The sequence below is a fragment of the Bombyx mori genome, chromosome 13 (genome assembly GCF_030269925.1).
Source record: "Bombyx mori chromosome 13, ASM3026992v2".
Taxonomy (NCBI): Eukaryota; Metazoa; Arthropoda; class Insecta; order Lepidoptera; family Bombycidae; genus Bombyx; species Bombyx mori.
Window position 1 is genome coordinate 10,902,965 of NC_085119.1, and position 60,948 is coordinate 10,963,912.

The following is a 60,948-nucleotide window of genomic DNA, read 5'->3' on the forward strand; positions in this document are numbered from 1 at the left end:
AAATAAAAATCCGCTGCTGAAGAGCCTCCGAAAGCCTCGTTTAAAGGAGGACATCTAATAACGCTCGAGAAGTACCATGGAGGGGAGTTCATTCTAGATCCAGATGATTTGTGGCATATTACTGGAAAAATACCGCTAATAAACGCCACTACGTTCATATACAGTGTGTAGTATCTAAAATCACAGTTCTAGTTATGTTAGTATGGAAGAACTCTGATCCAGAGGCGGGCGGTGCGATGGTAAGAACGAGATCATTTCAAGTAGTTCCTCAGGGTGCTATTAGGATAGAACATATGGTATAAAACACAGAGACAACCGAAGTCCCTCTTGTAGACCCAGAGGTTCCATCAGTGCTTGGATGTGGTTTGTCTTGTTATTGGAAGAAGCTTGGCTTTGGTACTAACGTCACTGAACGGAGATGACTACATAAAGCAGTCTGGGCTAGAGCCTTGCCATCCATAGATAATACACATAAACTAGTTATGGCCATCGATGATAACAAAAACGAATGCACTGAAGTCGTAGTACGGTCAAAATAGATGAGTTGATGTTATCAGATTGTGCGGCCATACTTTACCATCCGCTACCACATTAAATAATTGTAATTAAAAAAAAAAAACTTCCGAATATGAAACTGCAATTAAAACCACATTGAATCGAATTCATTGTTCGTTTATTAACTCTAATCAGTTGTTACAAATTGAAAAGAGGACCTGCGGTGATCTTTGATGTTTTTTTTTTTCCTACCTATGCTGATAGCCTTGAGAGGCTATTTCAGATTATCCGTGAAGGTGAGCTCACGGGGCTCAAACCGGAGTGTTACTATCACTAGCCCTAGCAAGAGCTTCGCAGATGATGTTTGTATTTGAGAATTATATGAACAGTTATCAAAGTCGCATTTAGAGATAAGATTATCTAAGCGGAATTTAATATAAAACTCTGTTTCTGCTACGTAACATATCCATATTGTTTGAATATCAATAACATACTGCTTTTGTTATAACCATTTTGGTACATAATGCTTGGTTTGGCGTATACTAATTTCATATAATTTCGAAGATTTGTTTGTTGCTAGTGACCGATCACTAGGCAGGTTTCGTGGTGGTTTACCTTACCCATAAAGCTCACACCTTGAGACATGAGGTCACAGTCTCAATAGTGACACGTATTGGCTAGCGCACGCACGTGTTTATAAATATTTACTTAGACATTCTCAGTCACTACTCGTAAGTTACAAAAGTACGTCCCAAAAATTTTATACTTGACAATTTTATTTTGTCATAAAAAAAAACAAGATTTCCTTTCAAACCACGAGCTCTTTTTATAACATGTCATGAGAACGTGAGAAACGGACGTTGAACTCTTAAATTTTCTTAAATACTTCCATATTTGATTCGTTGTTCGCAATTTGATTTACGTCGTGATTTTATTCTATTCTATTTTGGTCAGTAATATTTTATATCATATAAGCCATGTAACATCTTAGACGCATCAATAGAAGAAAGATTTTACGGCTCGTTTATCGCTCGACAGCATAACAGGTCAGCAAACAGATCTGATAATTCTTGAATAATAAACTTAAATTAAGCCTGCCTATGACTTTTGAAAAAATTAAAAAAGCTACCTTCATTTCAAACATAAAGTAACGAAAAAATTAATACTTTATATAATACTAGCTGACCCGGCAGACTTTGTAGTGCCTCAATCGACAAATAAAAGACCCAAGCTTTTGTATAAAATAAACTTAAAACAAACAAAAGGAAAGAATAGAAAATTGTTATTTCTATTTAATTCCGAGCATTTTCATATTTATTCACATTTTAAACCTTCTCTGGACTTCCACAAACAATCCAAGCCCAAATTTAGCCAAATCGGTCCAGCCGTTCTCGAGTTTTAGCGAGATTAACGAACAGCAATTCGTTTTTACATACTTATATAATATTTAGATATAATATTTGACGCACCTGCTCAATTATATTTGATACAAAACTTTTAACGAAAATTAGGTTTTATTACATAAAGCTTATTAATACTTATTACAAAAAAAACTAACATCTTTTTGTCGTTTGTTTTCATCAGCAGGCGATCAGTTATGGTTGAGAGTCGCGGCTTACCAACTGTTTTGTACTATTTCAGTTTCCGCTTCTCACGATCTTCGATATGGTATGCGGTACCTACAAAAATGCAAACCACTTAGGTCTTCACCATATAATCGATGTAAATTGTTCTATTCGTTTACTTTGGTGTTTGTTTTGGTCATGTCAGTTTTAAAACAGAACAGTTTTATAATACCTACTAGCGACCCGCCCTCGCTTCGCTTCGGAAACTGTAATTTATTATTGATTTCTCTAGTATTTAATGGATGTTATAATACATATAAACCTTCCTCTTTAATCACTCTATCTATTTAAAAAAAAACGCATCAAAATTCGTTGCGTAGTTTTAAAGATTTAAGCATACATAGGAATAGGGACAGAGAAAGCGACTTTGTTTCATATTATGTAGTGATAACTTGATCATACTAACTACTCATTAACTATTCAAAAAACCGAACCCTTTTAATTTAGACAGCTGCCATGCCATAATATTCGTTCATAATTTTCTGCAAGAAACAAATTTATACGACGACAAATTACATAATTAGACTGGTATTCAAAATCATTCCCAATGACATTCAGAAGAAATCCATTTGGTATGGATGTTAATGGCATTGTTTTTAGCATTCATTTCAAACATTATCTTAATTTGAAAGTAATAGACAGTTAATACGAGCCATTTACTCTCTAGAAACATGCCTTATTAAAGCACAGTTACGTATAGGCGCAAAATGATAATATCTCTGCTTCTTAATAAAAACGAAGGATTACATATATTATTTATATTTAGATTTAAAAAATATGTTACCTCATTATTGTATTTTTAAAGTATGAGACAATGTTACATCAAAAGACATATTACAAGCGTGAAATAATACAAGCTTACAGTTACAATATTATTAACGTGTTCTGACGTGCGTTGAATATACTTGTACTATCCGAGACAATGAATGCACACGACGTCGAGTGCACGGCTGCAATCACACACGCAGCCGAAGTATGCGATGCGTCCAACGGTTACATTGTTGGTTTCAAAATAAAAATTTTTTTTAAACTTAGATCATTTTAATGTTTCCGAATTTCCAAATTCACATCATGCTTCATATACAGGGTGTTTGCCGAAGTTTTCCGAAACCGTGACGGTAATAATAAACTTCTAGATAAAGTATTTTTTTATTGCACTTGTGTGGTTACCGCATGGAAGACAGCAATGCCAAGGGCACAGCAAAGCCGCCGTCTATCTATGAAAATAACATCAACACTAACACATCAACGGGAATCAAAGGGAATCAGCAATGTAAGTTTACAAAAGTTGGAGGTCCCTCAATTTACCTCATGGGAACCGGGCAAACAGACGCGCTCGTATGAAAACGTTGACCCCGTGTCTCAAACGGTCCATGTGTTACGTTGCTTTAATATTTTCTGCTCTAGAGAGCTTACTAGCTCACAGCATACTAGATAAAGAGCGGTTCCCTATAACATATAATATTTTAACATATTATTACTGTTGTAAAAAACCTAGTTTAAGTAAATAGGATTAAGTGTACATGTACTAGGTTTAAGGTAGAATAAGGAAATGTAAATAATTATAGAAATAAAGAGTCCCAACAGCCCTACTCCCCCTCCCCTCCCCGCTAATAAAATAGCTAGGAATGCAAAGTATGAACGGAATGAATGAAAGTACGAGAGGAATAAATGCGAGAACTGGTATGATAAAGAGGCTCGGAATGAATGCGTGACCTAGTTTTTAAGCCCCTTATGGGCAGGAGTATAAACTATAATGAAAATTAAAACAAAACAAAAAATGTAAATATGAATCTCTGGCTTTGTTGTTTGCAAGAGGTACGATAAAAAAAAAAAAAAAAAAAAAAGAGCGGTTCCCAAAGCCCTTTCATATAACAACCAAAATGCTACCACTGACCTTAGCTGCCCTGCTCAGCGTGGCTTAAGGGATAATACGCGTGGTGTACTCGTATTGATCAATACGACTGTGCCAATGTTGAAATCCTGCTAACAAATAACAATTTTTACAATGAAATACGTACTTAACTCATGTTCACAGATGGCTACCACGATAGAATAACATTGAGAAATAGAAATTATTCACAAATAAATACAATTGTGGTATAGACCAGAAGTCTCAAGGTGGGGGCAGTATCCACGTGTTGGTGCTAATGGTCCCTGGTAATCAATTAATATCAGGCTGGCCGTGAGCTCGCTCATCTATCTAAGCAATAAATGAAGCATTCGTAGTCTCAATTGCATGTAGAAATACATAGGGCAGTGGTACCTATTTTTTTGTTTTCATTTATTTATTGCTTATGCCAGTGGATGAGCTCACGGCCCACCATTAACAAATTATATCATAACAACATGAATCCCGTTATTCACTTTAAGACATGAGGTATGTGTGCCTAGTGCGAGTTTTTTAACGTTCTCGATGACGTAAAAGTTAACTCAAATTTGTATGGAGTTGGAACATTTTCTTATGTTTGCCACTAGGGGCGCTGTTCCAACGTGCATACGAATTTGAGTTGACTTTTACGTTATCTAGAACGTTAAAAAAACTCGCACTAAGCACACAGAAGCTCTTTTGTAGTATTTAACTAATTTTAAATTAAGCAATAACTAACTACACCCTGTATTTTTTTGAACTTTTGAAATTCGATCATTAAAGCATTAATGCTAAATACTTATTTAAGCTATGCACAAATTACAGTCGTGTTTAATTTAACAAATTTTAATTTTGCAGTGTTGAACAAACAATGTCACTACCGCCATTATTGGAATAATATATTTTGAGGTTTTAACAACCACTTCTGTTTGACATTTGTTTACCTACTCACGTTTAACGAAATTAATAAAAAAAGTTTTAAAGGATTAAGGCTATGTGTGAGAATTAATATATCATCTGTCATCTGTCACACTAAAAAGAAAATGATGTATCTCAAATTTGAACCAAACCACAGATTAACTTTAGATTGTTCCAGAGCTTCAGAGAAAATTGTCAGATCATGCTAACGATACTAAAAGAAAAAGTAAGTACGTAACTAGGCTGACGTTCCCAATTTCCGATTCGAGCATGCACGATGTCTTCACGAGGCCCTTCGTATCTCACAGTCAAGAAACAAGTTCCGCTGGTGGCAATTTCGTAATTCGCCTCCACGAGGTCTGTGTCTTGGTCAGGGCCGAACGCTAAGGGACCGTCTACACTCAACAACACTTATTCTGTTACTCTGTAGGTGCCGTGCTTATAATGCTTTCCTCAATAATGGTAATGAATTGTGTATTTTTGCGACGAAATAGCTGTGCTTTTAACGAAAAACGTGCATGGTATATGGCACAATCAAAACTTTGACTCAAGGTGGGCATTACGGTTTCTATGAGCGTCGATAGGCACTTAAAACTAGACGAGCCGTGACTTCGTCTACCTATACAGTGCAATAAAATAAATAATAGTTTAAAAAAACTAAAAAACACGCTTTATATAAAATTCAACTAAAAAATAGAATATATTTTATTGTAAAAAAAAGCGTGGGGTGCATGGTGTTATTAGTTATAAATATTTTTTTGACAGACATGAGTAGAAGAATTATTATTTCAATAATATCTTAAAAAGCACCCCACGCTTTTTTTTACAATAAAATATATTTTACACTACTTTCAATTTAAATTTATTAAAATTTATTTTCTATTTTTTAGTTGAATTTATATAAAGCGGGTTTTTTAGTTTTTTTAAACTATTATGTATTTATTTTTCATTTTTAGTTAAATTTTCTATAAAAGCGTATTTTTAAAACTATCAAGTAATTTAACATCAATTCCTGCCTTATCGACTATAGATAAAAATTATATAAATTGGCAAAAATCTTATTTTGCAAATTTAATAATGGAATCATCTTATCAAATTAGTGTATTGTCATCGGTCCTGGATAAATCTACAAAGTTTGAATGAAATCTGGCCGTTTAAAATGGGTCAAAATCGCGTCTAAAGGAGTCAGTTACAAATATACATACATACCAGTAAAGCTAATATAAAGCGTGTAAAAAGGTAAAAAAAGAGTTTCCGTTGGCATGGTTAAATATATTATTGTTTTAATATAAGTATGTTAAGACACAATATAGCTATTTCTATACTAATATTATAAAGAGGAAAGATTTGTTTGTTTGTTTGTTTCGAATAGGCTCCGAAACTACTGGACCGATTTGAAAAATTCTTTTTCCATTAGAAGCCGACACTGTCCCTGATGAACATAGGCTACTTTTTTTAATTTTTCTTTTTTTTTGTTTCATGTGTGTTTTAATGTTTCCGAAGCGAAGCGAGGGCGGGTCGCTAGTAAATAAATAAAAGTAACAACAGATTACATTAATGTACAAATAGATTTAGTTATTTTAACGACTAGTTTCCGCTGCTGATGAGTGTATTAAGTCCCTATGGCGACGGGGTAGGCTGGAGGGGTCGTGGTTTGAAGGGGGCGGGGTAGTATGGCACTAAGCGGAACGCCAGATCGTGCTGCACCGCCGAGCGCGACCGCTAAACCAGCTTGGCACTTGAATTGCAACATCGTTGCTTAGTTGAGTTAGGTGATGTACGTATAGTGTTGCTCGTCTCAGTATAACACACAGTACAAGTACAATAAACAAGCTTACAGCGTATAAAGTATTTATATTGTAAAGAGATTTTTTTAGATTCACAATATACGGTACTGTACGAAACTGATATGGCAATATATTATTTTTCTTCGGCTTACGCGAATCGTAGATACGTATAATTAAAACCACTTTGACAGTTTAATTTCGCGTTATTTATTGCCATTATATTATTTCGTACATGAATTCACATTTTAGTGGTGATAGAACCTCTTGTGAGTCCGCACGGGTAGGTACCACCACCCTGCCTATTTCTGCCGTGAAGCAGTAATGCATTTCGGTTTGAAGGGTGGGGCAGCCGTTGTAACTATACTTGAGACCTTAGACCTTATATTTCAAGGTGAGTGGCGCATTTACGTTGTAGATGTCTATGGGCTTCAGTAACCACTTCACACCAGGTGGGCTGTGAGCTCGTCCACCCATCTAAGGCAATAAAACAAAAAGAACACAAAAACTGTATAGTATTCGAAACGTTTTAATCAAGACAGGGCAATATTATAAACTGGTAATTAATTTAGCATTATTCTTAGAAAAATATACATACAAATATATACAGTTACTAATGATTCGAGAGCTACAAGCAAACCAGCACAAGTAGGCCTCGCAGCGAAGCTGTAACCGGTCGCGTAAGTATCGTAATGTTACAGCACTGATGTAAGCGAAGAAAGCAGTTGCTGGCAATTTTCTCGGGTTTTTTTTAAAAATAGCTTCATGTAATCTTAGATTCTATTAATTACACTAATAATGTTAATATAGGTAGCTTAATAATTTGCATATTTATATTTACTAGAGGTCCCGCAGTAGTCGAAATTCGACTATAATTAATTGGTATTGTAAGTTTGTAAACTATTATGATTGTATTTTATACTTCTAAAATCACAAATTTCGCCAAGACTACACTATAAAAAAGATTAACAAAGACAAACAATATTTAATCTAATCTCAATTTGACAAGACGTCATTGATTTAATGTATCTTTTATACATTATTTAAAAAAATTATTAGCATTGTGTACTTCTTCTCTATATTCTCCATAAGTGTGGAAAATTTCATACTCCTCCGTCTGCGCAATTTTCGTAAAAAGGGATACAAAGTTTTTACTTCACGTATAATAAACTGAAACAGTGCCTACCCTACTCTTTCAGCCAAAACTCAAGGTCATTTCGTTGTAGAAATAGGCAGATCATTGTAACAAAAACAAAAATATCTAAATGAAATATTAAGGTAAAGCCTTAATATACTATTCCTGATTTTCTTTCGTTTATCTTTGCGCCTAGATGGATTGTATTTAATAGCTGTATTTAATAATAAACTGTACGTACTATATAATTTATAATCGATGGCTTAATTCTAAATTCGTAATTTATGTTAGCTGCGCCCGGTCTGGTCTTCAAAGCTAATTACTTCGTCATCGTTTATTATTCCTAGGATTATAAGAACACTTATGTTATATGTTATATGCCAAGTTGATCAATCGTCTGATGAACTAAACTACGTAATTTTCTAGATTCTTGTTATAAAAATGCCCAGTTTCTTTCATAAAAGAGATGTACCCTTTAAAATCAACTGTCGAAGTTATTTCACAACAGTAATACCAAACGAATATTTTATAAAAATGAAACTTGAATGGCCTTTGATCTTTACAATATATGTTTATTTAATTAAGATTGAATATGTTAGCATCGAATTGCACGTATTAAAAATTCAAGCTTAAGGGGATATAAAAATATTCATCGATCAGAGAAACAGAAAAATTTATATGCAATTTTAAAAGCTTATTTCAAAAAAGCTATTATTAATCTGTTGAACTTTTTACCCGTTCAAGGTACAGTTAGAGATGTGGATAATAAAGTTTACATACTGCTGTAGATAAATAATTTAATCTACAGTAGTGTCAATGTAAATAAAATAATACAGAAAATAATTTAAAAATAGAGATTTTAGTTTTTTATAAATAAATTGTATATTTTTTTACTTTTTTATTGCTTAGATGGGAGGACGAGCTCACAGCCCCCCTGGTGTTAAGTGGTTACTGAAGCCCATAGAAATCTACAACGTAAATGCGCCACCCACCTTGAGATATAAGTTCTAATATCTCAGTATAGTTACAACGGCGGTCCCACCCTTTAAACCGAAACGCATTACTGCTTCACGGCAGAAATAGGCAGGGTGGTGGTACCTACCCGCGTGGACTCACAAGAGGTCCTACCATCAGCTTATAGCTTGAGATAAAAATAAAGGAAGTAATATTTAGTGCTGAAAAGTGCTGCTGGTCTTAACATTAAAAATGTTGATATTCTTTATTTAAGTATCTTATAAGACTAAGTTTTTCTTAATGTACACCTACTTTATAGGTGGAGAAACTGTACAAAATATTTTGATTCGTCTTTCATTTATTTGCTTAAAGTTAAGAGTTTAATTGAATACACGAAAATGTCAGTCCAGACTTTGACCAGTCTTAATTCACAAACGATTTTATTTCGTTTGAAAATTTATTTTCAAACTGTAACTCAATCTAGAAATCTATATATTAATACGTGAAGCAAAAACTTTGTATCCCTTTTTACGAAAATTGCGCGGACGGAGGAGTATGAAATTTTCCACACTTATAGAGAAAATAGAGAAGAAGTGCACAACGCTAATATTTTTTTAAAATCATGCGTAAAAGATACATTAAATCAATAAAAAAAACATTACACACACTACCATGTATTTGACACATACACATAGACTCTTTGTTTATTGTCAAACTTTTGTTATTGTTTAAAGTTTGTGGTCAAATTGAGAATAGGTTAATATTGTTTATCTTTATATTCGTCTATTGTGTAGTCTTGGCTAAATCTGTGACAATAGAGCCATAATAATGTTTAAACATAAAATTTCAATTGATTAAAGTCGAATTTCGACTTCTGCGGGACCACTAGTGTTTATAAATTCACACAAAACGAAGCCAAAAAAAAAAGCTGTCAAAGAAAATAAAAGGCGACGCTCCACAGCTACAAGCTCGCTCCAACAAGCGTATTCATTAAACTACTAATAACCTGATTACATTCTAATATTGATTACCAATACATAAGTCAGGTGGATAAGAAAAATAATTTCCATAAGTCAAACGGCGAGCTGAGGTCGACGATCTATACACTTGCGTTACCGGATCTTGGAGGTAGTTTTTTATGTGACCGTCGACTGAGCGGTTACATGTTTACTCAAAAGCACACGGACACCGTTTATGCACCGGCCATTATGCCGTATTTATTCATATATATATAAAGGTATGTACATATGTGTAAATTTCGACAAACTTCTTGACTTAACTCTGCAAATTATTGTTTTGATCGTCAAAGATTTACTTTTGGTCCAGATACGTTAATATATATATATTAATACGGGAGGCAAAAACTTTGTATCCCTTTTTACGAAAATTACGGGGACGGAGGAGTATGAAATTTTCCACACTTATAGAGAATATAGAGAAAAAGTGCACAATGCTAATATTTTTTTTAAATAATGCATAAAAGATACATTAACTCAATAAAGAAAACAGTACACACACTACAGACCATGTATTTGACGCACACACGCATGCATACTATTTATTGTCAAACTGTTGTTCTTGACGTCTGTTGTCAAATTGAGAATAGATTCAATATTGTTTGTCTTTTTTAATATTTTTTATAGTGTAGTCTTGACGAAATTTGTGATTATAGAAGTATAAAATACAATCATAATAGTGTACAAACTTACAATTCCAATTAATTATAGTCGAATTTCGACTACTGCGGGACCTCTAGTTTTATTAATTTGTCATGTTTGCAGTTATATCTAAATCTTTTTCAATCAGTTATAATATTGAAGCTTAAATGAATTCTCTGTGTTTGTCCGTTCTTGGATCCAATATGTTTTTTTAATTAGCACAGTATATATAATAAAATAAAAACAGTAAATTTTAGTAATCTTAATTTAACCATTCAATACCGAACAAAAATACAAATAGTACCATATTTTAAAATAATGTGTTCTCATATTTACACAACAAGATGACATTTAAACGTCTTTTACCACATGAGGCATTGTGAATTGATTCAACAGGATTCTCCTCAATTATCGTCTTCAAGTGAAGTATAAATTGTTTGTTCACTTGTCGCGTACCGATTCTATTTGTTTGATATTTTAAACGAAACGACAAAAAATATTTTTCCATCAACTGTCCCCTAGAACGTCTGAGGATCTATAAAAGTCATTTAAAGAACGTATGCAAAACTATCGCTAGCCGATTCTTGTTTTGAATTGCTGATCACAATTATATCACTACATTTAGAACTAACTTTTTTATTTCGTAATTTTATCAAACACATTTCAATTATATGCTATTTACTTACAGGAATAAAACATAATACTCTTTCCTTTCTACATAATATTCAAAATGAAACCCTTCGCTCAGTTATACATAAAATGCAATGGTTACATTAAAAATATTTACCTAATTTATTAGGAACATTGCTAATTGCCTTGTTCAAACCGAGAATACTCAGTGGATAATAATATTTACTGTGGACAAGTCAATTACCTGACAAAAAGGATACCTCTCTTCAAATGATTATTCTCTCGGAAATAATGTTTATATTTATAAAACTTTAAGTAATGTAATACAAATTTAATTACTTGCAGATTAATGAAAATAATATAATTGAAAATTAAATCAATTAAATTAATGTTTTTTTTTTCTTCCAGATGCAACAATTATCATTGAATGTTTGCAAAATGTTAATGTGAAATGTAAAAATCCATCAGACTCCCTTTCAATTTAATTTCACTGACTAAACTCTGTGAATCCCGCTACATGACCCGTACGCATTAGGGCAGTGTGTGTTGGTTATTCTTAGCATACATAAGTATCAATATTACTGTGTATAAACTGTCTGCATGAGCACAAATCGTACGGCATTCCTGAGCCACGACACGAGCGAGACGGATTTAAAAACTCGTCCCATCTCTTTCTAAGCTCGCAATCCTTTCCTTTCTACCTGTTGCGCTGTTACAAAAACCGGGTCCTTAGGGCCGCTACCTTACGTGAATTGAATGAGGATCGCGGGAGGCTACGGCTCGGCCCATATTAAGATAGGGCAAGGGCTATTATACGTAGATGGCGACGCAGCAAAGCTCGGGAGTCTTGGGACGCTGTATACCGTCGGGATGGCGAGCAAAAAACGACCGTTCATATAAGCCGGTTGCATAATAGCTGCTCGTGTGGGGAGCGGGAAGAGTGCGTGATTGGTACTTAAATGAATAGTATTTGAGTACAAACTGTACAAAGATCAACATAAGCTTACACAAGTTTATTATAATTTATTATAGTGATGTAACTGAAATAAGCAGCGTATTAAATATTTATGTTGCTTGAGTTTTTAAATGGGATTCCGTTTCGTCACGAGCTTTAGTCAACACTAGAAAATTCTCGAGCTGAAATTACGCTTAAGCATTCATAGAATATAATAATATACGAGATCTTCATTTAGACGCAACATCGACCTCGTGAATAACACGGCAACTGCTTATCAATAGATATGTTTTCAAGTTAAAACTGTCGAACTGTTTAAAAGTTATTCGGATCGTGATTGTATTCTCGGTCCGAACGATCGGATCGCGATAGCATGAAATCGTTTCGTGACGTGGCTGACATTCGGCGCGGTTGCGCGGGCCGTGATCTTGGCAGTGGTGGCTGCGCGACGGTGCGCCAGCGCTATAGCGGTCGCTGTACCCGCCCCGCGTCCCGCGCGCCCCGCACCCCCGCCGCACGCGCACAGCCTTTTAACAACCGGTATGCCGATGCTCAGACTCTAGCAACGCATTACCCAAAAAAAAAATGTTATCGCAATACCTAAGCCGGCGCAATATTATTATTATTTGATTTAATAGAAACAGTTAGAAATATTGTAAAACACTGCATTACAATTCATTAAAAAAAAATTATGCTGAAAAATGTCGCTCTTGGTACCTACATCGGGAAAATATTCCAGACAATGATCAAATTTAGGCTCATAGTAATATTAAAGCCACGAAAATAGGAAAAACATTCAACACCCACAAATAAAAAAATTCGGAAAATAAACGCGAGTCTATAAGATTTTTTATAATATTCAGTAACGAAAATTGTCCAAAATATTAAGATTCTATATCAATTACCTGAATTATTCTTAATGCCAAACGCTTAGGTATTTTACGGTTGTATTATAATCAATAATTGATGTACACTAAATTTATCCACGTAGCTTGAGAAAGTAATGTTTATTAATTCACGTAACGAAGCGTTGTTGCAACTTTACAATTGAAGCTTTAATGGAGCTTTTGATACGTGATGTAATTTCCACTTCGATAAGGTAAATTACCTTTTTTCACAGATCGCGAGCACGGAACCGTACATGTACGTACGTTTGATTATTTAAAAACAAGGCATTTGAATCGATTTAAAGTACTGTTAACATTCTCGATCTTCCAATAAATTCTAAAGCCGCCTATCTCGAAACAATTTACAAGTGTGATCACACGATCTACAAAACAATACACTCAGTTATTTAGACGGACTATTGATGAATATGATGAAATATTCCCAAATCTTCTGGAAATAGTAATATAAACTTTGACACTGGAGCAAAAACACATGTAAATTCTGTGGTATTCTGCAAGCACTATGAGAACATTACTCGGGAAACATTGAGAAAGTTCTAACGTACAAATCCTGTGATTATAAATTATAGGTTCATATAAGACCAATTACCAGTTTATGAGCTAACATAGCTCCTTACGACTGCAATGAGGGTTTTCATGTTTTAAATTAAAACTGTAATTATGCATATCATCATCATCATCATCAACAGCCCACAGTCGTCCACTGCTGGACATAAGCCTCTCCCAATCTACACCACTGAGCCCGGTCTGCGGCTCTCCTCATCCACTTCTTGCCGGCCACCGTGCGGAGGTCATCGCACCATCTAGCCAATTATGTATATGCCTCCACCAAAAATAAAATAGAAGTTCAAAAAAATATCAGATTGAATTTCTGTTACCATTACATTGGAGCCCTGAATTTTTATACTTCGTTCGTATTTATTTAAGCGATCTCTGTTAATTGAAATAGTCTCTCTAACGAACACAACATTTTTATAATTCACCCACTTATATACTTAAGAATTTATTCGCTTAATTGTGTTAACATCAGGGGCCTTAACCACTAAAATTATTTTGTTTATCATCTATATATTAATACGTGAAGCATAAACGTTGTATCCCTTTTTACGAAAATTGCGCGGACGGAGGAGTATGAAATTTTCCATACTTATAGAGAATATAGAGAAGAAGTGCACAATGCTAATATATTTTTTAAATAATGCATAAAAAATACATTATAAATCAATAAAGAAAACATTACACACACTATATACCATGTATTTGACGCACACACGCATGCCTACTATTTATTGTCAAACTTTTGTTCTTGACGTCTGTTGTCAAATTGAGATTAAATATTGATTATCTTTGTTAATATTTTTTATAGTGTACATAGTCTTAGTGAAATTTGTGATTATAGAAGTATAAAATACAATCATAATAGTGTACAAATTTACAATTCCAATTAATTATAGTCGAATTTCTGAATACTGCGGGATTTCTAGTAGTGAATTAATACGCTACAAACGTCAATACTCCAGGTGACTGTTACGCAATTCAAACATAAAAAAACGTGTTTCGAAACAATTCGTAACATTGAAGGAACCCACTGAATAACAAATAATCTAAGCAACGTAAATGTCCCGTTAGCTCGGCATATAGGTTACAATGACTAGGACATGCGATATATGAACTTCCTATTTCCTTTTCTGCAATAAATACAAGGGAAAGTATTATCTTTCTGTAACTTAGTCATCGTGATGTTTATTATTTATTAGCGACTAGCTGACCCGGCAGACTTCGTAGTGCCTCAATCGATAAACAAAAGACCTAAACTTTTGTAAAGGAATCCGTCAGACGGGAGATACATCAAAGGAAAAATAAAATTGTTATTTTTATTTAATTCCGAACATTTTCATATTTATCTACCTTCTAAACCTTCTGTGGACTTCCACAAATAATTCAAGACCAAAATTAGCCAAATCGGTCCAGCCGTTCTCGAGTTTTAGCGAGACTAACGAATAGCAATTCGTTTATTGATTTATGGAATGTTATAATTATTTTTCAAAAAACCTATCCATCAGTCATTCAAGCGCAGCATAAATAAAAGCAAAATAAAACATATTACCATGTTTTATTTCACAGAAGATTGTATTTTTTTCATGAATTGGTGTTTGAATAATAAATTTGATTTAATGTTTAATTTTAATGGGCAGGAACTTAAAATTGATTAGGTAAAATTAACCTCATTTTATGTGCGGGTGATAAGAACAAAGTAAAAAGGTGGGTGACATGTAATGTGTTCTAATAATTTACTTTGTAAGCAAAACGTATCGCTTGACTTTGTTTCAATATATGAATTACTATAGCTATATAAAGAAAATATTATATATTTCTTTGTAATATTTCGTTTTTGCGACATTTTCTAAATATTGGTTTAGAACTCCTAAAAAAACAGCGACTATCATTTTAATCCATACAGAAGAGAGATAACTTATAATTCTACGTTGACGACTCGTATGAATCCTCTATTTAGTAATCTGAATTTTTCGGAAAATATATCATTTAAAAATCCGATCATCAAAAATATTTTTTAAACGCTTTTTCCGGGATTGACTTCAGTTCTTGCCGCGAATTCTGCATTTTGTCTTCTAGTGGTAATTTGAGTTTAGGAAAAAGAAGTCTGTTAGAGCCATATCTGGTGAATATGGAGGTTACCCGATGGTATCTGTTGAGGTTTTGGTCGAAAATGAATACACAATGATAGTCCTGTACGAAGGCGCATTATCTTGGAGCAACGTCCAAGTATTTTCTTTACACTATTCTAGCCTTTTTCGTCGAATTCGCTATTTAACGCCACATCATGCCGAAATAATCTTCTTGATTTACCGCTTGACTTTCCGGTAAGACTTCCGAGTGTACAACACCGCGATTGTTAAAGAAAACAATCAAAATGACTTTGACATTTGATCGATTTTGGCGGGATTTTTTCGGTTTCGGTTCGGTTGGAAGGCGCCACTACGAAGTTTGTTAACTAGTTTGCATGTCAAACTCGTAAAGGCACGTCACCAGTAACAATGCATTTTATGAATGTTGAGTCGGATTAAGTCGTTCTAGCATTCCAAGCGACAACATAATTTCACACACAAGTTCGGCGGCTATATCTCTCAAGTTTGAATGAAGATTTTCAGTCACTATTTCCTTCACTTTTGTGATGTTTCCTTCAGTTGCAGACGTTGATAGCCTATCAGAGCAAGGCGAATCTTCCATCACATTTCGGCCGCTTTTGAAGGATTATTACAACTCATAAGTACGCGTGTAATAAAATCGATTCACCATGACCATATTCATATTCATCATAAGCTTTTGTACCATTTTCAGTGATTCCGGATACGAAATTTCATTTCAAATGAATTCTCAGTGTAGACATTTTCGTCGGTAGTATTTTCGATTCCCAAGAGCGAATGCAACCGCCTACAAATATTCTAAGTTCCCTAGATGAAGTAGCGATATTGAAAAAACAAAGCTATTTAATCGCTTGCACATGTTCTAATGTTGATAACGTACACAACGTCACAGTTACAAATTGATATTTGGTGTTGGAAGTATCCGTGTTCTAAAAGTGTGCTTACAGTATTTCATAGTTTGTTTTATATGGTGTGTACAATGAAATGTAAATACGTAATACTACAATATACTTATTAAAATTTTACGCTTTTAACAATGCGTAGTTTTTTTGAATGCTAATCATATTGAGCAACAGATCAACAATCTTGTTCCAAGAGCCAACATTTCATGAGCCATGATGAGCTACTTTTTGAAAATGTACACGTGCTTCATTGTCTTGGGATTAAAAATATTTGGGCACGCACGAACAACACACCGGCATAAATCTAATCTAAAAGAAAAACAGAAGACACAATTAAATAAGACAAAACATTTTATTCTAAAATCCACGTGGTCGTTTGAAGTAGAATTTTGCATTGCAAAAAAACAGCCGTTTCTTTCCAGTGCAATCGCTGAAATGTTTCCTGACTCTTTGTTGTTGATTCGACGCATTATCATTGATTTCTTTTTCCACAAAATGCATCTAAAAATACAGTCCTAGTTTATAAATTAATCCTATCAAAATTGATAAGTTGATTTCGAAAGTATCGCTTTATTCTCAATACGTTTAAAATACAGCCGTCATAATGATAATATCGTATAATCAATTGCGTACGAATGTCCAGTCGATAGGCAATCAGTGAACCGGCTCTTGGTATTAATACCATTGCAATTTATATACCCAGTGATTTTGAGCGCGTGTTCCACCTCAATCACCTAGAATACGTGGTGATCTTACCGTTACGTTTTCATAATTGAATTATAGGATCACTCGCGTTCATACTGATAGGGACTCGCAACAATATTGAACAGTTAGCGATATATAATATTTTATTTCACTGCCATTGCAAATGCACTCAATTAGAAGTGCTAAAAATGGTTGATATGTTTTTTTTTTTATTGCTTAGATTGTTGGAGGAGCTCACAGCCCACCTGGTGTTAAGTGGTTACTGGAGCCCATGGACATCTACAACGTAAATGCGCCACCCACCTTGAGATATAAGTTCTAAGATCTCAGTATAGTTACAACGGCTGCTCCACCTTTCAAACCGAAACGCATTACTGCTTCACGGCAGAAACAGGCAGGGCGGTGGTACCTACCCGCGCGGACTCACAAGAGGTCCTACCACCAGTAATTACGCAAATTATAATTTTGCGGGTTTCAATTTTATTACACGATGTTATTCCTTCACCGTGGAAGCCAATCTTGAACATTTGTTGAGTACATAATTCATTAAAAAAATTGGTACCCGCCAGGGATTCGAACACCGTTGCATCGCTCAACACGAATGCACCGGACGTCTTATCCCTTAGGCCACGACGACTTCAAAATGAGTATGTATTTTCGACTTCTCAATCGTCACTATCAATTCTATGACAATTTAAAGGCGTAAAGTAAAATCTATATGAAACGGGTACTCCGTAAATTATGTTTTAAAAAAAATCACTTCACGCCATTTAGATGTTTGAATATTAGCAATCTTTTAATTCATGATTATAGAGGTGTTCATCTAAATAATTTAATCAAACTTATTATTCAAATGTCACATGACTTTATACCAAAAGGATTTTAGGTATATTTATCCAAAATATAGAGATGTACATCATAATTTACGATGATTTCATCATTGCAATTTAATTTCACTTATATTAAAATAAATTAAACTGAAAAAGTTTCAAGTCAATTATCATCATCGTCTTTATTATTGGCCATCCTTATAATTAGAGCAATAAAAAGTCTTAACATTCTATATCGTATGGGTTACAGAAAATACGAATGCCCTTCTAAAATAAATCATTGCGTATGTAAAATAAAAATAATGTTTTTTTTTTAATTTGTAGTTAGGCCGATGCCCTGCTGGAGGTCATGCGAATCTATTAGATCCGAAGAATGCGAGACTGGCCACTTTTCACTAATGAGGCCTCAATTAGACGTACAATTAATTGATTTTAACATTTCTTAGCTTCTAGTGGTTTATTTAGTATATTCGAAGTACTTAGTCACAAAAAAAAACAATCTCTCTCTTCTTCTACTTATATAATAATAGGAGGAGGATTAGAGGAGGCCTTCTTCTACTTAATTTCTACCAACTCCTCAAAAAAGTTCTAAAGGTTCCGAACTCAAACATGAGTTATCTTATATATAAAATTCTCTTGTCACAATGTTAGTTACCTACCATACTCCTCTGAAACAGCTTGACCGATTTATGTAGTTTTATATGCATGTTCTGTAGGTCTGAGAATCGGCTACTATCTAGTTTTCATACCCCTAAGTGATAAGGGTTGTGTCCACCCCTAACATTTTTTTGGACAATTTTTTTTGTTGTTACAATGAGGCATTATGTATTTGAAAGAGGTTTTGTTATTTTTTTATTCCCTTGTAGTTCACAGCGCCACATATCTCTTTCACTCATTTACCACATCCTTACACACTTACAATAAGTTAGTTTTTTTTTTTCTACACTAGAAAAACCCTAGAAATCTTATGTATAAGATTTGCCATGTATGGCAAAACAACGTTTGCCGGGTCAGCTACAATGGTATTTGTATAAAATCTTTTGTCGACATTGACTACGCTTGATGATGTACTTGAAAGAGGTTAACGTTGCCGAGAACTTGAGGCGAATCAGCGGCTCGGAACCGGCGCGGCCACAACGCGTTGCGCAATCTAAGAACACGCACAGCCCGCTTCAATGCACAACGACATATAAAACCATTACTATTTTATAATAAAAAAAAAAAAAACGCAATCATAATTTACGATATTAATCAGTTAAGCACAGAAGTTTACAATCCGTGAGCCAGTGAAGCGGCCCTAATATTAAGTCTGTGTATTTATCATCTAACTGTATACATTAACAATCAATCAATCCTAGAGTACAACAATACCAAAAAAAAATTGTTATGTAATAACATAAACTGCCAGTTCCTCCTCCTCTAATAAGTCGCTCATTGCTGATGCAACTACCCGCCTGAGACCTTTTCTTATGATCTGTCACTTATATCGCTCAGTTGCAAAGTGAAGTGCGTCGCTTAGCCTCGTGTCCAGGGTTTCAGACACTTGGTCACTTCATCTTTTCGGACTCCGATCCCTTGACCATTTTCCAATAACTTTACTCGTCGCTGTGAGTCTCTCCAGGTTGTCAGACTGTTTTCTTGCTATATTACCAAAATATTGGAGCACTCTATGTAGGCATACAGTGGCTAGCCTCTGGTCAACTTTTCTGGAAGCGTTGGTACGGAAGGCTTGTCCAGTGAGGCAGGCAAAAATTATTGCCCGGGCAGAGGGGGGCACCCTAAAGCCAAAGTCATGAAATACAGGAAGCACGAGGACCTAGATGTAGGTTTACGAAAAGCAAGGAAATAAGTCTAAGGCTCAGCTTAAAAAAAAAACCTATCCGAATCAAGTATTCAAACGTTACACGTACGTGCCGAAATAATAAATTCACCGATTTTTTTTTACTGCTTAGATGGGTGGACGAGCTCACAGCCCACCTGGTGTTAAGTGGTTACTGGAGCCCATAGACATCTACAACGTAAATGCGCCACCCACCTTGAGATATAAGTTTTAAGGTCTCAGTATAGTTACAACGGCTGGTCTACCCTTCAGACCGAAACGCATTACTGCTTCACGGCAGAAATAGGCTGGGCGGTGGTACCTACCCGCGCGGACTCACAAGAATGAATATGAATAAATATGAAAATAAAGAAGAATATGTTTAAGATTACTCAAAGTAAGAAAACTATAAATTATTCAAACTTTATTTTCATAGCTGTTACGGGCATTTCCATATTTATCGCTATAAAGACATAAAGGTCTAAATTCTTGATCATTTTTCAAATTTTTGGTCATTTGTATTCAAATTTATTTAATAGATAAGGTAAGGAAACTACATTGGCAGATAGATGATAACGAAGTCGTTGGACTAGTTTGAGAAGGACGCATAGCCCTATTCTAGATACTCGCCGGGTAGACATGTAAGGAGTCTTCCTTAATTCAATCGATTAATATAATTCCAAAGCGGATAATCGATAAAAAAAATGAATAATAATTTAATATGTAATATTTAACTCCCCTTTTATAAGCACTCATTGTATTCTTTCAAACTGAAAATTGCAAAGAGATTGATGAAAGACTCACCATAATGTAAAAAAGTATTTTTTAAACCCCTTAGATCTTTCGGTAGACAAAATTCTAAGTTCAAGATACTGCTAGATTTCAAGGTTAGAAGAAATAAAACTTTAAAATCAAACAAAAAAGTTTTTCACCAAATTCTTAAAATTCGTCAAATTCGCTTGATCATAGACATACTGTGCTTATATCTGTGCCCAGTAATGACGAATACTCATCATTCTACTACATTTTAAAAACATGCGCTCACCATGCGTGGGAGAAAACATACATTACAGATTACGACGGAACTTATATTGCGCCGTACATGCAGGTGCTAATGAGCTTAAACAAAATATACATGCATTCAAACTTGTCTTTAATTTCACACGGCCATCCACAAAGAAGAGCCAACAAAATGATAACAAGCAAGTGTATCTGATTTTCAATTTAATGTCACTTAAAATAAAAACGTGTATTATATTATAGAAGCTCTTAACTTTTGAAACGACTTTTTTTACACTTTTCAGTGATTTTAACTTCATTTTAAATTCGCAAAGTTTTTGTGAATCAGTAACAGCTTCAAAACTGGTCATTTATTTAAGCAATTACTTTTTTGTAGCAACAACGCTTCAAAAAACTCAAACAGTTAAAGCAGAAATCAGAATCTTTCGTTTTTTATTAGTTCAAAAAATAACCAGGACCAATACAGTAGCGCGTTACGTTTTTTAATTTATTTGTGTTGGCAGAACAACATCTTGCCACACTTTATGGTCCCCATTAGGGTTATTTTTTAGTCCAAATAATGATTTACGTTTCCATTTTAATACGCAAGTTATTCGATCGCGGCGTTTTACATTTCTTACTCACACATTTTAAATAGTTTCACACACATTTTAAGCAGTACATAGTAGTTAAATAGTGCTAATTTAGTCTTGCTGAGAGTACAACAAATAAATGCGTTAACTAAAACTAAAATATAAAATACATTTGTTTCAGACTATGAATGCCACCAAACCAAAATTTTACGGGATTTTGCTCTTGATCCGTAAGCGAACATTGATACTCATCACACAGCTTCGAGAACAAAGACTCAAAAAACCCGCTTCTCGGTATACCGGTACGAAGGACCTGACAAGTTAATCTCTTTTTCGACAGAATTTTGAATGGTCTTAAATTTTTTTTTGTGGAAACAAATTTCGCAGCTCGATTAATTACATAGAAAAATATTCTTTGGAAGTTCGGTGCAACTTTTTTGAAATTCGGTTTCAGACACTTATCGCTAACAAACATAAAAGATTTATACAGATACCGGAAGAATATCAAGAAAAGATAATTCGTTCTCCGAAAATGCTACATCTAATAAAAGAAGGAAACCCTTTTAAATATACGGAAGTATTAAGGATACGAAGCGGCATGTTAAAAGACCATTTATCGTCCGAAGTAACAGATATGTAACAATAAAGAATTCGAATGATATTTAACAGAAAATGGCGTCAGACATGTGATTAGAATAAACAACAAAGATGCCGCTTCAACAGTATTTCACAAAACAAAAGTTTCGGAAGAGAATCGTTTCGAAAAACTTATGAAAAGACAAAGTTGTAAAGTTTATTGAGGTCTTATTTATTTCTCTTTGTAAGACCAATGAGACGGAAAAATGCCGCCGTAGCGTCTAACGCCCCCGCCCCCGCTACCCCCGCGCCCGCGTCAATCACGTCAGTTTCGTCCGTCGCGACCTCAATAGCGTCTAGTTCAGGCTCCGATACCGAATCGGAGATGGACTTCGAGTCCGCGACTAGCCCTCAACCCGGAACCTCGGATGGGTTCCAAACAGTAACGCGCGGTAAAAAGCGTACTCGCGTCGTGGAGTCCCGGAGCTCCATGACGAAGCAAACCAAGTCCGCGACCGCCTCCCGACCGCAGGTAGTCGTAACGCCGGAGTCGGACTCCGCCCGCCGCGTAATCCCACCGCCGCGCCCAAAAACCGCGCCCGCGCCTAAAACAGTTGTCCCGCCCCCGCTGATACTCCAGGAGAAGTCAGCGTGGAATCGCGTATCCCAGGCCCTTCAGGCCAACAAAATTAATTATACCCATGCGCGTAACGTCGCGCATGGGATTCAGATTAAGGTCGCAACGCCGGGCGACCATAGGGCCCTCTCTGCTTACCTCCGAAAGGAGAACATAGGTTATCACACCTATGCTCTTCAGGAGGACCGCGAACTCCGCGTAGTGATACGTGGAGTCCCCAAGGAACTCGACATAGACTACGTAAAGGAGGATCTGATCGGTCAGTCCCTCCCAATAATTAGTGTGCACCGGATGCACAGCGGACGCGGCAGACAGCCGTACAATATGATTCTCGTCGCGCTAGAATCAACCCCGGAGGCAAAGAAAAGAATCTCATGTCTCAAAACGATATGCGGCCTCTCCGGGGTCACCATCGAAGCCCCCCATAAACGTGGTACTCCCGGGCAGTGCCACAGGTGCCAGCTCTATGGCCACTCAGCGCGTAATTGCCACGCGCGCCCCCGCTGCGTGAAATGCCTCGGCGATCACGCAACCACAGAATGTTCGCGTGTTAGGGAAACCGCGACGGAACCCCCAAGCTGTGTCCTATGCCTTAAGCAAGGGCACCCGGCAAACTACCGCGGATGTCCTAGGGCTCCGCGTAAACGCCTGAACCACCCAGCCCCCCGAACCGTCGACCCAAAGACTTCGGCGCCTTCAGTGCCGAAACCAGCCTTCGTACCGGCTGCGGTTCCCACCGTCTCGGCGTGGAAAAAACCGCTGCCGTATACGAAGGAGGGAACACAAAACGTACCCCAGCTCCCGCCTGCGACACGTCACGCGCCTCAGCCCCTGCTCGCACCTCGCCCCGCGCCCGCGTACCGCCCCCCGCAACCCTCAGTCGTCAACGACTTCGCGCTCGTGCGCGACTTCGTCACCGCGGTAAACTTTGACCGTCTGCGATCGTTCGCAGATGCTATCCGTAGGTCGGTAACCCCCGAACAGCGGCTCGCGGCCGCTTTCGATCACATGGACGTCTACGAGTCCGTGTCTCGCACGTTATAAAAATTCTTTACCGGTAATCAATGGCGCAAAAAGGTAGAGAAAAACCGTATTCCCTTACGTTAGCATTCTACAATGCTAACGGACTCGCGCGGCAACGCGATCAAATTTTCGAATTCCTCCGCGATAATCTTGTAGATATTTTGTTAGTGCAGGAGACCTGTCTGAAGCCCTCGCGTCGTGACCCGAAAGTCGCGAATTACGTCATGGTTAGGAATGACAGACTCACCGCCTCCAAAGGCGGGACTGCCATTTATTATAGGCGGGCTCTGCACGTTGTTCCTCTCGGTACTCCCTCGCTCTTACATATCGAGGCGTCAGTGTGCCGTATCTCGCTGACGGGACACCAGCCGATCGTCATCGCATCCGTTTATCTCCCCCCGGACAAGCCCCTCCTGAGCAGTGACATCGAGTCACTGTTTGGCATGGGAGACTCCGTCATCCTGGCAGGCGATTTAAATTGCCACCACACTAGGTGGAACTGCCATCGTACGAACGTTAACGGTAGGCGTCTCGACGCGTTTATAGACGACCTCACTTTTGAAGTAGTCGGTCCCCCAACTCCAACATGTTATCCGTACAACATCGCGCTCCGTCCGAGCACTATAGACCTGGCATTGCTTAGGAACGTAACTCTGCGCTTACGTTCCATCGAAGCACTGTCAGAGCTCGACTCAGACCACCGACCTGTCCTTATGCAGCTCGGTCGCCCTCACAACCCAGCCACTGTTACGAGGACCATGGTGGATTGGAATAAGCTGGGCACGTGCCTAGCCGAAGCCGCTCCGCCAATCCTCCCTTACGGCCCGGATTCGAATCTATCCCCCGAGGACACCGTCGAATCCATAAACATCATTACCGATCACATCTCTTCCGCGATCATTAGATCTTCAAAAGAAGTCGATGTGGAGGACAGCTTCCACCGCATCAGACTGTCCTCCGAACTTAGGAATCTCTTAAGAGTTAGGAACGCGGCAATCCGGGCCTACGATCGTCTTCCCACGCATTCAAACCGGATTCGGATGCGTCGTCTACAACGCGAAGTCCACTCCCGCCTAAGTGACGCGCGTAACGATAATTGGCATAGTTATTTAGAACAACTCGCGCCCTCCCACCAAGCATACTGGCGACTAGCTAGGACTCTCAAATCCGAAACTACCGCTACTATGCCTCCCCTCGTACGCCCTTCAGGCCAACCACCGGCATTCGATGACGATGACAAGGCTGAGCTGCTGGCCGATGCACTGCAAGAGCAGTGCACCACCAGCACTCAACACGCGGACCCCGAACACACCGAGTTAGTCGACAGGGAGGTCGAGCGCAGAGCTTCCCTGCCGCCCTCGGACGCGTTACCCCCCATTACCACTGACGAAGTTAGAGACGCGATCCACAACCTCCAACCTAGGAAGGCACCCGGCTCCGACGGCATCCGCAACCGCGCGCTAAAACTCTTGCCAGTCCAACTGATAGCAATGTTGGCTACAATTTTAAATGCCGCTATGACGCACTGCATCTTTCCCGCGGTGTGGAAAGAAGCGGACGTTATCGGTATACATAAGCCGGGCAAACCGACAAACGAAACTTCTAGTTACCGTCCGATTAGTCTCCTCCCGACGATAGGAAAAATTTACGAACGGCTCCTTAGGAAACGCCTCTGGGATTTTGTTACCGCGAACAAAATTCTCATAGACGAACAGTTCGGATTCCGCTCTAAACACTCGTGCGTACAACAAGTGCACCGCCTCACGGAGCACATCCTGATAGGACTAAATAGGCGTAAACAAATCCCGACCGGCGCCCTCTTCTTCGACATCGCGAAGGCGTTCGACAAAGTCTGGCACAACGGTTTAATTTACAAACTGTACAACATGGGAGTGCCAGACAGACTCGTGCTCATCATACGAGACTTCTTGTCGAACCGTTCGTTTCGATATCGAGTAGAGGGAACTCGTTCTCGTCCCCGTCAACTGACTGCCGGAGTCCCGCAAGGCTCCGCGCTCTCCCCGTTATTATTTAGTTTGTATATCAATGATATACCCCGGTCTCCGGAGACCCATCTAGCGCTCTTCGCCGATGACACGGCTATCTACTACTCGTGTAGGAAGATGTCGCTGCTTCATCGGCGACTCCAGATCGCGGTAGCCACCATGGGACAGTGGTTCCGGAAGTGGCGCATCGACATCAACCCCACGAAAAGCACAGCGGTGCTCTTCAAAAGGGGTCGCCCTCCGAATACCACTTCGAGCATCCCACTCCCTAATAGGCGCGCAAACACCTCCGCCGTTAGTCCCGTCACTCTCTTTGGCCAGCCCATACCGTGGGCCTCGCAGGTCAAATACCTAGGCGTCACCCTCGACAGAGGGATGACATTCCGTCCCCATATTAAAACGGTACGCGACCGTGCCGCCTTCATATTAGGACGTCTCTACCCTATGCTTTGCAAGCGAAGCAAACTGTCCCTCCGTAATAAGGTAACTCTCTACAAAACTTGCATACGCCCCGTTATGACGTATGCAAGCGTAGTGTTCGCTCACGCAGCCCGCACCAACTTGAAGCCCCTTCAGGTTATTCAATCCCGATTCTGCAGGATAGCCGTCGGAGCACCATGGTTCCTGAGGAACGTGGATCTCCACGATGACCTGGAGCTTGACTCTGTCAGTAAGTATCTACAGTCGGCATCGCTGCGCCATTTTGAGAAGGCGGCACGACATGAGAACCCTCTCATCGTAGCCGCTGGAAATTACATACCCGACCCAGTAGACCGAATGGTAAACCGTCGACGTCGCCCAAAGCACGTCATTACGGATCCTCCTGATCCATTAACGGTGCTCTTAGGCACCACAAGCACCGGTCACCGTCCTCGTCGAACCCGTCGCTTGCGACGAAGGGCTCGACGAGCGAACTAACCCATAGACACAGCCCACTGAGTTTCTCGCCGGATCTTCTCAGTGGGTCGCGTTTCCGATCCGGTGGTAGATTCTGCGAAGCACTGCTCTTGCTAGGGTCAGTGTTAGCAACTCTCCAGTTGAGCCCCGCGAGCTCACCTACAAACGTTAGGGTGAAGCTGAAATAGCCTCTCAAGGCTATCAGCATAGGTAGGAAAAAGAAAAAAAAAAAAAAACGGAAAAATTTCTTTAGATTTCTTTTGCTTATTACATCCCAGTATTTCTCTGGACTCCTATTGTTTTGTAAATCTGTATTGAAAGCGCAAGGATGTTTCGGTGGGGTATATTCCTGAAATACTAAATAAATCCAACAGCGTGCTGTGTACGTGTAAGTTATAATTTTGTATTAAACAATTCCGTTTTTTTTTTCATGGCGTGTGAATATTTCCATCTTCACCGAGAATCGAGCTGCTTGGCGCGAAATATTTTGCAGCAATCATTCAAGTACGCGATGCAATGAAGAATGGGTTGAATATTCATCTTTCATCGAAGAAATGGCTACTTAAATTAAAAACTAGTTAAATGAAAGATTATTGAGTACATTGACATAATTGAAATTGCAAATCAAAATATACTTTTTTAGATGAATCAGTACTTGAAGATTTTACCAGTTCTAACACTATCACTTACTGGTGGTAGGACCTCTTGTGAGTCCGCACGGGTAGGTACCACGACCCTGCCTATATCTGCCGTGATGCAGTAATACGTTTCGGTTTCAAGGGTGGGGCAGCCGTTGCTATTGCTAATGCTAACTATACTGAGACCTTAGAACTCATATCTTAAGGTGGGTGGCGGCATTTACGTTGTACATATGTATGGGCTCCGGTAACCACTTAATACCAGGTGGGCTGTGAGCTCGTCCTCCAACCTATGCAATAAAAAAAAAACCATTTGAATCAATTTGGGTAACTTTGAACACTTTTCGCAGATTTTTAAGTACACTGAAAAATTAATGTATTGGTTGCACTACATACAATTTTGATTATAAAGTACAATCATATTTTGAACAACAGCGGATAAAGCAACACAAAATAGCACTTTTACTGGAATAGGCGGTGGTGTAGACCGAGAACTATAATATGGACGGTGTTGTGTCGAGGAGCCTAGCCGGTGCGCGGGCGCAAGAGACGGGCGGGCGGCTCGGGGCGGGGGCGGACCTGTTCTGGCAACGGTGTCGCGAGCACCGCACACTAGCTCTCAGTCCTAACGAAGCGGCCAACGGTACTGCATGTGCCGCTAGCCTACACGCACAAACAAACATCAACAACGCGAGGAAACATTACGTGCAGTGGTTATAAGATGCTTACATGTGAATTTTAAATAGACAAAGTGACAGACACGAACACTAGGATCGAGTGCAGTGTTTATTAGCGCCCGAAGATGCCGAAAATCTTCTGGATTAAGAAGCGACTCCATGAGCAGCAACTGGAGCTGCAGGAAGGCCAGGAGTTGCTCGCCAGCAAGACTGACCCGCTCTGTCCCGATTCTCCGCTTGACGATGGCCCCTTACCGCTCCTTTCGAAAAAGGATAAAGAAAAGGAATGCACTGGTAAGTTTCAATAATTCGCTACACTTCTGCACTTCTAAATCAGAGTTCCCGGCCAACCGGTATTTAACACAAATAATAGATGCTGACCATTGATAATAAGTTAACGTTGTTGTTTTGCCGATCTAACAGTGGGTAGCACAATTCAATGTCAAGTTCTAAAGTGATTGCATTAGTAACTGTCCATTAAATTATTCTCAAGATGGCATTTAACCTTCACTGGGATTAATATCGCCATATCAATTTGTGTCTTGGATCTATTCCCTGCTCAAATGATACTCGCAAAAAAACATGCACTTGAAAAGCCAGAATCCAGTTCTAAGGCCGCCTCAAACATTTAATCTACCTGCGACAAGCGTGTGACTTCTGTGACCCTAATATTTTGTCGTTCCTTTTTATTTCATTGATAACTTTGAGTATTTGTATTTTATTCGACCAACAACTTACTTGACATTCAATGAAAAATCACAGTTAAAATTTCTGAAAATACCGATGCTTATTTAATTTCAGTTCAATACTATCCGAAGTTTTAACAACAATTTTTGAGTTTTCATCCAACAATAATAATACAAATGTAATAAGACATCGTCATGCAGATTTTAACGGTCTCAGGTAGTTAATATGCGTGAATCACTCATATAACTGTCGTGTTTTTGCGATTTTCCACGAAATGTTTACTCATATAGGTAGATGTGCTAAACATTCGTCTTCACGTATCAATTTAAAATGGTCGCTTCGTCTTTTTTTTTTTCTTCTAAAATATGAATGTCAGTACTCCCTAAATCCTTTTGTAGCCGATTGATGGTATCGACAACGGTTGTGTTTTGAATAATAATATAATATGGCGAATTGCAAATTCATGGCATTCGATCTTAAGATATGTTAAAGTGACTGAGATTAAAATCGTTTGTATAAATAACATTAATCAAGTACATGTGAATTCAGTTCAGAATATTAAATAATGTAATCTTGTATACGATCGGTCAACTAAACAGGAGCTTAGTCAAATCAGAGATACTATTTGAAATGGACTACTCGGAGAAAATCCTTTTGGTCCTTATTTCTTTAAAGTGAGCCGAGAATGTCTTTATGGTGTCCCTCGGATAAAACCGCCCCGAGAGTCCTTCGTCCATAGTCACCACACTGACCGTGGAATATGAGTGATGACGTTCTACTCATGATACGGTACTGGATTAGACCGGATGATGCAGGCACCGAGGTGTCAATGGTTGCGGCACAATAGCACGACTTCCGGCCGCTACTCGCTTTGTATTTAGGTTAGTCACCGCAATCTCGACTGTCATTTCAATATAATTAACATCCATGACGCGTGCGTGTACCGTATTTGCATAAAATTTGCTCCCGGACAATTACACTTTTAGATATATATAATTTAGATATATATTCAAACAAAAAACTTGAAATAATGTATAATATTATATACTACGCAGAAATATCACGCATTCACGCATGTGATTTAAGAATTTCGAGCTACATAATCCAGACAGAAAAGAAAAATCGAAAACAATAGAATGCTAATTAAATACATACACATATTTGTTCTACATTGAATATTCAACTTTTCAATTGCAATGTTAAGTTTCTGTTCTGTGATAATAAGATAAAAATTATGTAGTGCACGACTGAAACTTTTTATGAATTATTTTATTTATACAATTGTCAGGAAAGTGAATTGAATTAGCTGACTAAAACATTACTATTTTTGTCACTTTCTTATTTAATTAGCTTTTGTTTTCCAAAATTTATCGGGAGTAATTAAATTATTTCGCCCCCACGTAACTTTTTAATTCAATTTATCAATCATCCAGAAAAGTCTATCCGGGAACAATTCAAATAGGTTCACAACTTACTTTATGCAACAATAATCTTAGCACATACATTCTAAAACTTATTTTGTATCGTAATTACTTTTTGTTGTAAGCAGAAGTAACGACATATTTCAATGATGCTTCAAGACAAGCTTTGGTTAAAACCTAAAAAAGGAAATCTTTGCCCTCGCTCCATTTTCAGACCTTATACGTTAAGACGATCCCAAATGAACCCTAACATGATGAAAGTGTACTGAATTATACTCTTAAATAGCAGAAAAGCACTATATTACAATAATAATGTTCACAAAAGTTTTATAAGTACATCAAACTTTATTTCAATAAGATGCTTGCGTGTAACGTTGGCCCGAAAAGAGATCCGAATCAAGCATTTAAAAAAAGCTAATAAATTGCATGTACTGAATTGCACTACATAAGCCAAACTATGTCACTTTCAACCTGCGAAAAGTAATGAAATAAAAACGAATAATATATAAACAAAGACGGAACCCGCATATTTCGCTTTTGATTTTTAAAGAGCACAAAAATAGATGTAAAAGTCTTATCAAGTAATTACAGGTGCGTTTTCACCTGTAGGGAATAGGGCTGGAGGTGTGTGAAGGTCATATATGCGTTGCGAAGTGTATAGGGGCATGAAGTGCAATGTGGGGAAAGATCCGTTTTGTTAGTAACCTACACGAGTTATTTTCTGTATTAGCATATATTATATTAACAGAGGGCGTGGAAGTGTACACAAGCTGATTCTGGTACACCACACATATTAAAAATATGTACATCAAAATTTATATCCAAGGCAGAGGGCTCATTGCACAATGACCCTCTTCCCAAACATTAATGAAAAGATGTCTGCATAAGGAATAGCGGAAAAAGCAATGAATAACTACCAGAGGCCACGATTGGATTGGTGTTAGGAGACAGACTGAAGAACAAACTAGAAATATAACTCAACAACTGTCACAAGTAACAGGCTATATTTAACAGATTATATTCCATTTCGCTGGTTCATAATTGAAGCTTTATATAGATCATTTACAAAACAAACAAACATACAGCTATTTATTACAAGGAACGTGGTGAACTTTATAAGTGTCATCTCAGGTTTATCGATTATTATTTTACGATTACGATTATTATCTATAATCGTTTACACGAATGTATTTTTCGAAATTTCGAATATTTATCACGATTTTTTTTAAATAATAATCATGATTAGAAAACACAGGATTGTGAAAAATATGTAAAAAACTATATATCTTGCGTTGATCAATAAGTTCTTCAACGTGTTGTATTCTAAAAATGCTTGTATTATTATTATTATTGAACCAATCTACAATTATGTAGAACGAACAGTTTATGTGTGCAATATTTATAATAATCAACTAATTGTAATTAATTTATAATAATCATAATTTACGTAATTAATATTCGCCAAAATCTAACCAATACTTAATTAATTAAATATTATTTTATGAATTCACAATAAAATTGTGTAAGATGTTTAAATTCCCGTCGCGTACAAAAGACTTCAACGGGTTGCGCTCTCGTCCCTTCGAATCATGTTCTTAAATTACCATGTAGAAGAAAAACTATTTGAATCTTTAATATTTTTGTTTAATAAAGTATCCTTCATTTCACTGTTTACTTCCGAGTCATCTGTCGTCTCGTGATTTCGTAAGAATTATACAGTTACACATAGTTGATGACCTTCGTTTGAATATTTTACGGTTATAAGAAGAAGAAAAAAAACGAGAAGTTATGAAATTACATTTTTAATAAAGATTTTTGTTGGTTTATGCAACAAACATACGTCGAACCAAAAATCCATAGAATAATAATTTCGTTTAAATAAACGGGAAGAGGTGATAGAATAGTGTTAAAGTCAAAGGTTGGTGGTAGGACCTCTTGGGAGTCCGCACGGGTAGGTACCACCACCCCGCCTATTTCCGCCGTGAAGCAGTAATGCGTTTCGGTTTGAAGGGTGGGGCAGCCGTTGTAACTATACCTGAGACCTTAGAACTTATATCTCAAGGTGGGTGGCGCATTTACGTTGTAGATGTCTATGGGCTCCAGTAACCACTTAACACCAGGTGGGCTGTGAGCTCGTCCAAACATCTAAGCAATAAAAAAAAAACATTAAAAATGTACCGTGAAACTCACCAAATTCTTTTCTCTTGATCCGATTTATCATACTAACACGCTTAGATTGTCTTGATTATGACATTTCTAACCCTACAAAACGCTAGTGAGAATTATTCTTATAACGAATATTAAATGTAATGATGACTTAACTTTCGATGATAATCAAAAACTCAAAGATGAACTAAAGTTTCCGACTAAGAAGAAATTTTGTATCATGTTTTTTTTTAGGATGCAAAACGAAAATTTGCTTACTTACTGTTTATAGACTGTAATATGAATTAGCACGAGATGCACCAAGAAATAAATTCTATCTTATGCGGTTATATAAACTTTAATTCTGAAATTGGCATTCATAATTCTTGGTTTAAGGTATTCGGTATCTACTTAAAGCCATCGACTTATCTGAGTTGATCCATCTCTGCAATAAAATAAATAACAAAATCCTATAATGAATTTTCACGGACCGTCTGTGTCAATTAAATTATATACTCGAACGTATTACGGTCAAGGGCTCGACTTTAATGATTCATCTCGGAACAGAGCAACGTATTCGTTATAGAATTATAATCGGCTCATTTAAAGAGCATCTATAATCGTAATCTTTAATCGTAAATAACTACTTCGGAATTTTTATTCATATTTCCATGTTACTTTCAAATCCACCCTAATCCTATGACAATAATAAAGTAACGTTATAATAGATATATGTCTCCTGTTAAATTTGTAACAACTAATGTCAGACATTTTAGTTTTTCACTATCGTGTTAATCTTTTGCTACGAGATGATCGAACAAACACAAAACTGAATTTCGCATAAAAATAAATATAATGAAATTCCCACTAACAAATTAAGTAAAAGTTAGTATTTTTTGGTATTTGAAGCTTTTTTTGCATATTAAATACGGACAGTTGAATTTGAATCAAAACTTTTCCAAGTGCATATAGTACATACTTTGTAAACGTTAGTATGTTGTTCACCAGCGTTTTGCATAATGAACAAAGAAAATTTTATTCTGAAACCCATGAATTATTATTAACAGGTTATGCTAACGAAACTAAAACCTAAACTAAACTAAAACTCAAGTAGCAAAACGAAAATGTCAAAGTGCTGCAATAACAAACTAACACCAACACCAAAAAGTAAGAGTTAAATAAGTTAAGAGTTAAATTAATTAATCTTTTTTTAATCTGTTTTATCTCATATCACGAGTATATTTACAACTATTCTACATTGCTTCTAATCTTCTACAACCAGGTTTCATAAAAAAGCGGTCGTAATTATATCGTACTAAATCTTACCGATACCTGACTACAACTCATTTAACTTCTGCATTGTTAAACGGTATTAGAAACAAAACAAAAAGCAAGAACGCAAGGAACATTATCGCATGTTGCCATTTTCGAACAGTTAAAGATTTGCATCTTTACACGTTCAGGAAAAAGAAATATTCATTCCGCCATGCGGCCGATGCATTGTGTATCCTTGCCTTGCCTCCATTGTATTACCATTTTTAAAGTTTTGCTTTTACAAAGATTGGCGATCATAAAAAAACGATTACGTTCAGAATAGGTACAGTAAATCTGTTCTCGGAACGACAGCGAAGCGCATAATTGTTTTACGCCATTACGATTTACTTAAAACGAATATACAGCCAATTCAAGAACACATTAAATTCGTACAACTTTACGTGACTTTGGCATTCTAGATGCCGATTTAGTGACCCTTTGACCGTTATGGATCAGCGGACAAGTCTATTGTTTATTCTGTACTCATTCACGCCAACGTGTTGTGCCTAAAATAGCCTAAAGCAGTGATTTTTCGAATAAAATAGCAAATTTGTTTTTTTAGTAGCATTGATGCACAACCAACTCGCCCAGCGTTACCTTGAGCCGTAAATCGGTATTAATTGCATTAGTACGCTAGAAAGCAGAACTTATAGTAGTTTCAACATAAACCCCATCCGCACTAGACTAAAGTGGAGGGAAGGAGCATGCGAGGAAAATATGGAATCTTCAGTATTCCTCTTAAATGCTCATTATTACTGTCACCCGATTATATGTAGTTATCTTTTTGTAGTTGCTAGTGCTGGCCGGTGTTGTATTCGAAATTTTTATTAGCCCGATTTATATTCGAATAGATTTTCATCGCGTAAGATCCTTTGGCCACGCAATTCGGACTACAGTTGGATGTTAATACATAGTGAACACCCGATTGCCAAAATATTCGTGACGTAAACGGTTTTTCAAGGGCGCTTAAGGGCCATTTGTTTTTTGCGTGTACCGGATCAAGATGCGTTGCACGTGACGTGACCGAACAAGTTGTTCTAGGAATGGGCCTTATATCTGCAGATGTCCTATATGCCCACATAACGCTCTTTTTGTTAAACTTAAATGCGGGCATCGATGCGATGTCTCCTACTGAATACATTCTACACCGGTATACTAAATACAAAACACTTTTTTACACTTAGGTACACCAAAATAACGACAATATACCAAAAAAGTATATAATAGTAAAGTAAGAGTGTATTTGTAATATATACCTTGAGGCTCGAGGCGAATTTAAGCAATAAACAAAAAAGAATGGCAGTATTCACGTTGTGGCGTCTATGGGTATCTGTAACCATTTAACAACAGGTGGGCCGTGACCCGTCTGCGAAATGAATAAAAAGCCATAGACGTTTAAAATAGGATTTCAATTTTTAATTTTTAATTTTAATAATTTTTAATAATTTCAACAATTTCAAATTTCAATAGGCCTATGTCCAGCAGTGGGCAGATAAAGGCTGATGATGATGATGATGATGATGTTTCAAAAGTTATAAAATATGTATTCGCGGCATGTGAAGAAAAATGACTATTATCTTCTATTTGATGCGAGGATAAAAGAAATGATGAAACTAAAGTACAATGGGTAGATTTATCTCTGTAACCAATTTCTTCCAGTCAACCTTTACTTGCACAGATGATACACAAACTTCAAAAATTAGTATTACATTTAATTCTAACAACATAATATTTTTTTTATCGCTTAGATGGGTGGACGAGCTCACAGCCCACCTGGTGTTAAGTGGTTACTGGAGCCCATGGACATTTACAACGTAAATGCGCCACCCACCTTGAGATATAAGTTCTAAGATCTTAGTATAGTTACAACGGCTGCCTAACCCTTCAAACTGAAACGCATTACTGCTTCACGGCAGAAATAGGCAGGGTGATGGTACCTACCCTTGCGGACTCACAAGAGGTCCTACCACCAGAAGTTCAAAGTTTTGAAAAGAAGTTCAAAATCAAAGGAATATATACTTAAAAAGAACTGTCATTTCAATAAAACGAATGAAACACATTTAATATGTAACATTACAAATCGACACACAATTAGGTACAAGTAATATCAAAGCCAGTTACGAATATCGCTACAATTTTCAAGTACAAGTCATGACTTCGTTTATATTACGAACGACCGCAAGATCGTTTGCTAAATGTCAACTGTCATTACAGAATACCGGTGGCGCAGGTGCGATGCGGTGCGCAACTTCGAGACCAATTTGTTATATTGAGGAAACAATAGACCGACATAGCATATTGATTGATATCATAAAGTTTACGAAAATGAAAATATATGTTATATCGAGAGGTGGTTTAAAAGACATTTTTGAACCGTACAGGAGAGCCATTTAAAGCTTAAAATTTGGTAATAATATCTTGATACTAATACCAAATGAAGTGGAATTTTTAATTACAAAGATGAATTTCGCGTTTTAAACGAAACGTCGCTTAAACCAATAGTCTTTCACCGATCGATATATTATTATTTACAAGCCTCGGTACAAAGATACGACGTATCGCACGTGCTTTGGATTAATAATTTTTCCAACTATTAAGAAGGAACAAGAAAGAGAAACAATCCGAATATTTTAACGATTTTTAATATTTTTATAATAAATTTCACATACTTGAATTACTTACTGATTGATTAACGAAGTTTAAAATAAATATCACCCCGGATTCGGGCTTGATAGTTTTGATGTTCGAACCATCCTCTTAGAATTTCCTGGTTGATGGCGAAAAATAGTTTAAAAATTACAAAGTAAAACACGCAGACGTAATTTGTTAATTTCGAACTGTGTGTGTAATATAGCAATAATTAATTAAATTCTCATCGATTAATGGGTAATTTCCTGCATTGAAATAACTTGAAACGGAAGTGTAAGTAATGTGCCAAGAGACATGCGCAAACACCATGTATTCGGTTTCATACGGCACTTGCGCAAACTTAATTACGGCACGTGTGAGGATAATTTTATTAGTTCCGTTACTATTCATATTTCTTTTTCATTGTTAAGAAACATCTGTTACATCTTCAAGACAATATTTACTTTCTGTGGCGAATTGTTCTCGTTAACTTTTGTTTTCAACTTTTTAATTTTTATTTCTTCTTAAATTACAACGCGTACGTCTTAATTTAAATTTCAATTAATACGATTAAAATGATAAATACGTGAAACAACAAAAATAACCTGAATCTAGAGCATATGCCTATCATAGTAGAATGTTTGTTATTTTTACAAACCTGGATGAATTTTACAATGAAATATGGATTTACGCAGAATAATGTTAATAGCCTGTGAAACTTTCCATTCTTGGAAAAAAATCACAAGCAATTTTTCTGAATTAAACAATCAGTGAATAACCAATTTAATGTCAATCCATCATATAAATTTTATATAAATGCACTATATGATACGTAATAAATGAAGAGATACCTATATGTTAATATTAAAAATTACTTACATATTATTTATTATGTGCTCAAAATGAGTTCTAGAAGTATTTTTGGGTCCGGGCACACATTACACGTGCATGCCGGTCCGGTAAGTTTTTCCGTCTCTCTTAAATACAAGCGTTAGAACGGGACGAACATTTCTTAAGGTTTCCCAAGATTTCGGGATTTAGCAACAAATGTGGGATATTTTGTAGTTTTATTAAATACAAGCTGTATCCGTCCGCTTCGCTAGGCATTTAAAATTAACAGTATTATTTCTCACCTACACAAAGATTCTCATCATTAACGCCCCCGCAACTGGTGCAGGGAGTCCAACACTCATATAAACATTAGCCTATCCATTAAGAACATGTATTTTGTACATGGATACCAAGTTTCAAGGCAATCGGATGCAAGATTCAGTAGTTATAACGGAACATCCGTAAAAACCGCTGTAGATTTATATATTAGTATAGACATAAACAAATTTAAATTATGCCGCCTGTTTTGATAGAATTGCGAACTTTTTTAATTGCCATCTACAGGCAGACGAATTAACGGCTCATCTAATAGTGAGTGGGCAACTTCGCTCTTGGGCGCCAGCAATACCAAGGGCACAGCAAAACCGATTTTTGCTGCTGAAATTTTGTATGGAAAAATCATGTAGGACTGTCCACTTAAGTTTAGCCGATTTAACGGCACTAACGATATCCATACATGTGAAACAAAAATATTCAATTCTCGATAAACAAATATTATTATATGAAATAGTGATAACTATTTCACTATATTTCCGAACATAATTCTCATGTTTACATTGTAAAGTGTTGATGTTAAAGTCACATAGAATTACCGCACTGTTATCAATGCACTTAACTCATATCTCTTTAACACTGAATATGTAGTAAAACATACAACCAGTTTCCGTATATAAGTAGTGATACTTACAATTCAAAAACCATTTTAAACAATGGCTCTGTCATCTACGTCAACGTCGCTTGCGTTATCTTGCCATAAGCGACCACCAAAGTCGAAATTCTTTAATAATTTTAAACTAAATCCCCTGTAACTTAAGCATAATGGTCTGACATTTTGAATCCTTGAATCAAAAAAACGTACAATAAAAGAAGGATCATAGTTAAGAGATTGGGAATTTATGTTAATGTCACGTATAAAATATGTCGTGTAGATTATTAATGCAGGTAAAATAAATAGCCAAGCGCTTAAGTCTTAAATCTTGCAAACTTAAGGTCATCTCCTCCATTGTTGTGTCATGCTGCAATAAAAGATAATCATTTCGTGTATTTTGGAGCAATTTACTGGAGACCGCCCACGGACGGACACGTATAAGTGAGGACATTCCATGTGTACAATACCGTGGCCAGTCTAGTAAAAAATTCTTGCACGAAACGACATGTTTTAGTGTGCTTCCCATAAACAACAGAAATTTGTATCGCAGGCAGCATTAGTATTCTGTATTACACGTCTAGATATCCCAAACGACATTGTAATTCAAGGATTCTACGACCCGCCTGACTTCTAAATGACAGTCTATATGTTTTCTTTCCGAATGCAATTCAAAATTCATCATTAATAATTATATCGTCAGACTGATAGATGAAAAAATTGATATTGAAATCAATCTTGTGTCTTTTAACAGGTTAACTTAAAAAAACTAACGGTAACCATTTTAACGTTTATATTAGTGGCGTAATAATAATTCTAGTTGCCTTCAACGAAATTGAAGAACGTCGAAAACAACCTGAGCGATCGCCTTCTTCGATACCGGATTTTTTCTATTAACCAGCCGGAATAGTCGACGTTAGCCTTGAACACTTTGCTAAACACATTTGGGTCATTAACCCTTGCCAAATCTGGTTGTGATTCACGCCGTGATCAAAATAATAATAAAGCGTTGAACAGTTTTTGCGACCGTTGCTTTAGAGGCGACGCGACGTATTAGATCTACGGCTTTTTATACAGAATCGACTTTGAAAAACCTACGGAAGGTTAAGTAATTACATTTAGTAGGCGTCACGGGCGTAGGAAGGCGGGCAGGTACCTACTTTAAATTGGACATTTTCAGCTCATGGTTAAGTAACTACGTGTCTGTGGACAACAAAAGTCGAGCGTGTGAACATTTCCGTTCAGGTTTTCACAACCTTTCTTCAATGTTAACTGTAATATCTTATTTTACGGCAACAGTGTTCTGTAATAATCTAAATAAATTCGGCGATTGTCGAATTCCAAAAGTCGAAATGTGCGAAATTCGCCACATATGGTTCGAACGTTCTTCACATACGGTCGCACGTATGTTAAATGTTTTCTTAAACAAAAAATGTCCTTGAAAGCGATGACCTTTAACCGATTCCGTAGTGCGAGTGAGACGAGCTCCCATGTATCGTGTGCTATCGGTACTTACGGAAAAGGCCTCAACTGAATTTTATGTACGAAGCGGTTCTTCGTAGTCTTAAGTTTAAAATGTGTTAAATGCTAACGGCGTCCGATAACCCCGGCCGCAAGGACACGTCGGCCCGCCCCGTTGCCTCGCTAGTTTTTATTGATGCCCCAAGCCAGTTTTACTGCCGGCTTATTAAGCATTTGATATAATTTGTAAGCGTTAGCTTGACTTTCCTTCCAAGTTTGTTAAGGCCGTAGCTGAAGATAAATGGCTTTTTGAAGAAAAAAAACAATGCTTCGAGATAAAATCGCGACTTGTTCTGATATTTTATGGTATCAACTATATAATTTAAAGCAATAAAAATTTCAATTCTATTAAAACAAATATCAATCAATATCGAGTAGTAATGCAAACTAAATTAGAAGCAGAGAAACAAACCGCCTAAATATCAATATATGTATATAAAAAGATATAAGATAAAATCGGGAAGATCAAAGCCTCAATTGCTTTAAACATTAACGTACATATTGCAGATTATCATGTTTGTTTAACTTTACTGATAATTCAATCTAAATCTGCTCGATCGCAAATCAAACGTTATATGTAATAAAAAAAACCAAACGGTCGGCACCACTCTAATTGTTACAAAAACTCATCTGGCTCAGAATCGCTAATTATTGCCGAAAACCGATGCGAAGAAGGCTGCCGTTAATAGCCAAATAATGAGTGTTCGCTGCCAAGGTTGCGTTTGTTTCTCGACAGGAAACGGCAACTAACCGAATAGATATGGACATAGTAATTACGGGGCCTTGACTTACCGTTTTAGAATGAAAACCGCACTATTTAAATGTAGCTCGTATATATAATAAGTGGTACAATTCTTGTTTTACATAAGCGTTATGCTAGTCGAGTGTTCATTGTAAGATTTTCATTTTGTTGGTTATTTTATTATAATATTTTTCTAGACTAAATTTTTACTTGTGGATATATGATTTGAAAACAAATATCTTTTTGTTCCAAAATCATGACCATGAATGAATAAGGTTTATTAATACTGTTTTTGAACCATTGTATTGAGACAAACTTGTAACTGTACTTGAGACCTTAGAACTTATATCTCAAGGTGGGTGGCGCATTTACGTTGTAGATGGTATGGGCTCCAGAAACCACTGTCCACTTATCTAAGCAATAAAATTAAATTAAATAAAACAAAAATACATTTTTACTTCCCCTATTCTACACAGTGGTACGAGACTACAACATTGTATCCATGACAATTTAAAAACCATTCTGCACGTAATTGAAATAGCCCCTTAGGATACCTACAATTTGTTAGGCAAAGAAATAAAAAATAATTAATAAGGACCGATCGCTGTGGCTAGCCTTGGGGGAGGCATATATCCAGCAGCGGACGTCTGTGGGCTGATAGAATAGCTAAAGATTTAGATTTTAGATCAACCAATTTGTATAGAAACTGGTAAAAGATTGAATAGCATAACAGGTTAAAATTACTATAATAGGCAAATGACAGAGAAGTGGTAGTAGCTACAGGACGTATTACGTAAAATCTTCTAATGATCTCCAAAATTAGCATAGGCACACACTTGTATGGAGGTAAATTATTATAGACTAGGTAAGAAATCACGATCGCATCTGTGTTGTAATAAAGTTAATTACTGATTAACTGTATGATGTATGTGGATATCATAATAGATGTGACGCAAGGCTACCGCTAACAATGTTCATCGACGTCGAGTGAGACAACGTGGATGCATCACGGTCACTGGGTCGAAGTCGTCTAACGAAGTAACCTTTTCCTGTTCTTTCACAATACTACTTAATTTTGAATATGTTATTGATCATAATAATTATAATAAACGTTAAATATTGATTCGTAAATCTTAATATATATAAATCACGTGTCATTTTGTTTGTCCGCGATGGACTCCTAAACTACTTAACCGATTTTAAATTAAATTTGAACACCGTGTGCAGTTTGATCCAACTTGAAAAATAGGATGGTTTTTATTTCGATTAATGGTCGCAATATTTATTAAGTAACCATAAAATGATTTCTTATGTTGATTTTTGTTATTAATTGTAAGCTTCATAAGTCTAAAACAGATGGCGCCTTAAATCAGTTTTTACAGACAATTGCAATACTGTCTGACATTAATATCTCATAGATGGCGCTGTGTTAAAATACCAACGTTTCACATAAGCTACAATTTAATGGCATAAACACCACGTGTTGCTGAGGCTAAAGTATAAGTGAAAATATATTTCGTAGTAAACGCAATACAGTGAAATCCAATTGTTCTTACTTTGTCAATTTTTGGTATTAGCATAGCCGGCCGCGTGTTATATAGAAACAAAAACCTTAGCCACAGCAACGTGTGGTTGGGTCTGCTAGTATAGATATATTTTTATAGAGATACCTAAATGTAAAATGTAACATATTATTTTATGTAATTACCATAATATATTATTATCCCACATTAAACATTATGGACATTGAACCAAAGTTATTATTTTTAGAGACAATTATTTTTATTATCGAATTTACCTGAATTATAATATATTAAAATTTGTAAACTTTCTAAAATATAAACAAAAAAAACATCATGAGATAAAACTACTATGCCAAATGGGTAATGACTAGAGCTTCTAAGAAACTCTGCTACAGACAAAAAGCAAACATAAAATATTTACGTTCCCATTTACGACACTTAAGTATGGCTATAAACCTCACCGACGAAGGATGTGTGCGTGCCGTTTCAAAAAATATCCGTACAACTAAATCCGTGTTCTATGGACGGAGAGATTCCAAATTAGTCTGCGTAGAGTCACGCCCGGCTGCTTCGGCGCGAACAATTACAGGTCCCTGCATAAAAAAAGGTTCCACACAATGCCAGGCAACGTCCTTGAGTCCCCAACAAAGCTAAGAAAGGGCAAGGGAACTTGTTTGTAGCTTTGTAACTTTCACTGATTTTCTACGAATAATTTGCGAATTTAAATTTTAATGTGGCGGCTTGATTGTGCTCTTGGCTTTACCAACGACCATGAACGGCAAGACACATTAAGATCAATTGTAGATTCGTCGTATAACAAATTTACTAGTAAAATTACAAATGAGAAAAAAAAATATATGTGCAATGTTAAAAGCTCCCAATGGTCTCATGTATATTACACCTGTGAGATCCAAGAATGAAGCTAGATGCTGCTTGGTACTAAATTCTGGACTGATTTTCGCAGCTAAGTGACCATGCTTCTTGGTGAGAATTTCAGTCGTGTTACCTCCGTTCTTTCAAATAGTTGATATTGTCCAAGACCTCGGGGAATGATCTCGAGTATTTTTAAGATATTTTGTCCGATATTCTGCAACTCCGTTGAATTCAAGTGGAACGTGGACTGCTTGCTACCTTATCTGCCGCTATGCATACTTGATACATAAACAGGTTTATTAGTAACACCTGTTTATAATATTATATTTAGATTCCTGTTAAAAGGACCATGACCGGCTAGACTACCAAACCATTCGTATGTGTACCTATTTTAGAATTTGTTAAGCATCGAATATGTTTTTGGTCGGTCTCTGGTAGGGTTACCTCTGTATAAGGAAATGAAAAGGACTGAAATTACAGACGTTATTGACTGTTTTCCAGCTAAACTATTAAAAAAACTGCAAGCAGCAAAAAAACGCAGTTTTTTATCAGATTCGTATTTATTGAAGAACTTGGACATGCAGTATTGATACTGAGTATTTACTTAGGCCAAGATAAAATCTCGTTATACGGCTACACTAGTTACAACAACGCCCCAAACGTACACATGATGTGTGGGTGTTTGCATACGGAGGCGAGTATTACCGTTATGGAGGCATACCTATCAATGACGTCAATGAGCCTCAGCCAGCATTAAAATAACTCGTTAGCGATTTCGCGACGACGGTTCAATTCGTTCTAATCACGTAGGCACATAACCTCACCTATCTATTATATATTTTCCTTAAGTCGTATTAGAACTAAAAAAAAATCTTTATTTTCAGATGGTGACGTATTTGGAGAAAACAAAGGCACTCATGAAAATCGCACAAAAGAAACTAGACGATTTATATCATCGATTCTTGGAGGCGATATTCCCTACGGTCATCGCTCACACGTTCTTACTCAAGCTGAAAGAAAACAGTACTTACCCGTTTTGGTAGAGGAGATAAAACAGGAGGACAAACCTTTAGTAAAAGAAGAGAAAAAGTTAATAGACAGTGATCCTGTGGTACTTCCTCCGAGAAATAGCCCATCTCCAGAATCAAAACCTTCACCTGGTATTGACAACAATGTTACATGTCAGAAAGTGTCTGTTATTCAAAGAACACCTTCCCAGTCGCAGTTTCGTGATAACAAAAAGGAAGATGTCACAATTCCAACAACACTACCACCTCCAGAAACAGAACAAGATCAGCCTATTGATTATGTTATTGCCAAAAAACGTGGCGAGACTGAAGACGAAGAAACAGAAAAGAAAATAAGAGAGCAAAGAAGAACTAGCAGTTCTAAAATTGCAAACGGAATTTTAGCACGACCTGTTTTAGTGCTCAGAAATTGCCCTGCTACCAAAGTCCCAGGAATGTTAAATGCCGCTGCCGGTCATGGACGATCGACAGGAAGCAGTAGTTCTGGTAGCGGTTCACAAAGCGGCACAGGATCAGGCAGTTTTAGCTCGGGTAGTGGAGGTGCAGCTCCGTCTTCAGGAGGCGGTGGCGCTATTGGAGGTGGATCAGGAAGCGGTGGTAATGGACGAGATGGGCGATCTAATTATGGACCTAACAGTCCACCTACTGGTAGCCTCCCACCTTTTTACGAAACACTCGGTCCATCAACCAAAAACGGTCAAAATTCATTTAATGCAAACAGCAACTTCTCTAATGAATTCAATATGATTAACGGATTCAACATGGACTGTGAAAATAACGAAAATACAACAAATTTTACGGAACAAAGCAAACAGTACTCGTTGATGCAAAACGCTCCTTATGGACTAGCACTAAAAGATGAAGAAGTAGACTATGAGAATAAGTTAGAAAATTTAGGTGCTATTGGTAATTACAGCAGTAATTTCGACGATCCGATGGTTGTCGAAGACGTTATTGACAATTATCAATTTAACGCAACACTGACCTTCCCTGGGTCAAATGAAGGCATCTTAGGAAATTTGTCGGATTCCACTGAGGATTTTGCCGATTTGTTAAACAATCCTGTAGAATCCTTAACAGATTCAGAAGTACGAGAATCGTCATCCATATCTCCGGACTCCGTTCATAACGCTGTAGACATAGAAGCATTGGCTGAACAAGTACATTTAAGTAGACAGTATTATGAAAAGGCTAACTATCTAGCATTTGCCAACCAAGAACAGAGTCCTTCCTATAACTTTGCTAAAGAACGTCCTGATTTATTAATGCAATTAAATCCTGCTCTTCTTCAACACAATGAAGGACAAATGCAACAGCTTCAAATTCATGTTCAGCTTCAACAAAGGCAACAGATTCTGTCACCGGGCTTCCCCTTCTCTAGTCACCCACTGGACCTTGATTCACCGACAGGAGTATCACTTCCATCACCCGGTGGAAACAACTCGTTAGATGGCAACAGTCATATGGAGAATACTCCCATCAGTCCTGCAGCTGCTGTAAGTCTGAAGAAAGGCTCTGTCACCGATACAAAAATTCAAATTTTACAACAGAGGGTAAGCATTATTTGATTTTAAGGCGAAGCTTTGTTTCTTGTTAATATGTTGTTCAATTTCACAATTTTATTTTTGTTACAATAACATCAGAAACAAAGTTGTATATAATACGAGCCTGAATCAACTTATGCTTTAACTTAGTGGTCAAGTTTTATTGTTCATGTTTAAATACTAAGCTCTGCCTTATAATTCAATAATGAAAATAAAACTTACCCATCAGTTGTTTTTAATTTGATGAAATAGTATCAATATTGTACAGTGAATGTTACTTTGAATAACGATCCATTATTTTTTTACAGTTAGGACTACCAGCAGAGCTTCCTCTCGAATTCATCAATGGCGGACATGGTGTCAAAAATCCTTTGGCGACTGAAGCTAACGCAAGACAAAGGGAAGAAGAAAAAAACAAACAAGTATTAGTCAGTGAAGACGACCCAACAAAGTTCGTTTGCAGAGTTTGCTCGAAAAATTTCAGCTTGCAGAGGCTCTTAAACCGACATATGAAATGCCACTCTGATGTAAAACGATACTTGTGCACATTTTGCGGCAAAGGATTTAATGACACATTCGACCTTAAAAGACACACAAGAACGCACACCGGAGTCAGACCGTATAAATGTAATCTGTGCGAAAAATCATTTACCCAAAGATGCTCACTGGAATCACATTGCTTAAAAGTGCACGGAGTCCAGCACACGTATGCCTACAAAGAAAGAAGGACTAAGGTGATTTGAATATAATTAATAATAAATTATTTATTTTTGTAATGATACTTAATGTTCGTATTTCGTTTTATATCTAGCTTTTTAGCGATTACTGTATTTGAAAAATTGATTCCAGATGTACGTTTGTGAAGAATGTGGACACACAACATCGGAGCCTGAAGAGCACTATATGCACCTGAAGAAGCAACATCCCTACTCTCCAGCACTGCTCAAATTTTATGACAAAAGACACTTCAAGTTCACGAATGCTGCATTCGCAAATCAACTCCTGGGTCAGCTGCCCATGCCAGTACACAATTAAAGTATTTTAATTATTTGAATCAGGAGTCACATGACTTTATTCACCATGGTATAAAATTAACCAAAACGTGATAAATCAAGAAAATCAGAGAGCTTGTCTCAATAATTAGCTAGCTTTGGTGAATATTGAAAATGTGATTAGATCATCAATGTAGCTGATTCCAGTTAAACGAATAAAAGTACATATTTGAAGTCAAATCTATACATTCCGTCCACTTTTTTCTTTAAATTCCATGTACCATCCACTGTGATACTAAATTCCCAGTGTTTAATCAAATGAAATTGTTACAAGTGGAAACCTATGTGAAATTTTATAGAATCAAAAAAGTCTTCCAATCTGAATTTATGTAGTTACATTCCGTAAACAAAGACTTAACAAATTATATTGACAATAGAATTTGTCATAAATAAAATACCTTAATTTTTTAATAGTCAGCGTAATATTTCACTGGCCTAAAATGTAGGCATGACTGCAAATTAAAAAATCAAAGTATCGGGTATTATGTGCAATCTTTGGTGATGGTGCGGGGTTTATACTAAGCTAATAATTAAGTTAGACTAGTTTAATGTAAACATAGCTCATGTCTCATAAAAATGTAAATGTAAGTTTCATTTCAAAACGGCAATGTGAATTGTAGAGATTGTTAATTCTTAAGCGGTAAATAAAAAAGAGTGGTGCTAAATATCGTTGTGGATGCTGATTTGAAATGAAGCGTTTTTTATGGATCGGATGACATCTCTTGTCCGATTCATGAAGGATAATTTCATCGAAGACTTTGATGGTATTCGTTCTACGATAAAGAATCTCTTTCCTCGTATTAGTGATATTAGCTCCTAATTTCTGAAATGTTAACACAAATCATGTCACAAGTTTTCTATTTTGTACCTACCCGTAAAATGTTATGTTTGTTTTTGTTTGTAAGTATTAATTATAATTGAAATCAAAATTTTTTTTAAAGTGAGAACCGATAACGGCTCCGCGTAATGTCGTACCAAGTCTTAATGCATTTCTAGATATATATTATTTAAAGTAAACTATTGATTGGACTGTGCTGTGAGTGTATGAGTATGATAGAGATGTGTATAAATGTGTTATTTAATGTATCGATTGTTAAATTAATTATTGTAATGCATCGAGTGAATTTGATGGAGAGCTTCCAAATTAATGAAGGGTTAAGCTAATGCTCAATTGTATTTGCGCTTTCACAGCGAAGCTTGTGTTTAAAATTGTCGTGTACTTAAATTTGTAAATATGTCTAAATTTAGAATAAAGTAGGAAAATTTTAAAGATTAAAAACCTAATGTTACTTTTAGATGTACCTTTCCAGGAGATATGAGATTGTTTTATGTAAAAGTACGTAATATATAATTATATTGTACAATTCGCTAAGATATTAAATAATAAATCGGAAATTTTCAATCGGCTTAACGTTGGTCAGCTTGGAGACCTTTAGGTATTATTGTGATAGCGCAATGCCTCGTAATAATAAACTTGTATGTTGCATTTAATAGCATTTCGATCCATTTCCAAACTGTAGTTTCGTATTTTAGAAACAAACATTTTGTTATTTGTATTGATAAGCAATATATCACAATTAAAAAAAACTGTTTTTGTTGTTTTAATGTTTCGTTGTTATCTTTATTCGTATGTCATTTGCATACAGTTCGTGTAATGCTATTCGAAACAAATTAAAATGAATAGAAAGACTTTATTATAAAGATATAACAGGAAGGTTCATATTGTGACTCGCACGTGTAGTTACCACCACTATCCATATTCCTGCCACGAAGTTATGATGTTACATTTTACAATGCGATCGCGATTTCAACCACAAGGTTGATGGCGTTCATGATGTGATGTCCGAGTTCCAACATCTACTTAACACTAGGTGGGCCGTAAACTCTGCCGCTCGTCTACAACATACAATTAAAAATCAAATTTTACGAGGTTCGTACCGCATTAGGTATCAACTTTTCTGATGTTAAATAATGAGATCACTTATGGTTAATTCATTTAATTCGCTTAATAATAGTTTATTGATAGTTTTGACAACATATTAAATATTACTACTAGCTTTACGATTCGATCTCGCTTTTATTATTTTCTTTATTAATATCCACAATTATGAACACCTACAGCTTTCGGGTAGTAAGCATAGTACGTAAGCATAGGACTGTTGACCCTCATGAGATGGGTCTGTGGTAGTATATTTCGACACGTAGTAAATATTTAGTAAAATATTAAATTGCGTTAAAAAAAATGCCAGGAAAACTCTTATTTAAACCATGAATTAATTAATTATGAACTAGAAGCGACAGGCAGTCGCCAAAAATATTTGAACCTTCGTGGTCCTGCTCTACAGAGCGAAGACACCAACCCGCATAGTGGAAAACTTTATACCTTTAAAAACAAAAAACAAAACCGATTCCTAATCATACTCTGTCTTTGAAAACAATAAAAACAATGAGTTCTATAAATTATTTCAGCCAGCCCACACTGTCCGCATTCTGAACAAAAAAGAGTATTTGCTTTCACGATGCGCCTGAAAATCCAAGTATGTCCATACATACTCTTATCCGTCTAGACTGAATATAATTATTTGTCAGCCTGTAAGACTATATGTTATTGATTACGTCCAGGTACACAAAAAGCCTTCTCCAATAAGCTAATGCACGTGATTATAATTAATATACAAGGCGAATATCAAGCAAGTTTTCATTTTTGTAGTTTTCGATTTCGATCAATAAATTGCTATTAACTTATAAAAGGCGTTGAATATTGTAGTATTCGAATTAAAAGGCAATTCAATTCCGATTTGATGATATTATGCCGGATAATACGTAAATTATACTCAAGGGTCACATTATACTCTAAACCCTTCCCTTAATGCGCAATTTTCCTTAACACATGTTAACAATTGATTTTCAATTGTTGTGTAGTAATCGTTCGTGAAGGTTCATTCAATTGATACCTACTAAATATGAATAATTCAGAAAAAACGAATATTACGAAGGAATATATACAAAGATATTATGAAAGTATTATGTTTTTACCAATTAAACTTACTGGATTTCGAAGATTTGATGTCCATAATGGACAAATACATCCACTCATGAATAGAACTTTAATACACAATGCGTTTATTCTGATCTTGGCAAACTTTGGTGTTTATTATTTGACAACCGCCGAAGACTATCTCAAACTTCCAGAAGTAATAGCCATAGGACATTTCGCTATATTTGCTAATTTGATTCTTATAAATTTATCATTCGAAAATCGACGTAGCGGCGCGCAAATAATCAAGAATTGCATTGAAATTGATTTATATTTGGGCGTCAAAGAAACCAGTTTCATGAGAGAAATAGCAATAAGATACTTCGTTGTACTATGCGTGCTGGTGATATTTTTCGCTTTTTTTGTGGTTTCGTACATGTACAGTGTGTTTAAAGTGTCCTTGCTGGTTCACGTTGTGGGATCGTTATATTTTAGCTGGCTGTTTTGCATTTATGACGACTACAGTTTTTTCATGACATTGTATACGTTTCTTTCGTTGAGAATTCGGTACCTTAATGTGGCTTTAATGAAATACTCCAACATGAATCTCGATTATGTACCGGATTTATTATTTTTCAATGGATTATTCTGGAAAAGAAGGTTCGACAAATTAGTCACTTTTCACAAAAGAGCAGGCAAACTCGAGTTCGCTAAAGCTTTCAGAATAATTTTTCATCAATTCGATTGCATTAATCAAGGCTATAGATTTGCCGTAAGTAATTTCTTACAAAATTTTAAGATTTGACATTTCATAGTGTTTGATTTTAAAAAAAAACTTGTTTCAGTTAATGTTAGGAGTTTGGACGATCGTAGTTGGCACATTTGTGTCCGTTCAATCTTTCATAATATACATAAAGAATTCGGTAAGTCAGAAAGCTATAGTTTGTTTACTTTTAAACTAGTAACAACGTGGAGCTGAGTGTAAGATAAATTTGGTATAAGCGGCTATCGGAGCCAATAACAGACACCGCTACGTCAATGCAGCCGATCTTAAAAAACGAAGGCGAACCCACAAATGAACTGGGCGAAGGGCTCAAGCGTTTCCTTTAAACAATTTCATTGTTTCGCAACTAAAGCGCGTAAGACATTAGATATGTAAGGGAAACTTACACTACCCGTCTTATCCTAAAAATCAGATGTCGAGTGTACTCGTATAGAGCGATGCGACTATGTCGGCAAGATAATCAAACTTAGAATATTATTATCTTTTGTTTTTATCGTATCAAGAATTATGTACCTACATGTATCTTATTTTATAACACCCTGTATATGTTATGGCTTGTATTCGATTACGAAACCAAATTAACTAATTATTTTCTGTGGCTTCAGGACACAGACGTTGTGCGATCAAACGTCGTCACAGGATGGGCAGTAGGGAATTGGGTTTATATGTTGACCGTGAGTTTACAGACGGATGTTTTTCGACAACAAATTGAACAAACACACCTTATATGTGCTTACGTACTACTCAAACCTACCAGTCCGCGTAAGTACATGTGTACAACATATAATACATAATATAATAACATATAATATAATTTATAATATAATTACGTTCAAATACATAAGTCAGTTGTGCAAAGACCTGATTGTCAGCGTTGTATTCAGTGCGAAATACTCCGTGTCTTATGTAAATATCTGTGAACGACTTAAAATTCGGAATTATAACATTTATTATTATGTCCGAGTTCCTCTCGTTAAAAAATAATTTCAGTATTTAATTTTGTATTAGTATCAGCGTCACCCACATAGGGGAGTGGGGTTTCATATACGAGGGCGGCACTGAAAATTTCGGGAATTAACGAAGTGACACAACATTACTATTTAAAAATGTATTTATTGCTTTTCGAAGTATTCTCCACGAAATTTGACACATTTTTCCATACGATGGAACCAATTATTGAAGCAACCATTCCATTCGGAAGTTGGGGTCTCCAAAATGGCCGTTTTGTAGGCGTCCACAGCTTCTTCAGGTGATGAAAATCTCTGTCCACGCAATTTATTCTTTACTAGCGACCCGCCCTCGCTTCGCTTCGGAAACATTAAAACACACATGAAACAAAAAAAAAATTTAAAAAAATTTAAAAAAAGTAGCCTATGTTCATCAGGGACAATGTCGGCTTCTAATGGAAAAAGAATTTTTCAAATCGGTCCAGTAGTTTCGGAGCCTATTCGAAACAAACAAACAAACAAATCTTTCCTCTTTATAATATTAGTATAGATTTTAGGGAAAGTATAGAAATCATTAGGGCTTAGGTCGGGGCTGTACGGCGGATGGTCTAATAATTATATGTTTTCTTGCTCTAAAAACTCTTTTGTTCTGTGCGCGGTTTGAGAACTCGCATTGTCGTGATGGAGGATGATGCGGCGGTTGCAGTTCTCTTTACGGAGTTCAGAAACGACCTGTGGCAAACAAATGCTAGCATACCATTCTGCATTAACCGTTCTTTGTCCCTCAAGAGGAATAGTCGTAACATGGCCGGTTTTGGAGGCAAACGTGGCCACCATTTTTTTTGCAACACTCCGTGAACGAACAATTTTTGTTGGCTTTAACTCATTTTCGAACACCCAAACTCGTGACTGGTTTTTTCTTTCGGGTTCGTACGCGTATATCCAGGATTCGTCACCTGATACAATGTTGTATACAGCATTTGAGGATCCTGCGTGGAATCTTTCGAGAGTTCTGACGCACCAAGTAACGCGAGCCGCTTTTTGCTCTTCACAGAGCGAATGCGGTATCCATCGGGAAAACAACTTTTTTACACCTAATTGTTCATGCAAGATTATTTGTATTTGACTCATGCCAATGTCTAAAGTTGCCTGAATTTCGCGGTATGTCACATGTCGATCTTCCTCAATCAGCTTACGCACAGCATCAACGTTTTCTTGGGTGACTGCAGTTTTTGGACGACCTTGACGGGGATCATCACTGAGCTTGACACGTCCACGTTGAAACTCAGCAAACCAGCGATAAATTGTGGTTTTGGATAGAGCTTCATCACCAAATGCAGAAATCATCCGGTCAACACACTGTTTTTGTGTTAAACCACTTCGAAAGTCATAATAAATCATCGCTCTTGAATTTTCTCGAGTCAATTCCATTTTCTAGAAGACTAAACAAGTTTGACAAAACCTCATGACAAGACCGAAAATCTTTTTTTAAATAAATAAATGGTATTCGATTTTTAAAACCAAGGAGTTTTCAATTAAAAAGATTTTAACATGACAGGAACAGTGGAAATATTCCATTCCCGATACTTTTAGTGCAGCGTAGTAATCATCATGTTGCATACTTTTATAATACTCGGAGGACGCTATTACCACCTCTTTCAATCTCATTATTTTTTTTGATAGAAAGTCAGATTTTAGTGGTTATTGTGTTCCGCTTCGCTCTGCATTTGACATAATCTTCGGCAACATTGTTCATACATTTCTTGTAACATTGCATCTCACTTTGAGTCTTCTCTCAAAGGTTCAGACGGGGAGAGACTGCTTCATCACCGTTATTGTACCCAGTGAGCTCGGGGTAACTTACTTAAAAACCAATACATAGGAACAAAATTAAAACTACTTTTCCTCATCACTGACCAGAATTGTAAAATATTCGAAACATTAGAAACAATAAAATGCTAAGAATAATCGGAAGATTAAACCGTAAAAGTAACTTAAATAATGTCTTAGTTCGCATAAACGACAAAAAAATACAATAGGCATGTACGACACTGAATTGCTAAATTAACATATTAGCAACTGGTATTGTAATTGTTTTTGACGTGTGACGACCACTTCAAACGCCATTACTGAATATTGAACCTAAATTAATATTTCCTTTCGTATGTTGTGTATTTTCTAGGATTTTAAATTCTCCCGTTTTCAGCTGAAACCTTCGAATTGATCAAAACTGTGCGTCGTACATTAGAACTCCGAGATGGCCGAAGTTCGATGTATAGTTTTCGATTCGACCCCGGCTTGGTGTTCAGCATAGCGGCTTCAACTTTTGTCTACATTACAGTACAACTGCAAATGGCATTTCCGAAGCTGGAAGATATCCGCACAGTGAATGTGAAGCCTACATCTATTTGGACGAACGTAACGGTTCTACCATAAAATTGTATGAAAATTTTTGAAAATCAGTTTTCCGTATTTTAATCCGCACAATAAATTAATTTACTTACGACAACGACTATTGATAGGACTTTATTTATTTATTTCAGTTTCATTTATTTATTTTCAGTGCTATTTGCTTGTGGTATAATAAACGGTCGCTTTCAATTATATTGTTATTACTGGATCGGTCAACGTGTACGTTAATTTAGAGCTAAATGCGTTCTATCAGATAGAATTTATCCATCACATAGATTGTTGTTGCTTGACCAAATTTTAAACCGAACGATTGAGCTATTGCATGCTTTCTGCTGTTACCCTGATGACGTGATGGTTGCAAAATGAGCGGCGTTATTCATTTTGTATTATGAGCTCTGGTTATATACTCCGAAAAATAAAATAAATGCGCGACTTTTAATGGCACTTGCCAAGGCACTATAGTACATTTTTTTTAAAAGAGGGCCGTTCAAAGTCGACACATTTTGAAAATTTTATATTCATAGTTTAACAAATAGTCTTAATTCTAGAAAACTTGGGGCAGTTGTTTTTGACTTGATTATTTTTGACTGTGGTTCTAGAGATCTTATTTTCGGTTACGGTTCCAAAGTTTAAATGAACAAAAATAATAAAAAATAACCACAATAACCGAAAAATTGTTACAGTTTGACCAAATTTCTAGGTTTTTCTTATGCCCATAAGTTCCAAACTGCATGGATTAGATTTTTTTCTGATTGTTTCATGATGGTTACAATCAATCCTGTCACCCCCTTTCGGCTTGACGTTGAGTTCTAAGACACCCTGTATATATACATAGATGATTCATTTTATAGTCTAGAGTTAATTCTAAATACACTCTTTTAATCTTTTTGCATCACTAGTAAATAGTGAGATTAACAAATAACCTATAATACATTCATAGATGTCTATGGGTTAGTTCGACGAGGACCGTGACCTAAATCAATTTAGGTTAGAGCTTCAGATACCTAAACTCCATTGAATTTACGTATTACGAGTACTATGTTATTAACATATTACATATTGTATTTGTATTTGTATATTAAGTTACCAAATGAACATTGTTAATATACAGAGGTACTTTTGTTTTTTCATATCGAATTTTAAGGGTCAGAACCGACTTCCTCGATCATATATCGTATAAACAGAATCTTAGATGTTTGTTTGTGCGTAACGGAATTTCCGAACGTATTTTTTGTCCCTACCTATTCGCTGGTAGCCTTATAGGCTATCCCATCGCTTCTCGGCCTTTTGGCTTTTGGTACAGAATCTTAGAACTAAACGATGAGCCATCATTACATGTTTAGGTAGGTACAAGTTAAAACAACGTTTTAAATGACCATTGATGTACCCGATAATTTTTTCCAAGGATACTTAACCTTCTATTAAAACGAATTTCATAAAGTTTAATAACATTAATCTATATAAAGGTGATTTTAACCAATGCCATGAATGACGTCATTAAAATCGAATACAAGAATCCATTTGACAAAGATCACTTATTTTCCGCTTTTCGAAAGCAATTAGTCAGTCAATCAGTCAGTCGACGTCAAAAATATTTTAGTTCGTTGTTCAACGTTTATTGTTAAAATTTTGCGTTGCCGTTGTACAAATTAGTTTATTCAAATGAACCTCGCAACTGTGACGTTTTAAAATTCTACTATATAAATTGTCTGAGTTTGGCAACTCGGAATAAGTAGTCAGTTGTACATTCGATCGTTAGCCTGTAACATAAAAATAATGACGAAATTATTGTGCCTTGTTTCGTTCGTTGTACTATTAGTACAGACGGTAAGTAATAGAAATTTTATATCTCTCCATTTATTTCTATACGATCGCCTTACCTGTAGACACTGGAACATGAACGCTAAGCTTCGGTTTGATAATTGATTGTGGGATCAGATGCCTAACTCCGTTTATTGACTGTGGTTTTTTTCCCATGTTTTCATAAACATACAGCCAACATTGAAAGCTGCCTTATTTAAGGCAAGTTGTGGAGATAATCGTTACATCTAGCGCATCTTGACACTAAAAACCTATTCGAAAATAGATTTTTTTAGTATTCCCGTGACTCATAATTAGCCACTTTTACGGGTTCATCTCGTATTTTTTTGTTATTGTAATTACAATCTTTCCAATACAGTCAGTCGTCTATGACCTCTACGACATTAAAAACGCGAGATAAAACCGTTAAAATGAATGAAATTTTAATGAAGGTTTCTTGCTAAGCCATCTGACGCGCGGACTCTGTGATCTAAAAAGAAAAGGAGGGGCGGTTTCCACCAGTTCACACAACATCCCTTACGAAAATTACAACAAACAAAACTTACGAAAAACACATTTGGTCATTCTTCGATTGTTACCTATAATGGTGACTAGTAGTTTCTTTCAGTTTTAACTTCCGGAACGGTGTCTTTACGATGTTTTTATAATCGGTACTAATCTCAGTCTTATTCTGTTTCAGATTTCCTGTATTCCAGCTGATCCTGGTAAAATATTTTTATAAAGTTTTCAAAAAAACATATAGTCCACCTACTCCTTTAATGAAGAAGTATTATGCTAATGCTACGTGTTCAGTGCTAAACTGAATTACTGCATCGTCTTAATCGGCTTCGTATATTTAGGCAAATGCTTAACGAAAACAAAATTAGCATACTTTTGTAAAGTTCACATTCAGTTTTTACAAAAGTGTGTATCATAAATTTCATTTGAACTTTATTGTTTTAAACAGCAAGTGCACTCATGGGTGCGGCCTCAGAAATAATGAAACCTGCATCCGCATTAAAGGGTGCATTAGACACTGCCATCGGTTCTACTGCCACACCTTCCACGCCAGCCGCTGCAACTCCGGCAGCCCCAACCTCACCTGCAGCTGCAACCTCACCTACAGCGGCAACCTCACCTGCAGCGGCAACCTCACCCACAGCTGCAACCTCTCCTGCAGCCGGAACCTCCCCAGCAGACGGAACCTCCCCTGCAGCCGGAACCTCCCCTGCAGCCGGAACCTCCCCTGCAGCCGGAACCTCTCCTGCAGACTCACCAATATGTAAATGATCTTTTTACTTTGAACAAAACCTCAATTTATATAATTCTGTAGACAACAAAATCCATAGGAGCGGATCATCATAATGCTAGTATCTCCACTGCTTTGATAACTAAACTAGCTCTCGATTCATCTGTTGTTCACCCACCTTGAATCAAAATTTCAAATGTTATGAATCAGAAGTTACGAGTATGAGAGTCCAGTCACCTCGATCTACTGATGCTACTTTACTACTTTCTAATTTACATCCATTGGATACCATTATGGTTACGTTAGGCAAATAAGATTCTGGAAGAAACAGGGGTTATAGTCTCGATGCTGAAATATGTCCGAACTAGTCTTGGTAGGTGATGCTTGACTTCTGCGAGTTCACCATCGCACAGAAGGAGGTAATGGAATGTGAGAGTCCTCTGTCTACTCCGATGCGTCGCCGCCATATACATTTTGATAATGAAGATATGCTTCTTTATTTTATTTAATGAAACAATCTGGAGGGAGCGTTGGTTTATATATTGGTTGGTTGGTTAATGTGACACATGTAATATTTTCTCCATAGCCTTAGTATAAACGTTGTGACCAGGTCTCGGTTGAATACGCACTTTCTCCAAATTATTATGGCACTTAGAGCGTGCTAGAGTGTTTAAAAGAAGCATAAAGCATAATGTAGTGACTCAAAACACGACCCCGGAAAACCCGAGGCCCGTTCCGTGCACCCGCAAGGGGACGCGACGACCCCACGGTCAAAACAGAACTAGACGCCGACCAGTGTTCGGAAACTCAAAAATATAGCTCAGTCCCTTAATAGCTAAAACTGCACCAAACCATAATTATAGCCGTATAAGCTTACTAACAAATTGAGAAGTCTTTGAATAGCTTGAAGCATAAACTCGGTTGCTCTGGGAATTCTTGTTTTCTAAATCTGCTTAGAAGCCTATGAAACTGTTTTATTTTTACCATCCAACTTTAACTTGTGTAATAATGTGACATCATTTCGTTCCATAGCAAATGTGTCTCTTTTATTTCTAAATAACAAGAATATTCGATAAAACGGGAATCTCAATGAACATTTTTAAAAGAATGAGAGGTTCTAAATATTAATATTACATTATTGTTTTGGTCAGTATTTATGGCCAGACTGTCTTTAAAATAAAGCTTTTATTTATAAAAACTTTACTATAACCTATAGTTCCCGAATTAAGATCAAAATTGTACTTTTCGGATACGATAACTATCAGATTGATTTGTACTTAAAATGAATAGAATTCTAAAATTTCACAACGACATTCATTCATTTAACAAATCTTCAAAATCTTTTAGCAACAGGAAGATTGGTTATTTAAAGTATATGAAACACAGCATTGGCATACATTAGCAATAATTAAATGTCATTTTATTATTACGGCTATTAATGAATATTTGATAGAACATCGTTTCAATGATTTTAAAAACGACAATATCATTTAATGGTTGTATCATTTACAGTGAACCCTATTGGCGCCATCGCAGATTTTGCGAAGAAAGTTGGAACGACCTTCTTCGGTAAGTAAATTAAGTATTGAGCTCGGATTGAATATTATTTTCAAACATTATTAAGCATTATATTGAACGGTAAAATTTGCAATATCCGAAGATCAAGAAGACATCCCAAAAACAAACACAAGTTTATGCAGTTAGTATTCTTAACAGGATATTACTAATGATATCATCATCATCATTATCCTGCCCTTCTCCCAGTCACCTGGGGTCGGCGCAACATGTTTTCTCCTTCCATACTCTTCTATCATATACCATTTCTTCGCTCACTCCCCTCTTACCCGTATCGTCTTTCACACTATCCATCCATTTCTTCTTAGGTCTACCTCTTCCTCTATATCCTTCCACATTCATAGTTAACACTCTCTTACCAACCTCATTTTCATTTCGTCTCATCACATGTCCATACCATCCCAAACGCGCACTCCTCAGCTTCTCTGTCACAGGTGCCACTCTTTCAGAGATCCTCTAACATATTCATTCCGTATTCTATCCATTCTCGTTACTCCACACATCCATCGCAACATTCGCATCTCTGCCGCATGCGATCGCCTTTATTATGATATTACTAATAAATCGTAAATTAATTATTTCACAAATGTTTATGGACTACTTACAATTACGAAATGTTGACGTTTCAAAATTGTGCCTAAAAATGTAAACGATGTTTAAAAAAACACGATCAAATTGTCAAAAAATAACGCTTGGGAATTTAGTTACCAATGAAAACATAAGAGACTTATAAATAAAGCAAAGTAAAAATGCGCTTGTCCTTTTTCCCTACCTATTTGCTGGTAGTCTGTAATGAACATGTGTAATGAAATGTAACATTGTAATTAGCTATTAATCATTCTATCAAAGTCACACATTCGCTTAATTTATATTCTTCTCAATGGGTCGCGATTCCTATCCGGTGGTAGATTCTGCGAAGCACTGCTCTTGCTAGTGCTAGTCTTAGCAAATTCTCTCGGGTTGAGCCCGTGAGCTCACCTACCCGTCCGGGCGTAGCTGGAATAGTCCCTTAGGCTGCCAGCGAATAGTTAGGGGGAAAAAATAATTAATAATTTATATTTTTTCTAAGAACTTAAGTAACTAATTCGGATTGTTATATACTACATTAAAAGATAACACGATAAGCCTTAAAGTGTTAAGTCATGACTACCTTTGCTTTGAGTTGAAATTAGACTTTTCTAATTTAATATTTTAAGCTTAACATATAAAAGTATAGGCAGAATGTTAATTCGTACCTACACAGAGCATAAAAGTATAGGGTAATATTTCTGTTAGAACAAAATTAATTAAGTCATTTGCCAAATACAAAAGTCGAAGTAAACATATTTAATTAAAAATATTAGTTTTTTTTTATCTTCTCTCATCACCTAGCCTATTCCTCGCAATGCTTGTGTCAATGATGGAATACAGTTCAATGCATAATCATTTATTTTTATTTATGTTCTGTAAATTCTATTGATGATCTTAATAATACAAACAAATACAAATCAATATGTTTTTTTCTCGTATGAGTGGTGATAAGACAAGGTAACTGGCGCTATTACAAAGTTTCGACAAGTAATTATGATTTAATATCGCGGTTTAATTTACAATTTACGAAGTTTCTCTTTTTGAAATATAATAAATATCACCCTATAAATATCACTAGCATTTACGTTTCGTGGCACACAAAAAAGCCTAAACAATTTTTCACTTTTTTTTTTCCTATAACGAACAGTGACTTAAGAAATTTTATTTTATTTTACAGGTTTTTTGGGGCGCTAAGTCGTAAAAACACAACATTGTAATGAGACTTACAAACACTTTAAAAATAACATTGAGTTTACTTATAAATTATTGTGGCAATTACTAAATACAATACCTATTTAAAAATTGCCTTCGGTGCATAAATTAAAGTAGTACTAAAAATATTTTTTTTTTATTTATGCCTATATCTAAGTTTAAAATATTATACTAATTTTCAAAATCCGAATGAATTATCATAAATTTGATTGATACAAACATAATCGAACAGAAGGTTTATATATATTTTATTTTTATTTTGTCCATAAACATTCATTATTATGGACGTTTCCAATTTTACTCATGCAATAAGGGATATAATTTATTATTATATAGATAATAATTTTTTATTATTTCTTTTCTATCAAACAGAATTAAGATATAAGTCTGAATAGACACGTATGGGTATTTTTAAGAATTTGTTCATGCACCATCGCTTTTTTTTGTCTGATTTTATGGAGATGAGCGGAGTAAAATGGTGAAGAAACTTAATAATAATAATAATAAAACATTTATTTCAGAAAAAATCCATAAAATAATAATAATAATTAATAGATAGCATTTTTAAACTTCGGCCAAAAACTAAATAAGCCATCAATGATATTCTTATTTTATACGCTTTAATGATTAAATGTTATAATATGTTGTAAGGTATTTTGTATTTCCTTACGCAATAGGCCTCTATTACTGTTAATATAAATGACTATTGTTGACTAATAGTTAATATAAATCACTAATTAAGAATTTTTCAATTTGTTTTTTTGTACTGGAGCTTATAACTTTACTGGGCTTTTAGACAGGTGTATGAAAGCTCATAAATGATAAGGTCGTCTTTGCTCATAAATGATAAGGTTGTACCTACTATTCAAATTGTTAAGTTTTATAAATTTCGAATTGTAAATGCAAATATGTTCCTGTAAGTAGCAATCATGTGTTTGGTATTTTACAGATTGTAAAAAGTAAACATAGAACACCTGTTTCAACTCACGCCAATTTAAAGCAATGTAAATTATATATTTCGTTATCTACATAACGTAATTTTTATCATGAAATATTCATAAGTTAATACCAACGATTGAATCATTTTAAGCGAAATAAAATTCATAAACTTATTTGATTCATAAACATAACTGGCGGTAAAATACGACTGTCTTCTGTTATCGTACTAAACTATTTCGGACACTAATAATACACATACGACCTTTTTCGTCGTTAACCGCATACTCCGCATCTAAAATACGCCTGCAAAGGTATAGAGCCGATACACGAACAACTTAGTAGAATATTA

General features: G+C 36.2%; 2 protein-coding genes across 5 annotated transcripts; both read left to right on the top strand.

Moving 5' to 3' along the window:
- The first annotated feature begins 27,769 nt into the window (after nucleotides 1-27,769).
- On the top strand, nucleotides 27,770-47,625 carry ovo (protein). Of its 2 annotated transcripts, none has more exons than XM_021348991.3 (4): nucleotides 27,770-28,194; nucleotides 43,395-45,091; nucleotides 45,391-45,816; nucleotides 45,932-47,625. In XM_021348991.3, the coding sequence occupies exons 1-4, from the start codon at nucleotides 28,026-28,028 to the stop codon at nucleotides 46,115-46,117; spliced, it is 2,478 nt and encodes an 825-aa protein (XP_021204666.2). In that variant the 5' UTR covers nucleotides 27,770-28,025; the 3' UTR covers nucleotides 46,118-47,625. The 2 variants fall into 2 exon arrangements, with proteins under 2 accessions (XP_021204666.2, NP_001166866.1); NM_001173395.1 differs by having other exon boundaries at nucleotides 27,865-28,194; nucleotides 43,395-45,034; nucleotides 45,932-46,117.
- Nucleotides 47,626-49,481: 1,856 nt separating this feature from the next.
- On the top strand, nucleotides 49,482-59,786 carry LOC101735652 (ice-structuring glycoprotein). 3 transcript variants are annotated; one of them, XM_004927764.5, is made up of 8 exons: nucleotides 49,487-49,883; nucleotides 49,957-50,034; nucleotides 50,501-50,657; nucleotides 53,049-55,081; nucleotides 55,755-55,779; nucleotides 56,022-56,336; nucleotides 57,816-57,872; nucleotides 59,626-59,786. In XM_004927764.5, exons 4-8 carry the CDS (start codon nucleotides 55,031-55,033, stop codon nucleotides 59,640-59,642), a joined length of 465 nt encoding a protein of 154 aa, XP_004927821.1. In that variant the 5' UTR covers nucleotides 49,487-49,883; nucleotides 49,957-50,034; nucleotides 50,501-50,657; nucleotides 53,049-55,030; the 3' UTR covers nucleotides 59,643-59,786. The 3 variants fall into 3 exon arrangements, with proteins under 3 accessions (XP_062527852.1, XP_004927821.1, XP_062527851.1); XM_062671867.1 differs by lacking the exons at nucleotides 55,755-55,779; nucleotides 56,022-56,336; nucleotides 57,816-57,872; nucleotides 59,626-59,786 and having other exon boundaries at nucleotides 49,516-49,883; nucleotides 53,049-53,443; XM_062671868.1 differs by lacking the exons at nucleotides 50,501-50,657; nucleotides 55,755-55,779; nucleotides 56,022-56,336; nucleotides 57,816-57,872; nucleotides 59,626-59,786 and having other exon boundaries at nucleotides 49,482-49,883; nucleotides 53,049-53,443.
- The last annotated feature ends 1,162 nt before the right edge of the window (nucleotides 59,787-60,948 follow it).

What these genes read in the sequence shown, in the direction of transcription:
- LOC101735652 (XM_062671867.1), top strand. Translation starts at nt 49,548, where the DNA reads ATGTACAGTGTGTTTAAAGTGTCCTTGCTGGTTCACGTTGTGGGATCG. An exon ending in ATCAAGGCTATAGATTTGCC is followed by an intron (nt 49,884 to 49,956) that starts GTAAGTAATTTC and finishes AACTTGTTTCAG; the next exon opens with TTAATGTTAGGAGTTTGGAC. An exon ending in ACTCAAACCTACCAGTCCGC is followed by an intron (nt 50,658 to 53,048) that starts GTAAGTACATGT and finishes TCCCGTTTTCAG; the next exon opens with CTGAAACCTTCGAATTGATC.
- ovo (XM_021348991.3), top strand. Translation starts at nt 28,026, where the DNA reads ATGCCGAAAATCTTCTGGATTAAGAAGCGACTCCATGAGCAGCAACTG. An exon ending in TAAAGAAAAGGAATGCACTG is followed by an intron (nt 28,195 to 43,394) that starts GTAAGTTTCAAT and finishes CTTTATTTTCAG; the next exon opens with ATGGTGACGTATTTGGAGAA. An exon ending in ACAAAGAAAGAAGGACTAAG is followed by an intron (nt 45,817 to 45,931) that starts GTGATTTGAATA and finishes AATTGATTCCAG; the next exon opens with ATGTACGTTTGTGAAGAATG.